The sequence below is a fragment of the Bos taurus genome, chromosome 5 (genome assembly GCF_002263795.3).
Source record: "Bos taurus isolate L1 Dominette 01449 registration number 42190680 breed Hereford chromosome 5, ARS-UCD2.0, whole genome shotgun sequence".
Taxonomy (NCBI): domain Eukaryota; kingdom Metazoa; phylum Chordata; class Mammalia; order Artiodactyla; family Bovidae; genus Bos; species Bos taurus.
The window spans coordinates 105,463,234-105,524,181 of record NC_037332.1 but is presented as its reverse complement, the minus strand read 5'-3'; the positions used below and the strand labels follow the sequence as shown (position 1 = coordinate 105,524,181).

Here is a 60,948-nt window from a genome sequence, read left to right as displayed (position 1 = left end):
GTGACTTGGCATGCATGCAAGAGGTTAAATAATAAAGGACATTCTCCTTGAAGAGACTTAATTGACCATATCTGTGGCTCAGACGGTAAAGCATCTGCCTGCAATGCGGGAGATCCAGGTTTGATCCCTGGGTCAGGAAGATCCCCTGGAGAAGGAAATGGCAACCCACTCCAGTACTCTTCCTGGAGAATTCCATGGACTGAGGAGCCTGGTGGGCTACAGTCCATGGAGTCACAAAGAGTCGGACACGACTGAGCGATTTAGCACACAGGCATTGGTCGCACTGGATCCCAAGGAAACCAGACACTCGGAGCCATTTATCTGTAATTTTTATTTTACGTCCTTGCTCGCATGGACAAGAATATCTGCAAAATCCAGGGACTAGCGCACGATGACGTGTCTTAGATGTGAGTGGTATGAAGATAATGTTGGGGCTCTGTGAGGAGGCGGGAGAAGGGGGCCGCGGCAGTGAGGACGAAGGGAGGGGCGAGGGCGGGGCCCACTGCGGGAAAGAGGGGCGGCGGCGGGCCCCCATCACAGGTTCACCATCAGCCAGTCCAGCAGCTGCAGCCGTGTGACGTTGCCCACCGCCTCGTCCAGCTGTCGCTCCTTCTCGTACCGCAGCACCGACTGTAGAACCTCACCTACGCTGCGCCCCTTTTCCACGGCAGCTGCCGAGAGCTGAAGTAGCTGAGGGAGGAAAAGAAAGCGGAAGTCGAGGAGGCAGAGCATCCCACAGAGGGTCCAGCGGGGCCTTCAAGGCCAGAGAGCTGGGGGAGGTCCCTGGCCACAGGACGGCCTCCAGGGAGGTGCTGAGACTACTTCCAAAACCGAGACACTCGCTGGCTTGTCTGAAAAAGAAAGTGGGTTCCATCGCCCTTCATTTAAACGACAACCCCCTGCCCGTGATATGGAAGATGTCCCACAAAGACTAAAACTTCCTGCTTCCAGTGGCTGTTTGGTCAATGGTGTTCATGCCTTCTAAGGATTCTGAAGTTCTTAAGCTCACTGTAACATCATAAAATGGGCTCCCATCACCGCCCAGAGACCACACAGACAGGAGAGAAAGAGCCATAGGACAATGTAGATGCTGCTTTCTCAGCCCTGTAGGCCAGAGAGCCCTGGGATGATAGAGCAGGAAGGTGACTCAAAGATGCATTCAACCCCCATGAAAATGTTGCCCTGAGAGGTGACGGTTGTCAGTAATACAGTGCCAGAAATCAGTGGAGGCACTGCCCATACCCAAGTCTCTGAACCCTATGTTTAATCCTCTTCCCAGGCATAAAATGAGAAAAGCCCAAGCAAGAATTCTCATATGAGCCCAGTATACTGCCATTCATCTGGAATCCGTGTGGCAACAAAGGAACCAGCTTTCCATTTTGTGCGTTCTGCAACTGACTCTATGAGAAGTTCAAAGGGCAGATTAACAGGCCAAATATCAGGTGTTTTTTCAGGGGAAATTTCAGGCAGAGACTGAAGTGCATAAGGATACTCTTGAAACAGATGGAAAGACAAGTCTCTGCAAAGAGGAGACAGAACGACGACTCATTGTACAGCTGGTCACCGTACAGTTAAACATGGTCATTGTACAGCTAAACAATAATACCAAATCCAGAATGAAGACTAAGTAGGTGGAGATGAGTAAGGAAACACAGGAAAACCAAAGACAGAGCAATAGAAATTAACCGTATTGAACAGTATAAGAGATAGAATAAGCCTCCTTCAAAAAGATTGAGAAAATAAGCAGAGTTCAGGGGCCTGTGGGACAGTTCCAGAGGGTTTTACATTTATGTCCTTAGAGAAGAACAACGGTAGTGCAGAAATATATTTAAAGAAATAATGCATGAAAGCTTCCCCAGTTTTCTAACAGACATACAGACAAACTCAAGAAGCATAGTGAACTTGAAATATGATGAACCCCCGTAATTCACAAGACCTATCACCATCAAATTGCTGAAAACTAATACTTTGGCCACCTGCTGCGAAGAGCTGACTCATTTGAAAAGACCCTGATGCTGGGAAAGATTGAGGGCAGGAGGAGAAGGGGACAACAGAGGATGAGATGGTTGGATGGCATCACCGACTCAATGGACATGAGTTTGGGTAAACTCCGGGAGTTGGTGATAGACAGGGAGGCCTGGCGTGCTGTGGTCCATGGGCTCGCAGAGTCGGACACGACTGAGCGACTGAACTGAACTGAAAGAAAAAGAGGAAAAGATCTAAAAGTGGCCAGTGACAAATGGCACGTTATACATGAGGGAACAACAGTGCCAATGACAGCGAATTTCGCATCAAAAACCACAGAGGACAGAGGAGTGAAACAGCACTTTTTAAGCACTAAAAGAAAAGAACCGTCAAACCAGAATTCTATGTCCAGCAAACATATGCCTCAGGAATGAAGGTCAAATAAAACTTCAGATTAAATTAAGATAATTCATCGCGAGAAAAGTGCATTCTGTTTCCTTGCACAGAAGGAAAATGGTATCAGAAGGAAACTGGGAACATGAGGAGCAAACCAACAACAACAGAAATGGTAAAAATCTCAGGATAAATGATGAACGATTTGCCTCCATTCTTTAAAATATGTTTTATGGTTGAAAGGAAAAATAATATTGCCTAAGGATTTTAGGCAATAAAATTAAATAGATTTTAGGCAGCTAATTTTAAATTAGGCTGTGGTTTTTCCTTTGGTGTATGGATGTGAGAGTTGGACTGTGAAGAAGGCTGAGCGCCGAAGAATTGATGCTTTTGAACTGTGGTGTTGGGGAAGACTCTTGAGAGTCCCTTGGACTGCAAGGAGATCCAACCAGTCCATTCTGAAGGAGATCAGCCCTGGGATTTCTTTGCAAGGAATGATGCTAAAGCTGAAACTCCAGTCCTTTGGCCACCTCATGTGAAGAGTTGACTCATTGGAAAAGACTGTGATGCTGGGAGGGATTGGGGGCAGGAGAAGGGGATGACAGAGGATGAGATGGCTGGATGGCATCACTGACTCGAGGGACGTGAGTCTGAGTGAACTCCGGGAGTTGGTGATGGACAGGGAGGCCTGGCGTGCTGCGATTCATGGGGTCGCAAAGAGTCAGACATGACTGAGCGACTGAACTGAACTGAACTGAGGCAGCTAATTACATAAAATAACGGCAGTCTCAGGCAGAAGGATGAAGGGCCCCATAGGGCAGGAAGATTTCTACATTCTAGCCTAAGTGGTCACGGTTGACTCTAAGTAGACTCTGACAAGTTAAGTACATGGATTGTGGTGCCCAGAGAAACCACAAAAAACTACACAAAGAGATATAGCAAAACCCAACAGATGGATTACAATGGAAGACGGAAAAATGTTTAAAAATAATTCAAAAGAAGACAATAAAAGGAAAAACAAAAAGGAAAAGCAGACTAAACATAACTAACTGTTCAATCCCTGGGTTGGGAAGATCCCTTGGAGAAGGAAATGGCACCCCACTCCAGTATTCTTGCCTGTGGGGTCGCAAACAGCTGGACAACGACTGACTAACACTTTCACTTTCACTTGGCCTCTCCCTGCTAAACTCCCCTCCCTTCCCAGCTGTGACAACAAAATATGTCTCCAGGCATTGCCAAATGTCCCTTAGGGGCAAAACTGCCTCCAGTAGAGGACAGTGGAGTTAGGCAAAGATTTATTTGATATGACATCGCAAGTACAAGCAATGAAGGTAAAAACTAAACTAGATGTCATTGTTAAGAACTTCTGCTCTTTGAAACACTCCATTAAGTAAAAAAAATAAGCTCCAGACTGACAGAAAGTATTTGCAAAATATATATATCCGGTGAAGGACTTGTATCCAGAATACATCAAGAATTCTTGTAACTTTCTAACAACCCAGTCAAAGTACGGGCAAAAGATTTACAATTTACATAGACAACTCACCAAAGATTATATATGAATGGCTAATCAGCACATAAAAAGATGCTCAACATCTTTAGTCATTTTAATGTATGTATGTCAAATTAAATTCACAATCAAAAACTACTATAATAGTTATAATTAAAAACAGAACATAATCCATCAACAGAATGTTGATGAGGATATGGAGAAATTGAAATCAATGAAATTGCTGGTAGGAATATAAAATGGTACAGCTTCTTTGGAAAACAGTTGAACAGTTTCTTAAGAAATTATACTTACCATAAAATGCAGCAGTTACACTCCTTGTCAACCAAGAGAAGTGAAAATATATATCCATACAAAGACTTGTATGTGACTGTTCATAGAGGCATTAATCATAATAGCAAAATAATGGAAATAACCCCAATGTCTCTTAATTGGTGAATCAATAGAGAAAACATATACAATGAAATTCTATTCAGCAATAAAAGGAATGAACTGCTGATACATACTGCAACATGGATAAACCTCAAAAACCTTATGCTAATAGTCGAGAGCCAGATGTAAAAAGCTACATACTTTACGACTCCATTATTTTCTAAAATGAAAGGCAAATCTGTAATGATAGAAAGCAGGTTGATGATTACCAGTGGCTGGGGGTGAAACTGAGAAACATAGCCTAGAAAATTCTGAGACAGAGAAAAAGGAGTGTCTAGTCCTATCAATATTAAGACATATGACAGAATTACAATAATTAAAGTAATATGCTATTAAAATAGTATTAAACTAGTAAGAACAGATGAATGACTCAATGGAATAGAACAGAAAGCTTAGGGAAAAAACAAAGACATATAGGTATCTGGAAAAAAATAAGACTGAATTCCTATGTCACACCTTGTATAAAAATGAATTTGAAGTGGACCAAAGCCTTAAACATTTAAAAAAAAATCATAACTGTGCTAGGAGAAAGAACACATGGGGAAGTTTTGTTACTATCTTGTAGTGGAGAATGTTTTCCAAAATATGACACAAAATCTAGGAAAAATAAAAGATGAACTATCATATTTGACCACGTAAACATTTAAAATAATACTTCATGGCAAAAGCAACAAAACGAAACATCAATCAAAAATCAAATGATTAAAAAAATCATATCTAATATCACAAAGGCTATTTTCCTTGTATTATGTAAAACTCTCACAGATCCATAAGAAAAATACCAACAACCTGGCAGAAAAAAAAGGGCAGAGTTTACAAACAAATGATTCATCCATGAAAAAGGAAATTCAAAAACGGCTCTTAGGAACTTCCCTGGTGGCCCAGTGGCTAAGACACTGAGCTCCCTAGGCAGCGAACCTGGGTTCAATTCCTTGTCTGGGAACTAGATTCCAGATGCCACAACTAAAAGTTCACAAAAAGGGCTCAGTGCAGCCAAATACATATTTTTAAAAAACAAAAATGGCTCTTAAACACATGAAAAGATATTCACCATCATTCCTAAAAAGATAAGTGCAAAGTAAGGCAACACTTGGCAAAGACCAAAAGTTTGGCATGGACTGTAGGTTAGTTGCTATGTGGGAAACAGGTGCTCTCATTTTCTTTTAATAGGTGTGCGAATTGGTGTACCCTGGAGAGAGAAATGGCAACCCGTTCCAGTATTCCTGCCTGGGAAATCCCAGGGACAGAGGAGCCTGGTGGGCTACAGTCCATGGGGTCGCAAAGATTCAGACACGACTTAGCAACTGAACAACAAATATGTATTAACTTGTATGCTGCATAAGCATTTTTGGAAAGATAAACAAGAAATTGATCAGAATGGTTTTCTCCAGGGAGGGCAATGGAATGGGGAGATAAAGATGAGAAAAAGTCCTTAATTTTAATTGTGCATCTTTTTTTGTGTGTGCCTTTGGATTTTGAAGTATGTACACATTACCTATTCAAAAATGGATACAGGGACGTCCATGGAGGTCCAATGGTTAAGACTCCTCACTGTCAGTACAGGGGGCCTGGGTTCCAGCCCTGGCCAGGGAACCATGATCCTACATGCTGCAGGGTGTCACCAACAGTTTTTTAAAAATGGATACAAATTTGTTTAAAGGAATTGGGCTCATGGGTATGCTGGTATTGCCAGATTTAATCACCAGCATTAGCATGAAAATAGTTGCCTATATTAAGTCTCTTTCCAAAAAAAAATTCGCAACTCATATTTACATAGTTTCTTTGATGTATACGCCATCCAACTTTTCTTAAAAATATGCTGCTGCTCAGGACAAATCTACTCACTAGGTGACATTTGCATGTGCTGTTGGTCATGTTTCCCACTCTTTTCCTTTAAGAAAATGTGTGTGTGTGTGTGTAGAAGGAAGCCTGCAAGTCTATTGTCTCATTCTAGAGAATTGTAGCATAGACATTCTAATTCAAAATAATCTAGAATGTATTGTTACATAGGATGAGGTAGACTTAAAAGATGGTGTCAGAACAAAGCCTGTTTCACATACTGTACATGTGAAAGCTATGCTTCTTTTTAGATTTTTTCATTAGTCTAAAGCTTTCCTCGATATTGGCTCCTCTGCTAATTGCAACTTATGAAAATAATTTGGTGGCTCAGAGAGTAAAGAATCTGCCTGCCATGCAGGAGACCTGGATTGGATCCCAGGTTTAGGGAGATCCCCTGGAGAAGGGAATGGCAACTCACTCCAATATTCTTGCCTGGAGAATCCCATGGATAGAGGAGCCTGGCAGGCTAGAGTCCATGGGGTCACAAAGAGTCAGAAACGACTGAGTGACTAAGCACGCACACACAAAATAATTTGTTTTACAGACTGGAAAAACTGTGAACAGACAGAACTTGCCAAGCAAGTACTCTTAGGGGTAAATCTAAGATTGGATCTCCATGTTCTGTCCTCTGGCCCAACGTGGAACAGGCACACAGATCAACTGGGGGTTTTGCTAAAGGTTCTGATTCTGTAGGTCAGGAGTGGAGCCTGAGGTTCTGCACTGGCCAACACTGTTGGTGCACAGACACGCAAGGAACAAGCCTACAGAGTACTGTTGCTGCAAAAGGAGCAAGTCGACAGGAGAGACAGTTTCTCATTTAGGCTGAGTGTAGCCTATTCTGTGTGCAGTACAGTCCTGTGTCTTCCTGGTCACCAGATACACCAAGTAACCCAGTTATAAGCGCTACTAACCCCATGCATCAAACAGAGAAAGCCTCTTCCTCCATATCCTCTGGTTTCTAAGAAGACGGATGCTTTTTATAATAACCCCAGCCTCTGGTGCCACCTCCTATTACTTAATTAGTAAATGCCATTGTTCCACTTCTCTTAATTGAGAGGAAGTAATGTTGAGAAAACAACAACAACAACCCTGAGAGAGAGAAAGAGAGAGAGACTGTGTATATTGTGGGGGTGGTCTCTCAATTCCCCTTCATTAGCATGGAGCACCAACTACGTAAAGAAAAGCTTCCCAGACTCAAAATTTCCCTTCCATGAGCAGTTTTGAGGCCTAAATTGGGAGAAGAAAGGAGGCAGAAAGCACACTTACCTTTATCAGTAACAACAATAATAAGCTGATTTTCTGTCTGCCTTATTCTTTAGTCTTACTTATCAATTGATTCGGAACTTAGGGTGAGGGGAAGCTGCTACTGCTAAGTCGCTTCAGTCGTGTCCGACTCTGTGTGACCCCATAGACGGCGGCCCACCAGGCTCCCCCGTCCTTGGGATTCTCCAGGCAAGAACACTGGAGTGGGTTGCCATCTCCTTCTCCAATGCATGAAAGTGAAAAGTGAAAGTGAAGTCGCTCAGTCGTGTCTGACTCTTAGTGACCCCATGGACTGCAGCCTACCAGGCTCCTCCGTCCATGGGATTTTCCAGGCAAGAACACTGGAGTGGGTTGCCATCTCCTTCTCCAATGCATGAAAGTGAAAAGTGAAAGTGAAGTCGCTCAGTCGTGTCTGACTCTTCGAGACTCCATGGTCTGCAGCCTACCAGGCTCCTCCGTCCATGGGGTTTTCCAGGCAAGAGTACTGGAGTGGGGTGCCATTGCCTTCTCCACGGGTGAGGGGAAGAGGGATGCTATTTTTTGAATCCCTTCAAATCCCTAATGGCTCCTAGATCACCAGCAAAGAGAGGTATGACAGGCTTGAAAACACTATGAATCTAAACCCTTTGCCCCCAGCCAACACATCCCCAGGACGCTTCCCAGCGTCTCCTTCTCATTCTTTGGGCAAAGCTGTCCTACCCAGAGTTCAGTCTGAGCCCAGGCCTTACTCTGATCCTTTCACCAACTCACTTGGAGGCTCCTTATTTGTGCATTCCCATCTAGATACACAGAAAGAAAGAGAAAAAAAAAGTGTATATCTTCTTTTCCCTTTGATACACCTCTTATTGGGAAAAATCTAGTTTTAATTTACCCATTGGCTAGGCTATGAGTTTTGAGCTTCGAATGTTTACTGTTCCCATCCTACCCTTCTTGGAGCTATCTTCCCATTTAGAAAGAAAAAGTACTTAAAACCCTCATTAACCCTAATCAATCTTCCTCAAAGCCCTGGCTCTACCGCCTTACCTTCTCCTGGATTCCTTCGTCGTCACCCGCAAAGTACAGAATGGGGACGTTGAGCTCAGAGGCGGCCACCCACTGAAGAACGGCTTGGAGCTGCTTGTTCTGCACGGTGTCAGTCAGGTTGTGGTTGCTGACGATCACTTTGGGTGCTGTGCACCCTTCTGGGGGCTGTGCTGATAGACTCCTCAGTTCGTTGTGGATAGCCTGATAGGCATTCTGTAGGAATGTCTCTGCAGTCCCTGTGCCCTTGGTGGACAAACACTCATATAAACTCTCTGGGAAGGCTGATGTTGGCCTGCTGGCATCCCCAGACTTGTCGTCTCCCAGTTCTGCCAATGGAGAGTCGCAGGACTTGGCAATGATGAGACACAACTTCATCACTGAGTCCATCAGATGGTCTACCATCTGCCCGTTCATGTGGCCATCAAGTTTGTTAGCCACCATCTTGGTGAGCCCCGCAAAAGCACCCCCAGTCTCATCACATTCATTTAATTTGGCGGGAGAAGGGGTGACGGGTCTTTCACACTGGGGGCTGTTGTCTTCCTTGGTTGCCTTGGGATCACAGCTATGGTCGCTCTTGAAAATGGTCTCACTGAGCAAGTTCCGGATAAAGTTGAAGAAAACGCTCATTAGGTCCTTCTTCTCCACTTCTTCTGGGTCAGCTCCCACTTGGGGAGACCGGAGGCTGGACTCATGGGAAACGGCTGGAGACTTAGTGGGATACAGGTTGGAGGTGCCAGCAGCTTCGAGAAAGCTCTGTGCATCCATGTTTCCTCCCTGGGCCAGGTGGTACTGGATCAAAAGTAAAGCAGACACAAGCAGGTCTTTGGCCCAGGAGTCTGAGTCGCACATAAAATTCTCAGGTTTTTCTGGGCACTGCATAGGGAGGCTGAAGTTGCAGGGGTCAAAAGGGAACCCCAGGGGAAAGTCCGGCACAGGTTTATACTGTCTTTTGGGAGTGACGAAGGGTGAGCCCTGGAGGCATGCAGATATGCCTTCCTTCTGCTGGCTGTTGTGCCACAGGGTCAGCCCCTCTTTGATAATGTGTTCCCCCAGAGTTTCCACACAGGACTTCTCGGGTTTGGGCGTGGGGGTGCATACTCTCTCCCTCACTTTACCTTCTGATTTCATGGAGGCGAAGTTGACGTTTCGGTGTTTAGGGTCACCCATCCCTTTCATAGAGACGAGGGAGTAACTTTCAGACTTATCCTTGGTTTTCCTGACTGTCTCAGGGGGTTTCTTGGCAAATATCACCGAATAGAGTTTCCCCAGCATGGCGTCCATGATGTCCGTGGCCTTCTGGCTTCCATGAGAGAAGAAGCTTCTTTTCACGGCCGAGACAAAGTCCGTGTCCGTCATGAGGGTCCCCGTGACGTTGTGGAGGTTCTTCATGAAGGAGTCGATGAGGTCGGAGACCACCTCTTTGGCGTGCTTGATCAGGACCTTCTTCAGCACGATGGTGGCAATGGTCGTGTCCTTCACCTGGATCTTCAGGGTCTTCATGATGGAGACCATCATGTCGGACACCACACTGTTGGCATAGGTCATGATCCCTTGACTGATGGAAGCTGTGAAGTCATCGGGCCTTTCATACCCTCTGAACATCTTTCTCTCCGCCGGTAAGGTCCTTCCTCCCTCTTTGGCATCACCCGCGTTACGAGATTCGAATACTTCCTTGTAGAAGAAAGACTTCTTAGAGCTAGGCCTGTCGTCTGGACCCCTGCCTCCCTTGTTGCTTTCCTTGATCTTCAAAGTGCTTTTGTATTTTAAATTTGGGGGGCTCTGTAATGTCCCCGAGGCTCTGTCACCAGAGCCCGGAGCCTTATCTGATGGGGTGTTTTTGGAGCAGGCAGTGACGGTCTCATTCACCAGCTCCGACGCCACCTTGCTCAGGCTCTTGTTGGGTGGAGGCTCATCCCCCATGTACACTGATTGGTGGACACACCTGTTTTCAGAGCCGTCAATCTTCTCGTTGATCTCCTTGCGGGCCATGGCGATGACAAGATTTGTGAGGCGGTTGGCGTAGAAGGAGACTTCATCTACGGAGCTCCCATTGCAGGTGGGGCCCTGGTGTGGGTTCTCTCTGTGACTCATCTCAAAATGCAGCCTCCCTGGACTTCCCCTGGAGGTGGTGTTGTAATAGTCCACGCAGAAACCTTTGCGTGGGTCTCCTGAGCTGACCATTTCCCTGCCGAGCGATGATTCTCCGGGCTTGAACCTAATGTCTTGGAATCCTGCTGTGCTTTTTTCCAGGTCTCTGCGGAGCCAGCTGAGCACTCTGATGGGATCGTGTGAGGCTTCCTTAAAAATAGACAAGGATTCATCCGACTATAACAAAGTAAAGACACAGGATATTCAGGACAACCTCAAAGAGCAGTCACAAAAATGGTCGCCCCTCTCACGTCTCAACTCCTCCATCAACCCAACAGATGGAAGCAACATTTACTGAGTGCTTACTGTATATCAGCCTTCCCTAGTGGCTATCAGTAAACAATCCGCCTGCAATGCAGGAGACCAGAGTTCAACCCCTGGGTTGGGAAGATCCCCTAGAGAAGAAAATAGCAACCCATTTCAGTAATCTTGCCTGGGAAATCCCATGGACAGAGGAGCCTAGAGGGCTACAGTCCATGAGGTTGCAAGAGTTGGACACGACTGACTGACTAAACCACCACCACCACCTACTATATATCAGGCACTGTTCTGAGTACTTTAAAACTAGGACCTCATTTAATATTATTCTGTGTGTGCACATGTGTGCTCAGTTCATGTCTGACTCTACAAGCCCATGGACAGTAGCCCACCAGGCTCCTCTGCCTGGATTTCCCAGGCAAGATTATTGGAGTGTGTTGTCATTTCTTCCTCAAGCGGATCTTCCTAACCCAGGCATTGAACTCGCATCTCCTGCATCTCCTGCATTGGCAGGCAGACTACCACAGAGCCACCTAGAAAGCCACTATTATTCTGGCAATAAACTTAAATGCTGCTGCTGCTGCTGCTAAGTCGCTTCAGTCATGTCTGACTCTGTGCGACCCCATAGATGGCAGCCCAACAGGCTCCCCCGTCCCTGGGATTCTCCAGGCAAGAATACTGGAGTGGGTTGCCATTTCCTTCTCCAGTGCATGAAAGTGAAAAGTGAAAGTGAAGTCGCTCAGTCGTGTCCGACTCTAGCGATCCCATGGACTGCAGCCTACCAGCCTCCTCCATCCATGGGATTTTCCAGGCAAGAGTACTGGAGTGGGGCTAGCTTTCTTATTATCCACATTTTAACAGAAGAGGAAATTGAAGAACTGAGGGATTAAGTTAGTTACTTACCAGAGGTTACACAGCTAATCACTGATGGAGGAGGAGTTCCAATTGGACCAGTGACTCCTGGGCTCTTGCTCTCAACCACTGTACTGTGTCACCCCTAACAACATAGATCCTTAAGATCTGACAATCATCAGCTACAGAGTTCCAATTTGCACTAAATCAGATTTTTCATGTATTGCTATTCATTACTATTTTTATGGTTGATCTGTTTTATTTAGGTCTCTTATGACAAGTATAGGGCTTCCCTGGTGGCTCAGACAGTAAAGAATCTGCCTGCAATGATGGAGACCTGGGTTCGATTGCTGAGTCAGGGAGATTCCTCTGGAGAATGGAATGGCAACCCACTCCAGTATTCTTGCTTGGAGAATCTCGTGGACAGAAGAGCCTGGCAGGGTACAGTCCATGGGGTTACAAAGAGTTGGACACGACTGAGTGACTAACACTTTCACTTTCATTACAAGTATAGTTTTCAAAATATCAGAAAATTCAAGGACTGTGGTGCATAATTAATCATAATTGTGTGCCGGGCTACACAAGCACAATCTTGATATGCTCAGTGGCTTCCAGTGGACTACTGGGGATGCTTTAGGTTAAGAATCTGATTTGTAAATAAGGAATTAATATCTGTGGGACAATTGATTAGTTTTGAGTGAATGCAGAGTCTTTGGTGGATGCTAGCTGTGCTAAGCATATGCATATGTTTATATGTTGACCTAATTTATAATCTTCACTTGAACATAGGCTAAAATAAGAATGTATGTGAAAGTGTCCTGCTGCTGCTGCTGCTGCTAAGTCGCTTCAGTCATGTCCGACTCTATGCGATCCCATAGACGGCAGCCCACCAGGCTCCCCAATCCCTGGGATTCTCCAGGCAAGAACACTGGAGTGGGTTGCATTTCCTTCTCCAATGCATGGAAGTGAAAAGTGAAAGTGAAGTTGCTCAGTCGTGTCTGACTCTTCGTGAACCCATGGACTGCAGCCTACCAGGCTCCTCCGCCCATGGGATTTTCCAGGCAAGAGTACTGGAGTGGGGTGCCATTGCCTTCTCCAGTGAAAGTGTCCTATTTACCATCAAATCTAAGGGATCACTGTAACTACTGGAGTTACATCTCTCTGAGGATAACCACAAGTACTGCTCATCTTTAAAGAATAATTTGGTATTTTAAAAGGGGAAACGGGGAGGTGGTGGGGATTGGGAGATTGAGATTGACACATATACACTACTGGTAGTATGTGTAAAATAGACAACTGATGGGCACATACTATACAGCACAGGGAACTCTACTTAATGCTCTGTGGTGACCTAATGGGAAGAAAATCCAAAAGGGAGAGGATGTGTGTGTGTGTGTGTGTGTGTGTGTGTGTGTGTCTGTGTGTATATATATGCACTAAGTGCTAAGTCACTTCAGTCTTGTCTGACTCTTTGCAACCCTAAGGACTGTAGCCCTCTAGGCTCCTCTGTCCATGCGAGTCTCGAGGCAAGAATACTGGAGTGGGTGGCCATTTCCTCCTCCAGGGGGATCTTCCCCATCCAGGGATTGAACTCACGTCTCTTGTGTCTCCTGCACTGGGAGGCGGGTTCTTTACCACTAGCGCCACCTGGGAAGCCCTGTATGTATACATACACACACACACACACACACACACACACACACACACACACACACATATGCAGCATCTCACAGCTAGCGCATGGTGGGGGCCAGGATTCAAATCCAGTTCAGACTCTGAAATTGGTTCTCTCCACCCCTACAGTCAGCAGTCTACTGTAATGTCTGGATGACTTGGGAAGAAGACAAAAGCAGCTGGACCTCTACAGCCTGGTTTAAGCTGCTTGTGGGCCACAGAACTTGGTTCAAAGCCCTCTAAATTATTCTCCTAATTTGAATAATAGCTACTATAGGGAAATTTGTAGAAAACTCTGCACAATCTATAGCATACTCCTCCACGTTTTCTGATTCTGATTCTCTTGGAAATACCTGATAACTCTGAAAACTATAGATAACTGTTAGCAATGCAGTATAATTTTTGTCTACACACATGTTAATTCTGACCAGGAAAGAATGACTGACTTTCTCTCCCACTTTGGAAGATGTCCATTTGGCTTCCATTTGCACAGTTCATTCCAATACTCCTGATCTACATACAGGTCTCTTTTTTCTGGACTTTTCTTAGAACTGCACCATTAATGAATTAAATAAAATCTCATTAATGAGTTCAATAAAATCTTTCACATGAGTCTATTTTATTTTCATGGGAGAGTCATTATTTCACCTTTCTCTGAAAATAATCTTTTAACAGTTTTGCAAATCTTTGTCAAGATGTCCAGCAGATTTTGCTTAACAGAGGTGAAGGTCATTGTGGGAGTACTGTACCCAGTGTGTTCCTTCTTGGCCCCCCTGAGATGGTGTTCTAGGCACCGTTTACATTTTCCTCTCTACTAGTTTAGTTTTTGGTTTTCATTTTTGTCCTTCCACAGCCACCAATCATTGGTGGCAGCAATGCTTGAGAATTTTGGTTTCATTATCTCACCACTTGGTGATTTCTTTAATGGATTAGTGGTTTACAGAGATCTATTCTCTGTTGGTAAGAGACAACAGAAAACCTACTTGGCTAGTATTTTTTGCTCATCTTAAGGCTCAAATCAGTGTGGAACTTTATGGCCAGTTGGAAGGAGAAGGGTTCTTTAATCTCTGGACAGGTGAGTTTAGTTTTGTATCTCTGACCCTAAGACTCAGCACAGTGTCTGTGCCAGTCATTCATTACTGTCTCTCAAGTCCAAGTCTACCCTTTTTGGTCTTGCTTTGTGAGTCTGGAGCTGGACCCTTTAAACATTTCTCCTTGGGTGGCTGGCTTTGTTGGCAGAGGGCACTGGAGGGGTGCTACCTGTTCATCACAGGAGGGAGGGGCTTCCCTTCTGGTCCCCTGTGCCCTCTGGCAAGTGTCTTGAGCGCCACTGGGATGCAGGCTGCTGTCCTGCTGCAGGGCACACTCTCCAAGGAGATCTGAAGCAGCTTTTCGTGAGGGCAAGGGGACTTTGTGAGCCTTAACTTTCTTCCTCATTCACTCTTTCAGCCTAGGGGTAGTAGCTGCTTTCTGCATTTGCTGCTTCTGGATCTCTTATTAGAATCCTCTTTCAAAGCTTTTAGTAGTGAACTTAGTTAAATACCTCTTACTGAGTAGTTTTTTAGTATTAAATTACTGACATGGTTTCCCTTTTCTGACGGGACTCTGACTTAACAGTGCCTGATACTATGTAAGTAAGTGTGGAATAAATGTTTGTTGAAGGATGAGGGAGAACAATATCACTTAGACGAGAGTTTATAATTCTGAGAATTTTGAGGCATCCTACACATCTATAAACTTTGAGGACATTTCTGTTTGAGTCTCTTTCTGTTAGAAGACTAAAGTTTTACAACTGTTGTACATTTTTTTTCATTAACTGTGGTGTATTTCTCGTACTAAGTATCATATTATAGGATTTTTTTACCCCCCAAAATTATACATGGAATTTTTTTGTTCTAAAGGAGTTCATTTTTCCCCCCAAGAATTTCATCTTCAAAAATAAGAGGTGGTGGGGCTTCCCTGGCGGTCTGGTGTTTAAGATACTGCACTTCCACTGCAGGGGGCATGGGTTTGATACCTGGTCAGGGAACTAATTCTTTTTGGTAATTACCCATAATGTTTCGCATAACAAAAATAATAAACCTGCTTGTTGTTGTTGCTTAGTCGCTCAGTCGTGCCCGACTCCTTGCGACCCCATGTTGCAGGCAGCGTGGCCAAAAATATGAAGGAAAAAAAAGAGGTGGCAGTGGAGAGAATAAGGCTACTCTTAGTGGCACGCCACATATTCCTAACTCCATATTTATAAGGAGGCTGACCCTTACCATTTTCCAGTCTTGGGGTTGGCTGTCTCCGGGGGAATAGACGTCAACTTTGCATACTCCATTTTGGCTTTGTAACCAGTCAACCCTATCCGACATCTGGAAGTAGAAAAAAGGAGAAGGATCATCAAAAGGGCTAGTTTCATGGAAGTGAGGAGTAGTAAGACAAATGACTGAGATGAGGAAAACAGGAGTGATGCTCTCCACAGACATCTGTCCTGAGAGTTACTTCAGACCCACTTAACTCTGGACCTCGGCATTCTCAGCTCCAAACCACAGAAAGATTTCCTTAGAACATGTGTCTCTAGTGCAAGACCAGAGGCTGGTGTCTTCTCAGTTCAGTTCAGTTCAGTTGCTCAGTCGTGTGTGACTCTTTGCGACCCCATGAATCGCAGCACGCCAGGCCTCCATGTCCATCACCAACTCCCAGAGTTCACTCAGACTCACGTCCATTGAGTCAGTGATGCCATCCAGCCATCTCATCCTCTGTCATCCCCTTCTCCTCCTGCCCCCAATCCCTCCCAGCATCAGCCTCTTCTCCAATGAGTCAACTCTTCGCATGAGGTGGCCAAAGTATTGGAGTTTCAGCTTTAGCATCATTCCTTCCAAAGAAATCCCAGGGCTGATCTCCTTCAGAATGGACTGGTTGGATCTCCTTGCAGTCCAAGGGACTCTCAAGAGTTTTCTCCAACACCACAGTTCAAAATCATCAATTCTTCAGCACTCAGCTTTCTTCACAGTCCAACTCTCACATCCATACATGACCACTGGAAAAACCATAGCCTTGACTAGACAGACCTTTGTTGGCAAACTAATGTCTCTGCTTTTGAATATGTTATCTAGGTTGTTCATAACTTTTCTTCCAAGGAGTAAGCATCTTTTAATTTCATGGCTGCAGTCACCATCTGCAGTGATTTTGGAGCCCACAAAAATAAAGTCTGATACTGTTTCCACTGTTTCCCCATCTATTTCCCATGAAGCGATGTCTTCTAGAGGTGCTTAGTATGGTTTGCTCATGAACGAACCTGAACATATTCTGTGTCCTAGCTTGACCACCCTTTCACATCTTGGATTTTCAGTATATGCTCGAAGCTCAACTTGATCAAAATAGAATTAACTGACTTTTCCCTCTCTGTTCTTGCCCCACCAACTTTTCTAAGTAATGCAGGCTTTGTCGTAACTGATTTCTAGAGGACTAACTTACTTATATTAGCAATAAGTGTAGGATGGCTTCCTTAAGAATAATCCCTCTTCCAGTTAGTCAAAAGTCCTGGGGAATTCTCAGCCTCCATGGTTCCACCAAACTTCTGAATGGCAAGAGAAAGGAGATGTCTTATGCACCATCCAAAGGGCCTTGGAGGTAGTGATGTCCTGGCTGATGTTGGTTTTTTCATAACCCTCCCAACTCTTTGCTCTATTTCTTAATTTCTGTCATGGCACCACCATTTACCTGGTCTTCCAGAAAGCTGATCTTTATTTTACATGTATTCTTCCATCCCAAGCCTTCCTCTAGCTACTGTTTCTCTTTTTTCTTATTTGTAGTCATTTTTCTTGAAATAATTGCTTATGCTTACTGCTTTTACTACTTCATCTCACCAGTGAGCACCAACTCCTAATCCATGGAGGATTAGACTGTGGGCTTAGTCTCATCGACTTTCTGCAACACTGCATCTTATCTGATAGTTCTTGGAAATGTGACTAATTATCATACTTGCCCACCGATAACCTACAAGTATGAAAAGCTTCTCTTTGCCCTCTTTTGTCAAGTCAGAATTCCATTATCAGGCTTCCTCACCTAAGTTTCCCTTTTTTTTTGCTATAAGTGTTGCTTAGGCCTATATTTCTCGATAAACAAGGAGGAATGAGATGGCCAATTTTTTCTCCTCAGTGCCCCCAAAACATCTTTGTGAATAGATACACATATTTATATCTTGTTTTTAACAAATACATTGGCTTAAAATTCTGTCAAAATAAAGTCCAAAAGCGCTTGAAATAAATGGAACATTATTTGTGATTGAATGTCTGGTTAATTGGAAATATTTGTTTTAAAGGACTTTAGGTTTTATTTGTGGAGGGTAGACATCTCCCCCACAAACAAAACCAACACAATGCAAACACAGATTATACACAATTTAAACTTATTTATATGTGGGTTTCCAGGTGGCTCAGTGGTAAAAAAAAAAAAAAAAATCCGGTTTAATTCCTGGATTGGGAAGATCCTCTGGGGAAGGAAATGGCCACCCACTCTGGTATTTTTGCCTGAGAAATTCCATGGACGGAGGAGCCTGGTGGGCTACAGTCCATGGGGTGGCAAAGAGTTGCACACGACTGAGTGACTGAACAATGACAATAAGTGGGTTTATTATTTTTGTTGCACAAAACATTATGGGTAATTATTAAAAAGAAAATATAAGATCTTTCCAGAGAAGGCAATGGCACCCCACTCCAGTACTCTTGCCTGGAAAATCCCATGGGTGGAGGAGCCTGGTAGGCTGCAGTCCATGGGGTCACTAGGAGTCGGACACGACTGAGCGACTTCACTTTTTACTTTTCACTTTCATGCACTGGAGAAGGAAATGGCAATCCACTCCAGTGTCCTTGGCTGGAGAATCCCAGGGACGGGGGAGCCTGATGAGCGTCTATGGAGTCGCACAGAGTAGGACACGACTGAAGCGACTTAGCAGCAGCAGCATAAGATCTTTCAAGAGCTACCTATTCATGCTCCCAAAAGGATGTGCAGTTGTTTTTATCCCCCAATCACTAACTTAGGTCACTGATCTGGGGAAAGAGCTTTCACTCTTCCTAATACTGTGATACAATAGATTCCTTGAACAAGCCATGGGTTTTACATTGTGATTAGACCTTAGAAGGATCTTGCTTAAAAACCCTGAATCAACTATTTTAAAATACCGAATCTGAGAGACTAATCCTCAGAGAACCTTATTTCACTGGTTTTAGGGTTTGGAAACAAGTGGATAAAACTTTCTTTTTTCTTTTTCATATTTATTTGACTGCACCAGGTCTTGGGCTTCCCAGGTAACTCAGTGGTAAAGAATCTCCTTGCCAATGTAGGAGCAGAAGGAGACAGTGGGTTTGATCCCTGGGTTTGGAAGATCTCCTGGAGGAGAGAATGGCAACCCACTACAGTATTCTTGCCTGGAGAATCCCATGGACAGAGGATCCTGGAGGGATGCAGTCCACGGGGTCGCAAAGAGTCAGACACAACTGAGGCGACTGAGTATGCACACGCACACCGGATCTTAGTTGCAGCGTGGGATCTAGTTCCCTGGCCAGGGATCAAACCCAGGCCTCCTGCATTGGGAGCCCAGAATCTTGCCACTGAACCACCAGGAAGTCACAGCATTGAATTTCTTAAAAACTCCTTGGGTGATTCTAACAGACACCTAGAATTGAAAATCCCTGGGCTTATATGGAGAGATCCTCTCTGCAACAGACTCGCCAGCTCCAGAAAGACAATTGTTTATTCTTTGAAACATTTTTTTCTGAGATTTTGTAAGCTTCTTGGTACCTTATTTTAATGTTTTTTTAAACCCTTAACAATGAAGTTTTTACTGTCTATGAAGTTAAACCTTGTTTTGTCTCTCAGCAGCTCATTGTTTTATGTAAATATTCATATGCTTGAATCATCACCATGAATAAAGAAATGGAAGGCACTGTTCCTTGGCCGAAAAAAAAAAAAAAAAAAGACATAGAAACAGGTTGCCTAGACTGTTGACAGTGCAAGTCTCTTAATCTCTGATTTACATTTCATCTTAATGCATGACTTCTAATGGAACATGATGATGTCAATAGGATCTACTGATTAATTTAGGCTACATGCTCAGTTGCTCAGTCGTGTCTGACTCTTTGCAACCCCATGGACTTCAGCCCACCAGGCTTCTCTGTCCGTGCGATTTCCCAGGCAAGAACATTGGAGTGGATTGCCATGCCCTCCTCCAGGGGATCTTCCTGACCCAAGGATCGAACCCGCATCTCTTGTGTCTCCTGCATTGGCAGGCGGATTCTTTACCACTAGTGCCACCTGGAAAGCCCTATTTAGGCTATACTGGAGAAGGCAATGGCACCCCACTCCAGTACTCTTGCCTGGAAAATCCATGGACAGAGGAGCCTGACAGGCTGCAGTCCATGGGGTCGCTAAGAGTCAGACACGACTGAGCGACTTCACTTTCACTTTCCTGCATTGGAGAAGGAAATGGCAACCCACTCCAGTGTTCTGGCCTGGAGAATCCCAGGGATGGCGGAGCCTGGTGGACTGCCGTCTATGGGGTCGCACAGTCGGACACAACTGAAGTGACGCAGCAGCAGCAGCAGCACAGTTAAACGGAGAAGACAATGGCACCCCATTCCAGTACTCTTGCCTGGAAAATCCATGGACAGAGGAGCCTGGTAGGCTGCAGTCCATGGAGTCGCTAAGAGTCGGACACGACTGAGCGACTTCACTTTCACTTTTCACTTTCATGCATTGGAGAAGGAAATGGCAACCCACTCCAGTGTTCTTGCCTGGAGAATCCCAGGGGCAGGGAAGTCTGGTGGGCTGCCGTCTATGGGGTCGTACAGAGTGGGACACAATTGAAGCGACTTAGCAGCAGCAGCAGCAGCAGCAGCAGCACAATTAAAAAGCAGGGATGAAAACGAAGAACAGAAAGTACGGAAGTTGTGTGGTCACTTACTCTTACTGAGGACAGGTTCTGAGATATGAGGAAAGCTCTGGATTAATTTCTTGTTGTCTTCACTATTCCTAAGTTTACCCACTCCTTCCATGAAATATAAGGAATCTGCAATGGAAAGACACAAATAAAAATGACTAATATTACCTCTGAACTTTATTGCTCTCATTACCAAATGATTTTGACCTATTATTTTTCACATATGATACACAAATGATGAGCACAAAATGATATTCACATTCAAAGTACAGATATCATTTTTGCTGTCTCGTGGTTCCTACATGACAATGAGAGAGTCATTTCCTAGGCAGGTTGATAAGAAGTCCAGGGGTCCCCAAGGAGAGAGAGGTCTGGAATTCTCAATGAGGAAGAAAGGACAAACTTTTTTCCCCCTCTACATGCCTTAGGATTATATTACAATAATGTATCCTGCTTGAGGACAGTCTCTGGGAAAAACCTTCTGGCTAATCCTGTTATCTTAAAATGTAAATTATGGGAGTATGTCTAGTGAGGTCTTTACAACCTCCAGACATTCTTTTGACTCACTATAATAACTAATTGGAGAGTATATAACTCCACTGCTAACACTAACAAGGGGGTACTCTTTCTGCCCCTTCTGATGTCTATGTCAGAAGCTCTCTCTATCCCTTTTATACTTTAATAAAACTCTATTGGACAAGAGCTCTGAGTGATCAAGCCTCGTCTCTGGTCCCAGATTGAATTCTTCTCCTCTGGAGGCCAAAAATCCAGGTATCTTTTCGTGGTTCAGCAATAACCTTTGAACAACAAGGGTTTTATCATCTGACCAATTGTTTCTGAAATGACTATCATTATTCTCCACTTTCCAATCATTGGCAGACAGACTTATTTAACAACAAGGACACTGAAAGGTTTTAGCCTAATTTCAAACTTGGCTTGAACAGGAAGTCAGAATTCAGTAGCTAGAATGGAGAGTAAGTGCCCTGAGTTTGTGGATCTCAAAACACTTCGTAAGTTCTCCTCTGAGGATTCAGGAGAAATGAATCCTTTTGTGACAAAGTGAATTCACAATTAATGTCAAAACCAGCTTCCAGATCAATTATCTTCCTTACAATTATCTGCTGAATGAATATATATGAATACCGCCTATTGCTAATTCTGGATAGCTCAATTTTTCTTTCTTTCTTAAACTTGAGAATCTGAGAAAAAAGAAATGACTTGCTCAAGTTTGATAGGGTGGTAAGGCTTTCACAAAGCTTGACTCCTTTTGAGAATATGCTCACCCCAGAGACTTGCCAAAGGTATAAATATTTATCCAATAATTTATTAGAGGATCTTCTATCCGCTGGATCATGGAAAAAGCAAGAGAGTTCCACAAAAACATCTATTTCTGCTTTATTGACTATGCCAAAGCCTTTGACTGTGTGGATCACAATTAACTGTGGAAAATTCTGAAAGAGATGGGAATACCAGACCACCTGATCTGCCTCTTGAGAAATTTGTATGCAGGTCAGGAAGCAACAGTTAGAACTGGACATGGAACAACAGACTGGTTCCAAATAGGAAAAGGAGTTCGTCAAGGCTGTATATTGTCACCCTGTTTATTTAACTTATATGCAGAGTACATCATGAGAAATGCTGGACTGGGAGAAACACAAGTTGGAATCAAGATTGCCAGGAGAAATATCAATAACCTCAGATATGCAGATGACACCACCCTTATGGCAGAAAGTGAAGAGGAACTAAAAAGCCTCTTGATGAAAGTAAAAGGGGAGAGTGAAAAAGTTGGCTTAAAGCTCAACATTCAGAAAACGAAGATCATGGCATCTGGTCCCATCACTTCATGGGAAATAGATGGGGAAACAGTGGAAACAGTTTCAGAGTTTATTTTTCTGGGCTCCAAAATCACTGCAGATGGTGACTGCAGCCATGAAATTAAAAGACGCTTACTCCTTGGAAGGAAAGTTATGACCAACCTAGATAGCATATTCAAAAGCAGAGACATTACTTTGCCAACAAAGGTTCATCTAGTCAAGGCTATGGTTTTTCCTGTGGTCATGTATGGATGTGAGAGTTGGACTGTGAAGAAGGCTGAGTGCTGAAGAATTGATGCTTTTGAACTGTGGTGTTGGAGAAGACTCTTGAGAGTCCCTTGGACTGCAAGGAGATCCAACCAGTCCATTGTGAAGGAGATCAGCCCTGGGATTTCTTTGGAAGGAATGATGCTAAAGCTGAAACTCCAGTACTTTGGCCACCTCATGCGAAGAGTTGACTCATTGGAGAAGAGGCTGATGCTGGGAGACACTGGGGGCAGGAGGAGAAGGGGATGACAGAGGATGAGATGGCTGGATGGCATCACTGACTCGATGGACGTGAGTCTGAGTGAACTCCGGGAGTTGGTGATGGACAGGGAGGCCTGGCGTGCTGTGATTCATGGGGTCGCAAAGAGTCGGACACGACTGAGTGACTGATCTGATCTGATCTATCCCAATAATAAAAATGAATCAATTATCTCAAAAGTGCTCTTATACTTATTTCACACTTACTCGTTACATAGATTCAACAAACACTTCCACCTACATATGTCCAGAGGTTTTTATTTTATTTTCTATATCCTCTGCATGTTTGTTTGTATCCGTGAAGTTGTTTTAGACTTTAAATTCCCTAAATTTTCCTGGATAATAGTGTATATACCAAGGTACTTAAATGCCTTTTGATGGTAGTGCTGTTCAGACTTCTAAATTTGTATACATGTCTCATAATGAAATGGAAAAGAGAGAAGGAAAATCTAGAGATTTGAGTTAATTAACGGATTCATCCATTTCCTAACTTCAAAGTGCGTGAGTAATATCCTGGAATTAAATGGAAAATAAATGAGACAAATGATGCTGTTATCTATTAAGTTTGATGAGGAAAGAAGGCTAACTATACACAATGTGAAGATAAATGGACCTTGAGAATCATTTATTGTAACATTCTCATTTTAAAGATAAGGAAACTGACACCCATAAAGGGACTATTAAAACCAATCGATAGATTCATTGAGATATTTACAGCTCTGCAGGTTAACCTTCTGGAAGCTAAGAATTTTTCCTATGGCCGATAGGGGGACCCAATGCAACAATAGAAGGACTGACCTAAAATGTTCCTTTAAAATGTCCATATGATTATCACCTCAGTGATAAGTGAGGAGTGCAAACCATGAACGCCAGCCAGGGAGGCATAAATAATAGAGGGGCTTGTTTATGGAGCTGTATCCCAGACCCCAGTTCCATCTCAGGACGTTTCCTGTGTTCATCATAAGCAAGAGCTCCTGTTTACTCAAGGTTCCTAAGCTCGCAGAAATACTCAAATTACAGGCAGCGTATGTGAAGCTTTCGTAGAGTTGATATGTATCTGATCAAGTTTTGAAATTTACTAGGCCGCTTTTTATTACTAATTTTAAAAAGGAAGAATATATTCTAATATGTTTTATTTTTCTCTCTCATTCCCTTTCTCTAAATGCAAAGCATACAGTAGACACTCTGTAAATGTGGCCGTTGATGAAATCAGTCTCATGCAATTTTGTTTAAATTAAGGATTAGAAGACTGTGAGTCTCTGTGTGTGTATCTTTTTCTCAGTGGTACCATTCAGTGTAAAGCTTTCCTGTGGATTTCCTATATTTTCACTTCCCTTTGTTAATAACTTCTTTCTCCATTGCCCTGTTAGTACAGATGTTGTCTCCACATAGCTATATATGTTCTGCTTCGCCCCAGTTCTCTGTTGTCTAGCCAAGGAGTCAGAAATAAGAGAGGATGAAAGTGAATGAGAATTGGGACTCAGAGCAGTACTAATCTGATTTTGTTATTAGAGCGCTGGAAAAAAAATCAATCAAAAAAACAGACAAAAAAATCTACCCCACCCCCAACTTTTGGAATAGCCCACACATGAATAGGAAGTCAGCAGGTAGTCAAGCTTCCAGTCACATCATGAAATTGAAAAGCAGACGCCCTCATGTCTGCAAAAGTATGGCCAAGGACATCTAGTCCATCTGAAACAAAATTAAAACTTTAACAGCAAAGATGGTAGGTAGCTACCATCTACTATCATTGTGCTGAAGGAGAGGCTCATTTATTTCCAGAAGAATCTGACTTGACATTAACTGGGACAAGAGGGAGGTGAGGTTGAATGTTAAGAGTTACCCATTCCTTGTCACTGAATTCTCCCTTTTAACCACAGAATATCAGAAAATGGGCTGTCTCGCCAGTCCAGTGGGATCTCCTACCTCTGCAGCACTGGAAGAGTGAACCACAGAAGGCTCTAGAAGATACTTTTAAAGTCAACGAAGATGCTGGGATGTTCGTGCTCAGCTCAAGATCTTGTTTCCTCCCCCAGCCTTCCATGTACCTCCCCCTAGTTGGGACTGGAGAGTGACATCAGAATCACAGCTGGTGATATCACTGCTTCTATAGCAACAGTGGTGACACTAGCAGAAATTGAGTGATCATCAGACAAGGGGAGGGGTGAAGATACACTGCAAGGCTCTGATGCTTAGTTTGGAAGAACTGAGCTTGCTTTCTCCAGATTGATTTTCTTGTTTAAGTGTCTAATTTTTGGTAGGGAATACGGGAGGGGGAAGGGGCTTCCCAGGTTGGCTCAGTGGTAAAGAATCCACCTGCCAATGCAGAAGACCCAGGCTCCATCCCTGTGTCGGGAAGATACCCTGGAGAAGAGAATGGCAACCCACTCCAGTATTCTTGCCTGGGAAGGAGTCTGGTGGGTTACAATCCATGGAGTCACAAAGAGTTGGACATGACTGAGCACACACGCATAGGAGAGGGGTGTGCATAGTTTCAGAGAAGGCAATGGCACCCCACTCCAGTACTGGAAGGCTGCAGTCCATGGGGTCGCTAAGAGTCGGACACAACTGAGGGACTTCACTTTCACGCATTGGAGAAGGAAATGGCAACCCACTCTAGTGTTCTTGCCTGGAGAATCCCAGGGACAGGGCAGCCTGGTGGGCTACCGTCTGTGGGGTCGCACAGAGTCGGACATGACTGAAGTGACTTAGCAGCAGCAGCAGCATGCATAGTTTATGCCAAGGGATAGGCATAGTTATGCCAAGGGATTCCACTAAAAAGAAGAAAAAGTATTAGGTATTATCACATCCAGATGGGTGCAGAGAAAAAAGAATTGAGGGTCTACTAAATTTTTTATGCAAAGCCCATGGAATCACTTCATTCTGTGGGATCCAGCTTGGACTTTTAATTATGAGTCCCTTTCATTAAAAAAACATTCTGAGATAGTTTGCCTAAACTGACCATCTCTGGGTTATAATAAATCTGAGGTCAGAGATATAGTAGCACTACAACTCTCGACTTGATAAACAGTACTGAGATTAATTGGTCCAAGAGCATTTAGTTGGCAAATTTCTAGGCTTGAGGAGACTTTGTTAGTTGTACATTCTCTATGGAATGTTATAATACCTTAGGTACACTTAATGACTCTCTGAGCAAGGCGATAGGATAAAGATTAAAATTGTTAATGAATTTAAAAATGACTTACTGGTTTATTACAAGCTTCCTTCAACAATGTTATGTATCAATGACCTTTTATATTATGGTTCAGTTTCTTTACCTTTAAAAGAAATTGGGTTTGTTGGTCTCCTAAGAACCCTTCCAGCTCTGACATTCTGTGATCCCATGTGTTCGTTCAGACACTCAGTCACGTCCAACTCTTTGGGACCCCTTGGACTGTGGCCCCCAGGCTCCTCTGTCTGTGGGATTTTCCAGGCAAGGATACTGGAGTGGGTTGCCCTTTTCTCCTGTAGGGGACCTTTCCAACCCAGGGATTGAACCTGAGTCTCTTGTATCTCCAGCACTGGCAGGTAGATTCTTTACCACAGCACTAAGATCCCTTCCAGCTCTGACAGTCTATGATCCCGACACTCGAGTGGTATGAAAATGGAAAGCATGTACACAGGCATGACACTTTGTAGCTGACAAGGCACCTTCACATCCATGTCATCTGATCCTCAGAGTAACGTTTTGAAGAAACGGGACAGGTGTTCTTTTGCCTGTTCACCAGGTGCAGAATCTTTTTTTAATTTTTATTTTCTTAACACCAAGAACATTTTGTATTGGGGTACAGCCGATTAACACTGTGATAGTTTCAGGTGAATAGTGAAGGGACTCAGCCATACATATACATGGATCCATTTTCCCCCAATCACTCCTCCCATCCAGGGAGGCAGGTGTAGAACCTCACCCAGTTCACCACACATACCTGGTCAGCTGGAACTGGGCTCTAATAATCTGATTTTTAAGTCGATGATCTTTCAACAGTATCATGACACCTTTAAACTAGTATTGAGCATACATGGCACTGTTTGACTTGGAGATGAAACATAGTTGACAATAATACACAGGTGTTAGGATTGTGACTGATGACAGTGGGATCTGTCAATTTACCAGAGCCAGGAAACTGTTTCTATTCATATGGACTCCGAAACCAAATATTAGCAAAATGTAAGTGCTGAGTGTACACAGGATGAGGCCATGAAATATAAGAGTGCAGCATTAGGAGACATCTTTGATATAATCAAATTACTTTCCTCTTCCAATTCACTTGGCAGATGACAGGTCAGTAAGTGGTGGGGGTGAGGCAGAGTGGGACCAACCAACCTTGCAAACCTAGAACAAGCCACTTCCACTCACTATATGTCTTTTGTTCATCCTAGCAAGGCACCCTCCTTTCTTCCTGAAAACACAAAGCACTGAAGAAATGACCAAGTCTGGAAAGATTCCCCCAAACCCAAAGGAGCTTGTTTTCTGATATGCTTTAGGTAGATGTCTCAGGACATGTTGCTGATGGCTGTTCTTATTCCGGGATCTTGAGAGGCTGCCACAAAGAAAGGATTTAAAAACTGAAGTCTTCATCTTGTATTTCTGGAATTTCGGCAAGCTCTAGATACTACTTTCTGGAACAATGCAAACGGCCAAGGATCCACAATTAAAATATTACACACCGGTTGCTCTAGAGAGAGCCACCTTGTTTCTTCCTAGAAAAATGTGCAGATGGCGTGTTCGAACCATCTGTCATGTCCGACTTTGCGACCCCATTGACTGTAGCCCCCCAGGATACTCTATCCATGGGGATTCTCCAGGCAAGAATACTGGAATGGGTTGCCATTTCCTCCTCAGGGGGAGCTTCTCCAACCGAGGGATCAAACCTGTGTCTCCTACAGGTCTCTTGCATTGCAGGCGGATTCTCTACCGCTGAGCCACCGGGGAAGCCCTACTAACTTTTACAGGACATTTCGGGAGGTTCACAGATTTCCGGAAGCTCGCTCCTGTATCAGAGTCCAAGTTAAGAATCCCTGGATTCATGTTGGGTGGTGAGATAAGGGCTTTGGTAAATCATAGTACTTAAAACACAGGTGGAATGATACAACACGTCAGAGAAGTCGTCTTTGAGGTCATCCACGAGCAGAGACTTGAGCTCGTGACACCTGCAGGAAAAGGGAACAGCAAGAGCCAAGGCCCCGGGGGACGTAACCTGGTCTTCGGACTCCACGAACGCACCCTTCCTCACGTGTATTTCTCTCCCTCACGTTTTCTCTCCGCGTCCCCGCCCCCTCCAGTCCCCGGGGCCCCGGCCCTCTCCTGGAAAAGCTTCCAGGGCTCAAGGGCCGCCCCAGAGGACACTTTCAGGGAGCGATGAACTAAGAGTTGGGAAAGCTGAGTTGCTGCCCTGGATTTGCTCTGTGGTTTACCCTGAACTTCAGGTTCCTCGATACTCCGACGTCATCTTTACGGTCAGCTCCTGACATGGAACTCCGATCTCAAGACTCCTCTCTTTCTCCCGCTTTCCTCACGGCCTCCCTCACATCCCTCATCCCCTCCCCGCAGTTTCCTATGAGCTCTTCTGAGCCACCGTCCACCCCACCCTCCGACTCGCCCCTTTCATTCCAGGTTGGCGCCTGCGCAGATGGCCGAGAGGATGCCTTTTGACCCAGCCTGGTAGCCGTAGTCGGCTGGAGCGCCGGCCGCGGGGGATTCTGGGAGAATATGGCGGCCGCCGTTCACCCCCGAGTTGTCCGGGTCCTGCCAATGTCACGTAAGTGTCACCGGGAACGGCGGCCCCGGATGGGGAATCCGAGATGCAGATCTAAAGTTTTGGGAGTGGCGCCGTGCTGCAGCGGTCGCGTTGAGTCCCTGGGCCCCCTGGTTTTTCTAAGTCTGCAACTGCCTCTGTCCGGTTTCTCCTTTCTCTCTCCTCCGGCTCATATACTAAGTTGTGCCCTTGGGAAAGGGCCTTCGCGGAGAGAACGTGAGCAACGCGAAGGGAAGAGGAGAAAAGAGGAGAAAGTTGGGGGGGGGGGGCATGTAAAGGATCCAGAGACTCAGAGTGCTGATACTGCTGTAAGGTTGCTGTTTTAAGTTGCTTAGTCGTCTCCGACTCTTTTGAGACCCCAAGAACTGTAGTCCATCAGGCTTCTCTGTCTATGGGATTCTCCAGGTAAGAATACTGGAGTGGGTAGTCCCTTCTCCAACTGATCTTTCCGACCCAGGGATCGAACTCGCGTTTCCGGTGTCTCCTGCATTGGCAGGCGGATTCGTTACCTCAGCCACCGGGGAAGCCTTGAGTTTGGTGTTATAAGAAATATTGGGCAGAGAAAGAGATATGCCCTATGATACAGTTTATATGTAGAATCTAAAAAAATAAGAATGTAAGTGATGAACTTATTTACAAAACAGAAATAGACTCACAGACATAGACAAGGAACTTAATGGTTACCAGGGGAAAGGATGGGTGCGGGGGGATAGCGAGTTTGGGATTGACACGTACACACTGCTATGTTTAACACAGATTGGCTCAGATGACAGAGAATCCGCCTGCAGTGTGGGAGACCTGGGTTCCATCCTGGGTTGGGAAGATCCCCTGGAGAAGGGCATGGCAACCCACTCCAGTATTCTTGCCTGGAGAATTCCCATGGACAGAGGAGCCTGGCGGACTACAGTCCATGGAGTCGCAAAGAGTCTGACAGAACTGAGCGACTAAGCACAGCACAACCAACAAGGACTATTGTGCAGTGCAGAGAACTCTGCTCCACATTATGTAACAGCCTAAATAGGAAAAGAGTGTGAAAAGAATAGATGTAAGTATATGTATAACTGAATCACTTTGCTCTACACCTGAAACTAACACAGCATTGTTAGTCAACTATACTCCAATATACAGTACATTTTTTTTTTTTTTTAAAGAAATATTGAGGGGCAGGATAGGAATCTGAAATGGATGGGAAAAAAGGGATAGTGGAGGAAAGATTGACTTTATGACTTTGTGAAAACTCTGAATCAGTCTTAACTTCAGATTGTGTGTATGACAGTGGAAATGATCATACCACAACATCAGGGAGTTTCTGAGAAGATTCAGTAGATTCAAGTAGTATTTATAGTAGTACTTTTCCAAATCAAAATAAAGGAAGAAGAATAAAGGAATACCTGAAGATTTGTCTAAGTAGAGTTTATTGTCCCTTCTGTTCTGATTGGATCTTCTGTGGTCCTCAAGTTGAAAGCACACATTTGCTCTTCCACTCACTAAGAGAGACTAGAAAAGCAAGGAAATTGGGAGTACAGCTTCATCATTATTTCACTCTCCTGTCCTTCACAAACATGCCCTGTGTCAGTCTCCAAAAATTGCATTTTCCCATTATGTATTTCAGTTATTACAGAATATCATTTGCTCTCAAAATTAGGTGCATGTCAGAATCATTCTTAGAGCTTTATAATATTAAACAGAAATAGGGACTCACTGAAGAGCTATTGAATCAGAATTTTTGAGACTGGCTCCTTCCACTTTACATTTTAAAAAGCTCCACAGGTAGTTCTAATGCTCAGCTGAGTTGAGAGCAGCAGTATTTGGGGGATTCCTTTTTATTTTCCATCTTGGGTAGAACAACTCCACACCACTGGGCAGGTGCTTGGTACACACCATTTACAAAGGATGGTTTCTTAGCCTGACTTCTTTGCAGAGACATTTGCTGGCTCTTGTTAAACTGTTACGTTGGTGTCACGTAATGTAGATTGTGAATCAAATAACTGCGATTTATTGAGTACCTGCTGTCGGCTAACCACAGTCATAGACATTTACATACATTTCTTTTCCCCTTTAACTAAATGTTTTTTTCCTAACTGATGCCATACCTTATGCTCTTTACCACTCTGCTTTGTTGTCTCTGATAAAGTAAGCTTTTGAGTAAACTCTGGAGAGTTCAGTCTAGTGTGTAACGTAATCAAAACACTACAGAACTGTGTAAAACACGGTGAAATGCAGGGAGACTACTAAGTACCAGAGGAAGTCAGAAAAAGGAAAGATTAAATGGCAACCCACTCCAGTGTTCTGGCCTGGAGAATCGCATGGACAGAGGAGCCTGGTGGGCTATACAGTTCATGGGGTTGCAAAGAGTCGGACACGACTGAGCGACTTCACTTTCACTTAGATCATTTGAAATTGGGAGGGAAAATTGAAAGGCTTGTGGAGAATTTCAATACTTCCACTGATTTTTGTTTGTTAGAGCTGTTATTATCTGGAGAGTCAGAGGGGTTGGGCTTTTTCCTGGCACTGGCAAGGACAAGGGGGTGAGAAGGGAAGCAGGAAGTAGAATTCTTTGGAGACAGTGAAATGACTTCCTGAAGATCTGAATCAGTAGGGAAGGAGGTTGAATACCTCCTTGGCATGTACGCCAAGTCGCCTCTGTTGTGTCTGACTCTTTGTGACCCCATGGACTGTAGCCCGCCAGGCTCTTCTGTCCATGGGATTTCCCAGGCAAGATTCGGGAGTGGGTTGCCATGCCCTCCTCCAGGGGAACTTCCCAACCCAGGGATCAAATCCTTGTCTCTTACCTCTCCTGCATTGGTAAGCATGTTCTTTACCACTAGTGCTACCTGGGAATCCCCATTAGATGGAATCAAATAATGGAGACCTTTGAAAGCCAAGTAGAACGTAGACCAGTGGTCATCCAAATGGGTTTCTAAGAGGAACCAATGATATATAAAAATACAGTATTAGGGCTTAAAAAAAAGTTTTCTGTAATAGTAATACTTAACACATAGTTCAAACTATATAGTAGACACTTTTCTAAGTGCTTTCATATATATTGCATAACGTGTATAACATACTGGAACTACATAGAAGGTGCATGTAATTTACAAATGATACTTAAAAAAAAAAACCCACTGATGCAGTGTGCCAGCAAATGTGTTTGGAGACTATTGGTTTAGATATTAAGTAGGAAGCCAAAGTAGGTTTAATGAATAAAGAATATTATTCCCCTGATGGTGTTCCCAGTAAATGGAAGGAAATGGAGAGCCTGGAGTCAGGGGGTAATAACTTGTATTTGTGGAGGACCCCAGGTGGCGCTAGTGGTAAAGAACTTGCCTGCCAATGCAGGAGACAGAGGAGACCCCGATTCGATCCCTGAGTCAGGAAGATTCCCTGGAGGAGAAAATGGCATTCCACTCCAGTATTCTTGCCTGGAGAATCCCATGGACAGAGGAGCCTGGCGGGCTACAGTGGTGAAGAGTCAGGGGTCGTGAAGAGTCAGGCAGACTGAGCTACTGAGCACCCATGAGCGTGCATACAGTGTGCAAGGTACATACATGTGCGAGGTACTTACTCATTTATTATTAATGTTCTCATCAGCCCTCTAAAATGTAAGCTCCATGCAGCCGGGACTTTGTCTGTTTTACTGTGCTACTCACAGTTTCTTGAATAGTGCTTAGTCTGTAATTGTTGAAAAAACAAACTGTGTGAGATGAGTGTAACATTACCTTCTGGGGATTTTCACAGTAATAGTATCAATAAATGAAAGTAACTGTTACTCACGGAATGCTTCATGTGTGCGGGGTAACGTACTACATGCTTTGTACACGTGTACTCCAATCTTCTAGGACCCCTGGAGATGTTCATACCTTGCTCTGGTAATTCTCCTGATTTTGTTTGCTCTGGTCTTATCCTGTGCCCTATCTTCCTTACTCATTATTCTGATCATTCCCTTTCATACATTCTCAACTCCCCAATCTGTATCCCTTTGTCGTAAAAGAAAAAAAAAAAAAAATCAATGCTGATTAAATCAAGGTTTCTACATATTTCCTGCCTGCCCCCGAGCAGTGGAGAGCTGAAGTAAGGAACACTCCACATGAATTGACTGTTCTTATTTTAAATTCATAAATAAAAATCTCAAGTTAATTTTGAGCATATTTTTCTAGGAAATTTGCTTTCCCTTTCTCCATATGACCAGTTGATGTTGCCAGTCTCCTAAGACTTCTAGCACGTGCTCCTGTCTCACGTCCTCCTATTCTCAGCTTTACAGAGAATGCAAAGGAATCAGATGGGAACCATCCTTTCCCCACTAAAAATCTAAGGGCTGAGTTGGGGTGATTCTCTGCTCTCCCTCCTCTTACAGTGGATGAGCTTCTCCTGGTCTGATGGAAGGCCAGTCAGTTCCCTCCCTTGGTCTTTGGTTTCTTCCTCCCTTACCTCTTCTTCCCTCTCCTGGGTCGTTACATTTTCCCTCTGCTGGGGGTTTTCCGTTAGCATATAAGTATGCTATAATAGCCCATGTTAAGCAAACCCTTCCTTGTCTTCTTGTTCCTCTAGTCCTGTTTTTCTTAGTCCCATTACACCACATCCCCCAAGAAGAATTTTCAGTACTCCTCTTAGGACCTCCCCACTGTACTCCTACTCCAGGAAAATTGTTCTTGTTCAGGCCACTTACAGCCAACATCTTCTAGATCCTAGCTATCTGCCCTCTGCTTATTTCCCTTTTCAGCAGCGTTTGATAGAGTTAACTATTCTCTCCATCCATCACTTTCTTCATTTGACTTCTGGATTACCATTTTCTTTTGTTTTCTCTCTTTTTCAATCTCCTTTGCTGGCTCTTTGGTTTAGTCACAGAACCTCCCCGAGCTATGGTTTTCTGGTCTACAAAGTGGCAGTAAAGAGAATGTGAAATAAAATATTACCTAAGAGTGATGCTGGATGCCTCTGTAAGTTTAGGTGTTATTTAGATGTTATTATTTTGTTACTATTATGTGTTTGTTTCTAATGTCTGTGGTTTCAGTAACTGTTCGGTAAGCTAGGCTCTTTCTCCAATTCCACACATTTGGATAGGGAAAAACAGTGGTTTCTGGGCAGTCATCTCAAGTAAGCAGACACAGACTTACTGTCTTAGCGGCTTACTCATCAACTTTGGATGATTTTCAGTAGTGTTGTACTAAAGAGTACAGTCTGAATTGCACTCTTAAAAAAAAAAATCATCTTTCATCTCTGCGTCCAGCCCATATCATCAGCTCTACTTTGATTCATCATCAGTTTCACAGTCTGTTCCAGGCACGTCTTTTGCTGTTCCCTGCAGTACTCTTGCCTAGAAAATCCCGTGGACAGAGGAGCCTGGTAGGCTGCAGTCCATGGGGTCGCTAGAGTCAGACACGACTGAGCAACTTCACTTTGACTTTTCACTTTCATGCATTGGAGAAGGAAATGGCAACCCACTCCAGTGTTCTTGCCTGGAGAATCCCAGGGACGGGGGAGCCTGGTGGGCTGCTGTCTATGGGGTCGCACAGAGTCGGACACGACTGAAGCGACTTAGCAGCAGCACGTCTTTTGTTGTTCCCTGCACCGGGCTTATTCATTTCTACTCCTACGTTGTTAGATGTGTTAGGTGTTGCACATGGAAATCTCTCTTTTCTGTCATTACTCCTCAAACCTTTCTCAGAATGCTTTATTCAGGAATCCTTCCTCAAGGTCATGTAACTTATGGTGCCTTTAGTTTGCATGCTTTCTACTCCTTTCATGGGGAGGTTTATACCCTCTTAATTTGTAATTGCTGATTATTTTTCATAAGGTGATTTATCTTTCTAGGTAAATTATAGCCTATAGGACAGAGTTTGTTCTAATCTTTATACGGTTTCTGTATGTCCTGTGGATTCTTTGTTTCAGTCATTTTTATTTATTGTTGCGGTTGGCACTTCAGTTATAACTTGTAATTCAAAAGTTAGCTTTGCACTGTTACCTAAGTAAGTGAAAATACTGAGAGCAAAATAATGTTGCATTTCCAGGAAGAGAAGCTCTCTGTATTCATGGTCACTTTTGTGTGTGTTCTGGGTTTTCTTCAAGGTTCTTCTGTTCCTGCCCTAGCCGCCTCTGTGTTTCACAGCCCACCCCAGCGCCAGCTTCATCATGCAGTCATACCACATGGGAAAGGTGGGCGTTCCTCCGTCAGTGGAATTGTGGCCACTGTGTTTGGAGCAACGGGATTCCTGGGCCGCTATGTCGTCAACCACCTTGGTAAGTCAAGTTCCTCAAGTCCAACAAACTCCAGAGCTCTTTATGATGTTTCCCTACTGAGAAGCTGTGAGCTCTGTTTCTTTTCATTGTCACAGTGTTGTGAATTCCTCCTATCTTGGATTTATGACGTTTTGGACTCCTGTACATTCAGAGTAGGCACAGGCTTCTTGTACAGGACGTTAATACAGAAATAGGGAACCCTGAAAAGTTACGATATTTCTGTTGCTGTTATGTGCTCCGTTGTGTTTGACTCTTTGCAGTCCCATGGATTGTAGCCTTCAGGCCCCTCTGTCCATGAGATTTCCCAGGCAAGAATACTGGAGTAGGTTTCCATGCCCTTCTCCAGGGGATTTTCCCCACCCAGGGATCAAACCCTTGTCTCTTGTGTCTCCTGCTTTGGCAGGTGGGTTCTTTATTGCTACGCCACTTGGGAAGCCCTATGACATCTTGAGCATAATGGCAAAATATATTTTTTAAAGTAAGGATAGAAGTGATTCACGTAGCATACTAGAATATTCATTGGAAGGACGCATGATGAAGCTGAAGCTCCAGTACTTCGGCCGACTGATGCAAAGAGCCAACTCATTAGAAAAGACCCTGATGTTGGGAAAGGTTGAAGGCAGGAGAAGGGGATGACAGGATGAGCTGGTTGGATGCCATCACTGACTCAATGGACATGAGTTTGCGCAAGCTCCGGGAGATAGTGAAGGACAGGGAAGCCTGGCGTGCTGCAGTCCATGGGGTGGCAAAGAGTCAGACACAACTGAGCGACTGAAGAACAAAAACAGTCATACTAGAACTGAAATGTTTACAAAATCACTGCTATATAATGTAATTGTATTATGTTAATGTTGACCCTTGCTTCAACCCGTTCTTTTCTAGGTCGCATGGGGTCACAGGTGATTGTCCCCCACCGCTGCGAGCCATATGACACCATGCACCTTCGTCCCATGGGTGACCTGGGCCAGATCATCTTTATGGTGAGAGCCCGGCTTACTGATCGTTGGAGCCGACTAATGTAAACTGCTAAGGTCATTTCTGGGAGAGAGAGGTAGTATAACCAAGCAGCAGTCTCCTGCCAAAGTGGACCAAGGGCGATCTCCATTCACAGGCCATTCTTGTAAACCCTAGTCCAGCACTTAGCAGACTTTTTTCCCTAACGAACCAGACAGGAAATACTTTAAGCTTTGCAGGTCATGATTACCCAGCTCTGCCCTTGTAGTTTGAAAGCAGCCATGTGTGTGCTTAGTCGCTCAGTCGTGTTTGACCCTTTGTGATGCCATGGACTGTGTCCCGCCAGGCTCCTCTGTCTGTGGAATTTCCCAGGCAAGAATACTGGAGTGCATTGTCATTTCCTTCTCCAGGGGATCTTCCTGACCCAGGGATTGACCTGCATCTCCTGCATTGGCAGGAGAGTTCTTTACCACTGAGCCACCTAGGAAGCCCCCAAAACAGCCATAGACAGTGTGTGAACAAATGGGAGTGGCAGTGTTCTGATAAAACTTTATTTATAAAGTTAGGTTGCAGGCTGGATTTGCCTGGGGTCATAGTTTGCCAGCCCCTGCTCTTAACCCATGCCGGACAGTAACCTTTGGCCACATTGGCTCTTGAGCCCTTGAAATGTCACTTGGTCTGGATTGAGGTATGCTGTAAATGAAAGACTTGGTTCAAAGGCAATACTATTCAATATATCGTTAGTAATTTTTCACATTTATTACATATTGAAATAGTATTTTGAGTATGTTGGGTCCAATAAGGTAAGTTATTAAAGTGAATTTCACCTGTTTCTTTTCATTCTTTTAAATGAGGCCAATAGAAAAATCAGAATTACATGTGTTCCTCATGTTATATTTCTCCTGGACAGTGTTTCTCTAGACAGAGAAGATTACAAACAGGGTGATTTATAACCTGGCTAGCTTTGCATAGACTTCACTTGAAACACTTCTTGCTGAGCGTTCAGTGTTGTTACTCTTCAGCCTTCAGGTTCTTCCTTTAGGCCAGTAGTTGCCAGTAGGGCAGGGCAGTGGTGTGGGCTGGGGAGAGCCTTCAAGGGAGTGGTGAAAAATGTGTGCCCTTTTTGGTTGTCATGTGACTGGAGTCCATATGGTTTATTAGGTGGGGACCAGGGATGCTGAGCATTCTCAAGTGCACAGAATGGTCCTTTCCACGAAGAACTATGCTGTCCCAGTGCCCGCAGTTTCTGTAGAGGAAACACTCGGGGCCTCGATGCCTGGCTCAGCTGTTCACATAGCTGACTTCTCTTTCATCATCCTCTCTGGGCCTGCACTCTTCCACTGACACATTTTGCTCTTTTAAAAAATGTTTGTGTTACAGGACTGGAACGGGAGAGACAAGGACTCAATCCGAAGAGCTGTGGAGCACAGCAGCGTGGTCATCAATCTGGTCGGGCGAGAGTGGGAGACCCAGTGAGTCTCGGCCTCCTGTTTCCTGTCTCTTCTTTGCAGAGGGCTGAGGGTGCAGTGGGTGTTTCTTGGGCACGTAACATGCCAGGGATTGTAGCTGTGACATTTTAGGTCGTTCGTCAGTGTTGACTGAACACCCTTTTCACACCTAGGGGCCACACTCCCCACTTGACCCCTCCCTTCTTCCCACACACCCCGACCAATATGCAGACATTGTGACATGCTGCTCGTGAAAAACCAGTATAAGTCATGCGAGCGCAGTGGGTGTCATCCCCTTGCCTGCATCGCCCCGTGGGTCCTGTGTTTGGATCTTTCCAGCTGGGATGGGCTAGGAAGGATGGTTCTCCTGTTCCCCAGACTGACAAGCTACACACTGGCTTTCCTCGTGTGAGTAGTGTTCTCAGTCTGTTCTCCTGTTGTTAATCAAGGATAGCATGAGTGCCTGTTTGCAAGTGATTTTTAGCCCCTGTGTGTGTTGTTTATCATCAGGTAAGGTTGTGGTTTTTTTAACTTTTCATTTTGTATTGAGGTGTAGCCAATTAACAGTGTTGTGACAGTTTCAAGTGCGCAGCCAAAGGGGTTTGAATCCTCTGGTTCCGCAGCTCTTGGTTTATGCCCCTTTCTCCGCACTTGTGAGAGTTTAACTTAGATGTGTTCAAGGTGTGTCTGCCTTGTCACGTGTTGCTAAGTTCTCTGATGACTTGCGGGTCCTACTCAGCCTTCCTAGCCCCGAGCTGACTGTCACAGCCCTGATGACTTGCGGTCCTACCCAGCCTTCCTAGCCCCGAGGTGACTGTCACAGCCCTGATGACTTGCGGGTCCTACCCAGCCTTCCTAGCCCCAAGGTGACTGTCACAGCCCTGATGACTTGCGGGTCCTACCCAGCCTTCCTAGCCCCGAGCTGACTGTCACAGCCCTGATGACTTGCGGGTCCTACCCAGCCTTCCTAGCCCCAAGGTGACTGTCACAGCCCTGATGACTTGCGGGTCCTACCCAGCCTTCCTAGCCCCGAGCTGACTGTCACAGCCCTGATGACTTGTGGGTCCTACCCAGCCTTCCTAGCCCCGAGATGACTGTCACAGCCCTGTGTACAGAGCAGGCACGTAGTTTATGTTATTGCATCGAATTGGTGAGTGGTGTGTGTTTTTTTTAGTTTCCTTTTTTCCCTCTGAGGGAAACAAAGGCCCAGGAATAAGAAATGATCTCCCCTCCAGCACCCAGCGCTTCCTCCCTCCCCACCCAAACAGTGCAGCCAGACGTTGTTAGAGGGCCTCAGCCTTGGGGAGCCTTGAGGGCAGAGGACAATACCTATGCTGTTTGATCACTTATAGTCAGCCTGACATTATGTGTGGTAATGACAGTGAGCAGGCCTGTAAAATTAAAAAAAAAAATTATTACCTTTGACTTTGGGCTAAATCGTTGCTATTTAAAAGCTTAACTATTATGAATCCCAGCAATCACGGAAACCAGCTTATCATAGAAAGCTTTGCAATCCCAAGTCAAGTGTCCTTAACCACCCCCTGTTTTTTCCTTCCAGAAACTTTGACTTTGAGGATGTTTTTGTCAAGATTCCCCAAGCCATTGCTCAAGTGTCCAAAGAAGCTGGAGTTGAAAAATTTATTCACATTTCACATCTGAATGCTGATATTAAGAGCTCTTCTAAGTATCTGAGAAGCAAGGTACAGAACAAGTCAATTTGAAAAGTGATTCCCAGAGCTTGGGTTTCTTGGCCCCTTAGGGGTGTGAGTTAAGTGAGAAAGGTTTCTCACCCACATGTCCAGAATTAGGGGATTTCTAGTTCTCATGTCTAGGGTGTGATTGTTGTGTGGGTGAGGCGTGGTTGGGTGTCTTCTGTTTGCAGGGAACTGTGCTAAGTGGCTGCAGAGATGGGTGGCTCATCCTGTTACCTGCCCTCAAGAGTGTAAAGTTTCTTAGCGCGTAACAGAATTACAGGCTAAACACAAAAGGTAGAGTCTGATTCCTGTACCAGAGTCATACCCGTATCACCCAAGCTCCGTGTCACCCAAGCTCAAGGACCGTCTTTCTTTCCCTGACCCCTGCATAGTCTTGCCTTAAGCCTTTGGAGGGGTGATGTGAAGGCTGGGGTGACAGGATAAATATTTGCGAGGGAAGATGGCTGTTCACGTTGTAGTTAGCCTTCCTGGACTCCCAGAAGCCCCACTGTGGTCCCAGTTGTGCCTGGAGATGGACCAGCCTGGTTTGGAGTCGGTGGACCAGCCTGGTTTGGAGTCGGTCTGTAACCAGAGACGTTTTATCATCATGGACGCAGGAGGGGCTGTGGTGCCTGGAGCTGCCTTCGGCATTTGGTTCCTGCCATGAGGAGTCTGCTTGGGGTCTGGCTGATAAGGACCTCAGAGTTCCTTGACACTGGCTCCAGCTGTTGGATCCACTGTAATCTCTAACTGAACAAATCATTTATTAAGCACCTTCTGTGTGCTCCATGGTGTAGTGGGTGCTGGGGAGACATGGTCTTAGCTCACATCTAGTTTCTAATCCATTAACGAAAATAATTCCACATGCACCAGGTGTTGCTGAGTAGCTTGGGGAATCTTAATCCTCAATATCAACATTCCTGGCAAGAAAAAATAGGGATTGGTTAAGAATACCTGACTCAGGATTTCAAAGCTATCTGTGAGAAGCTGGTTTTCATACTGTTGCTCGAATTCAGAATATAATAATTAAACTTTTAAATGGCAGTGGTTTAACCCAAAGTCAGGAGAGTGAAGGCAGAGGTGGGCCATGGACTCTAGTCTGGAGCAGATGTCAGCGAGGGTTGGTATGGAGGAAGGCAGAAACAGTGGACTGGGGTCCTGGGCAGGTGAAGGGTTGCATCTCAGGAGCAGAAGAGCAGGGAACAGGCAGGCTGGCAGCCAGGAGCTTGTCAGCGGAGAGTAGCTCAGAGGAGGGGTGCTTGGGGATGCTCTGATCTGTGGCATCCAAGTTGAGAGTGGGGGGAGTGGGGTGGAGACGAGGTTTTTGGAGTTGAGAAGCTCAAGAAACTGAGGTCTGAGTCCTCTGGGCTCTGATGCCACCCCTGGCGGGCATGGGTGGGAGGGAAGGCCAAGCTAGGTGCTGACAGCTACACTGACCAAAGGGCCTTATCTCAGAAGGGACAGAAGATCCTGAGAGAGGGTGTCGCAGCAGAGGAGGTGAGGAAGGAGGGCCCCATGCCCACTCCTCTGGGCCAGCATGCCCTGCTGCCACTTCCATTGCTGTAGCCTCCTGCACTCCACCCTCCTTTCTCTGGCAGGTTGCTCATAATTGACACAAAGCAGAGAATCTGTGATTGGAAGGAAAAATGGAGGCCAGAAAAAAATCTGTTCTGATTTTTCTCCTTCCTTCTTCTGCATAAGGTTCCCTGGAATCAATATGGAAAGAAGCCCAGCAAGAGCTAAACGCTGCAGGGCTCTTTTGTGTGTCATTTTCTTTTTAAATTCTGTGTACACGAATCCCCCCACTTCCTGCTGGGATTACATTCCCAGACCCGCAGTGGATGCCTGAAACCAGGGATGGTACAGAGCTCTCTAGTATACGCTTTGCTTATCCTGTACATACATGCCTGTGATCAAGTTTCACGTATAAATTAGGCACAGAAAGAGATTGACAACAGGAACTACTAATAAAAAAGAGCAGTTATAATCAGTTCAGTCGCTGAGTCATGTCCGACTCTTTGCGACCCCATGAATCGCAGCACGCCAGGCCTCCATGTCCATCACCAACTCCCGGAGTTCACTCAAACCCATGTCCATCGAGTTGGTGATGCCATCCAGCCATCTCATCCTCTGTCCTCCCCTTCTTTTCCTGCCCCCAATCCCTCCCAGCATCAGAGTCTTTTCCAATGAGTCAACTCTTCGCATGAGGTGGCCAAAGGATTGGAGTTTCAGCCTCAGCATCAGTCCTTCCAATGAACACCCAGGACTGGTCTCCTTTAGGATGGACTGGTTGGATCTCCTTGCAGTCCAAGGGACTCTCAAGAGTCTTCTCCAACACCACAGTTCGAAAGCATCAGTTCTTCGGCGCTCAGCTTTCTTCACAGTCCAACTCTCACATCCATACATGACCACTGGAAAAACTATAGCCTTGACTAGACGGACCTTTGTTGGCAAAGTAGTGTCTCTGTTTTGAACATGCTGTCTGGGTTGGTCATAGCTTTCCATATAATGGGTTGTAATAAAAGTGGTGTGAATGCAGCACCCCCACCCTGTCTTTCGCTCCGTCTGCTCACTGTGCTCACCCTTCTTCTCGTGATAATGTGAGATTCATGTGCCAGCAGGCCTGAGGAGGAGGACCTGAGATTTCCCCACACCACTCAGAGCAGCGTGCACTTTAAAAACTTAGCCAGTATTTCTGGAATTTTCCATTTAATATTTTTAGGTTACAGTTGACTGTGGGTAACTGAAAGTGGGAAGCAAAACTGCACATAAGGTGGGGCAGGGGGTGGTGGTGCCTCTAACTGAGTGTTATCATAGGATGCCCTTAGCCTGGAGGCAGACATGACCTGGAAGGACCTGTGGTGTTCTGATAGCGGAAGGACGTTCTGATAGTGGGAAGATGGAGCTTTCGCTCACTTACTGCAGAGCTCTTTTGTGTTTGGCTGTCTAGGCTGTTGGAGAGAAGGAAGTGAGAGAGACGTTTCCAGAAGCCACCATCATAAAGCCGGCTGAAATCTTTGGCAGAGAGGACAGATTCCTCAATTATTTTGCAAGTAGGTTTTCTCCCTTCAAATAGGAGAATGGCCGTCTTGGCGTCATCTATTCAGTACTTCCATTTCCTGCGTATCTGTGGTGCTACACTGATCACACACTACACGTCTGTTTCCACCTGTCTTTTTCTGGGCTTCTTGTGTTGCCGACCTGTGGATTAGAACAGCTAATAGAGCTGCGCCTCGGGAGTGGCCGTGCGCCCAGCAGTGCAGAGCAGACGACCAGTAGCCAAGCCGTGGTCCTCTGTCCTTGTTCCTCCTGTCCCGAAGTATTGGACCACCCTCTCACTTCCTATGTTTGTTGTGTGAAGAACAAATAAAGGTGGCTGCCTCTTAATAAGATCGTTCACTCCCGCAGAGTCAGCTACATTTATTTATTTTTACTACACAAAATAGTTATACCAGCTCGGAACACCCAGAGACAGGAGGGTCTTCAGGCAGGTGAGGCCTTCTAAGATGGTGCTTTCTTCTGCCAGATATCCGCTGGTTTGGTGGCGTCCCTCTTATTTCCCTGGGCAAGAAGACTGTGAAACAACCAGTATATGTAAGTACCCTGGATAAAGGAGCTTTTGCCGAATTCAAGATCGAGTGATCAATTTTCAGGTTTTCTCCTAATTCTGTAAGTTCTGACATTTTTGTCTCTGTCAGATTGCTTTGACTGACTGTTTCTCAGTGTACTGGAGAGGTACAGGTACCCTGTGCGTTTTCACTTGTTCATTCACTCGAGAAGTATCTTGAGGAGTATCACTGGGATATTCACAGTGTCACTGGGCATATCTGTGAGGACACAGATGTGTGCTGCCTCACGCTGGCCCCAGTCAGGGACAGGTCAGCATGGCCGTCGTCAGGCAGTGTGATAGGTGCGGACAGGGAGGGGGTTTCACGTAGGTACGGCAGAGGACAAATTTGGAGGTCAGGGAAGGCCTCCAAGGAAGTGACATCTTAGGGGAGACCCTGAAGATGACTCGCAACTGGTCAGAGGCAGTGGGTGGGTGGAGTGGCCCAGGCAGAAGGGACCAGATGTCAGGGAGCAGAGGTGAGAACCGTGTGGATTCCGTGTGGTGATGAACCAGGGTTTCTCAGCTGGAACACTGCACTTTCTGGGTGGGATTACGCTTTGTTGTGGGGCTGCTGTGGGACGGCCTCCAGCCACCAGATGGCAGTAGCTCCCCTGCAAACTGTGCCAATTAAACCTCTCCAGGCATTTGCCCGAGACTCCTGGGGCCAGAATCACCCCCCAGTGAAAACCGTGGGGTCTGATATCATATGGATTATTATGTTATATGTATATTATATATTATTATATATCATAAGATTATTCTGAAAGTCAAAATGGTAGAATATTGGGTGTTCCCTGTGGTTCAGCCTCATGGTTTGTGACAGCGTGGTGACAGACGAGGAAGAGGAGAAGGATGATGACGACGGGGTGAGACTGGAGCTGGTGGGACAGGCCTGGGCATGGCCTGGAGATAAACATGCTCCCACTGGAGAAAGCATTGATTTCGGTGACCTTCCACATGGAGCTGATTTGAGTCCTTGAGAAGTGGCTTTTAGAAGTTTTCTGAAAGCAGACAGTGATGTCATTTTAATTGCATTATTTTGTGGTGATCGATGTGGCTTGCTCTCCTCCTCCCTCCCTTTTTAAAATTCTCTCCCACAGCCCTCTATTGCTCTCTCTTTCAGCAATTACTGAAACATGTGTTATAATTTCTCGTAGATTGTGGATGTCACCAAAGGAATTATTAATGCAATTAAAGACCCGGATGCCAGAGGGAAAACTTTTGCCTTTGTTGGGTGAGTGACTGGAGTTTGACTTTAAAATCGTACAGCCTATTAAAATAAAAGGATTGTGACTTACAACAACAGTAATTTCTAGACATGTTACTCACAGGCTTATTGTTGCCTTTTTCAGAAATGAACAACTTGAAAATACATAAAATAAGTTTATTTACAATGCCATCAAAAAGAATAAAATACCTATGTATAAATTTAACAAAAGAAACACAAGACTTGTATACTGAAAATTACATAGCATTGAGGAGGAAAATGAAGGAAAACCAAAATAAATGGCAAGACATTGTGTATCCTTGGGTTGGAAGAGTCGATATTGTTAAAGTGGCAATTTTCCCCAAATTGATCTGTCTATTCAACTTGATGTTACCAAATTTCAAGCAGGTTCTTTTTTTTGCAGATATTGACAAATTTATTCTAAATGTATACGGAAATACAAAAGACCCACCATAGCAAAAACCATTTTGACCAAGGAAAATAAATTTGGAGCACTTAAGCTTTCCAATTTCAAAACTTACTCAAACGTTCTAAAACAGTGTGACACTGGCATAGAGTAGATGTGTAGGTTAGTTAAACAGAACTGATAGTCTAGAAACCAGACTTCATGTTTATGGACAATGGATTTTCGAAGAGGCGCCATGACACCGCAATGGGGAAAGTAATCATCTTTTCAACAAATGGTACTATCCACATGCAGAAAGATGCCACAGATTCTGATTTCACACCATACGTGAAAAAATTAACTCAAAATAGACCAGAGACCTAACTGTAAAGGTTAAGCTAGAAAACTTTTGGAAGGAACATTTGGACCTGGGGTTAGGCAGAGATGTTGTAGATGTGACATCAGAAGCATACTCCACCAAAGAAACAAGTGGATAAATTAGACTTCATTGAAATTAAAAGCGTTTGTGCTTCATAAGGTATCATTAAGTAAAGGATGAAATAACAAGATCATCAGCTAAAAGGCAGAATGGGGTGGCAGAGAGAGGTATATGGAAAATTTGAGGATGCAGAGGAAGATAGGAGGCACCCCCTGAGAAAAGAGGGAAAGAGCACCTCCCCTCCCCCAGGAGCACTCAGTAGGACCGCAGAACAGAGCTGAGCTTCTCCTTGAAGCTCATGATCAGAAATCTAAGGGGAGGCCCAGGAGTTTGTTCTCTGCAACTCTGTCTTGCTGGGGGCTCAGGTGCAAAGAAAACAGATACTTGGATTAACCAGAGAAGGGTTTTGCTCTGCAAGGATGGGAGAGGAGCCGGGGGATGAGGTTTTGTCAGGACATGTACAAAGGAATTACTACGGTGCTGAGCCATGTGATCTATGCTGGGAAGGACACAGCCTTCAGTGTGCCTTTCTCTGTGAGCAGAGACACGTAGACCATTCTGAGTCACAGTTAACGGAACTCAGAATGATGGGGGTTTGATGTTAAATGAAAAAGACATTACGGAATAGGATGACCTGTGTAATCTTATATTTATAAAAGCAAAAAATGAATAAGGGGAATAAGAAGGATATATTATTAGCTTCATCTTTGGCGGATGGTTTTTCCTTGTGCTAATCTGTATTTCCTATAGGACATACATGTTTTCCATTTTCACAAGAATGATGTTATCTTGTTAAACTAAAAGCAGAAGTGTGTGAGGAGCAGGTAATCTGGAGAACTGTGAACCTTCTGTCCGTAGGCCCAGTCGGTACCTGCTGTTCGACCTCGTGCAGTACGTCTTTGCTGTGGCTCACAGGCCCTTCCTGCCGTACCCTCTGCCACACTTTGCCTATCGGTAAGTAAAGCGCTGCTTTTTGTGCTTCTGCGGATACTTCCCTTTGTGATGCTCCCCCGCAGGGGTTATAGGGAGTGTGTCCCTTGTGGTGAAATCTCAGAATCTCTAACCAGGAGGGGCTCCTGACGCCTTCTTGATGTCCATCTGGGAAAGAACCAGAGGAGCTTAAGAAAGGGAATGTGGCTTCATGGGTGAATAAACACCGTGATGGAAGATGGAATCTGTAGATCTTCACATTCTCCCAGTAGAAGTCCTAGGTGTAATTGGCAGTGTCTTGCTTGGCAGATTGTATAAAGGAGCAGTTAGGTTTCCCTGTTTTGTCCACTTGCCCAGGAGTGGGAAAGGGACCCTCCTTCGTCAAGGCAGTCTGATCACATGGCTGGGGAAAGGAACTTGGCTGATGTAGCCGCTTCCTGCAGTTGCCTTGTCTGTTTTTCCTGCTTCTTGCCTCACTCTTTCCCATGTAGGTGTGTTGTTGTTGTTTAGTCGTTAAGTCGTGTCTGACTCTGACCTCATGCACTGTGGCCCACTAGGCTCCTCCGTCCATGGGATTTCCCAGGCAAGAATACAGGAGTGGGTAGCCATTCCCTTCTCCAGGGCATCTTCCTGACCCAGGGATCAAACCCACATCTCCTGCATTGGCAGGCGGGTCCTTTACCCCTGAGCTATCAGGGAAGCGCTGTAGGTTTAGCACCTTGGAATGATCACGTCACACACTAAGGTCATGGTTAGGGACACTTTCACGTCCAGTTTGCCAGAGATTGATGAACCAACATGGCAGCTGAATTCTTCATTTGCTTGATCACTCAGCCACTCTACAAACATGTCTTGAATGCCAGCTGTGTCTTAGGCAATGTTCTAGGCACTCAGGATGTTACAGGAAATCCTCAAAAAGCCTGTACACTAACAGGTGTCAGAAAAATAGAAAATTAGAAGGCTGTGTGGTGGGAAGATTCACTGCTGTGTTAGCATAGAACCAGGGCACAGAGCTGGAGGATTGTAAGCGGTGTTTTTTGGTTGTTTTTGTTTTGTTTTGTTTTAAGCCAAAACTGTCCTTTTTGCCAGTGAAGCAGGTTGGACAGAATCTGAGGCTTGCTGAGTTCTTAGAGAACTTTTGACCTGTCTTCAGCTTCCTTTTCATTTTTTTCTTACCTCCCATTGGAATGATGTTTTTCAGGCTTTTAAAAAGCAGCAGAAGCCCGGGTTCAATGACTTTTTGCATAAAGGCCCCTTAGGACAAGCAGATTGGAGTAGAGCTGGCCCCATGGTTGCCCCTGGGGCACATGCTCCTTGCTCCGCCTCCAGTCCTCTGTGGGATGTGGGGGCCCCCAGGAATTCCTCGCGTGCCTCCTGACCCAAGGACACAGAAAACAGGAGCTCAGGTGACAAATGAGGAATCCCCCAGGTTTCAGTAGGATGAAGAGATGGCACCCAGGAGGCAGGTGGCCCTCTCGTCTGGGTTTTCTCTTGGCTTCCTGATTCAAACCCTAGATCTTAGGCGTCTCCTCACTTTTGGATCTCCTGCATCCTCAGGGCCCCTGCCTTAAGGCTCACGCTTTCTATCTTGCACAACACCTGCCTCTCCCCTTAATGGAAGCATATCTGAATATCTGGGGCTTAACTCTAATTGAGTTTGACAGGCGTCACTCAGCTGGATCTGTTTTGTTTGTCTTGTGGGTGGGGCGGCTGCACTCTGTCTTGGTTTTCCTGATTCACTGTCCCTTTGGTGGGGCCAAGGAGAGCTGGCCTTGGGGCAGGCAGGCGGGCCATCGGCTTGAAAGGAGAGGTGACCTCCCAGGCTGGGAGCCAGGAAGTTTGGGTGCTCATTAGTTTCTTTAAACACACTCAGTGACTTCCCAGCTCCCTGGCAGCATGCCATGCCTGGTGTGAACAGGGAGCAGAGATGCTCACCACGTGTGCCCTGTTCGTTCCTCTTCCAGATGGATCGGTCGGCTCTTTGAAATTAGTCCATTTGAACCCTGGACCACGAGGGATAAAGTGGAGCGGGTGAGTATGAGGGTGACCAGCTCTTGCTGGGTGAGTGATGGATGAGCGAATGTTGAGTTCGCTCCGGGGACCTCCTGGGTCAACTCCACGCGCAGTCTGCAGTCCCTGTGTCTCAGGTCAGCCCCGCCCATGTGCATGAACCTCACCCACACCCAGCCTCTCCGGGCCCTGTCTTGGAGGTTTTCAGTTTTTCTCTCTCCCCTGGATCATCTCCACCCACGTACAGACATGCCTTCCTAGCTCTGTGTGTTAAAGCCCAGAGTCCCGCCCTCGGCCCATCCCATCTGCTGCTGCCCTGATCCGCTGTGTCCTTGTACGTCAGACTTCCTGGAACAGCGGGCTGTACCTGGGGCTGCCAGCTTCTCACCTTCTCCCTGCTTAAATCCATTCCTTTCAGCTTTTATCTCCACTGTCCCCTTAAACGCTGCTCGTCCCAGGTCACTTGCGGTCTCTGCTGCCAGGCCCGGCGGTCAGCGCCCTGACCTCCTCTCATCTTGCTTCTCCTGCCCCCTTGATCTTCCTGGCGCACCCTCTGTCCTTGGTCTCTGATATTGGGGACCAAGGGCTCTGTCTTCTGCCCTTGTCTGTCCTGGCTCTTCCTCTGGAAGACTCTTACCTCGTTCCGTCTGTGCACTCATGGCGGCAGATTCAGTTCCCCACCTGGACTGCCTCCCGCCCACCCAGCGGTAAGCCTCCCATCTGTTTAGCCGTGTAGTCATCATATGAAACCTGGCTTGTCAGCCGCAAACCCGCTTTTCTCCCAGGCCCTCTCAGCTCAGTTGATGGTATCACTGTTCTCTGATACTTAAACCCAAAATCGAGGCTTCCCCCTTGATTCCTTCCTTTCCTAACCCCTCTACATGTAGACAGGACTGCCCCGTCCTTCCTGCTGGGCTGGGAGTGTTCTGTCTTTGAGTGTGCTGGAAAAGCAGCCCCCACAGCAGTGACTGCAGAGCACTTGAGATGTGGCTTGTGTGACGGCAGAAATAAGATTTGAATTTGGTAAAATTGTAATGTAATTCAAGTCACTGCTTTGGCTGGTGGCTGTTGTTCTGGACAGCACAGACCGGCCTGTCGGTACTGCTGGGTGACACTCAAGTGTGCACCTCCCTCTTCCTACCCTTTTGTTTAACGTTTTATTATGGAACTGTTTATCACAGTATTGATAATTTTCCACTTCTAGAAAAGTGGAGGATTGTCTCTCCTCTACGCACTCCAGTTCAGGCGGTAGGTCATTCCATCCTCTGGCCTGACTCCGGGTACCTCTCGTCCCCTGCGGTGCGCTGGTCGCTCCCTGTCTCACTGTCTCCATGCTGGTCTCCCTCACTGGTCATTTGCCCACTGTGCATAGAAGTGTTTCTAGAGAGGAAACAAAATAGATACACTCTGCTGCCTCTGCCTTTGAAAACCTGTTCCCTCTTACTGACAAGCAGCAGCCATATTGTCCTCTGAGTGGTGTTTAGTCGCTCAGTCGTGTCTGACTCTGTGCAACCCCATGGACTGTAGCCCGCCAGGCTCCTCCGTCCGTGGGATTCTCCAGGCAAGAATACTGGAGTGGGTTGCCACGCCCTCCTCCAGGGGATCTTCCCGACCCAGGGATTGAACCCTCTTCTCCTGTATCTCCTGTACTGGCAGGTGGATTCTTTATCACTGAACCACCTGGGAAGCTCCCTCTGAATGTTACCTAAAAGAGAAGATGAAACAGTCCTTGGAGAACGATGTGAACAGGCAGCCATTGTCCCTGCTCTGATGTGCTGGGTCTAGAATCCAAGACCAGTTTCCAGGTGTCCGTTCTATGTTCAAGAAGGATGGGGCGGGAGAGCTGGTGGGCAGGACGCTCCAGCGTGTCTGACAGCTGCACCTCGTACATTTGTCACTGAGAAGTGTTGGGGCAGCAGGCCGGTGGGTTTTGGATTTGGTCTGGGGGTCACTGGGCAGCTCTCGGGGAAAGATGGTGGACGTGTCTGAGCTGGAGAGGTTGATGCTGCTGCAGGTATATACCCAGCCTCCTCGTTTGCTCGCGGATGAGCTGGAGTTTTTGGAATCTCCAGGCTTAACCTCTTTCCCTCCAAACAATGTGGGTTTAGGTTTTGAGATCCATAGTCAGCATTAGTCACCCAGGTTAAGAAGAGCTGGAGCATCAAGGTTCACGGATTATTGCTGAGTGATCTTGATTCAGCAAAACCGAGGCAGAAAGCCATGCCTAGAGAACCAGCCGGTCCCATTTCTCTGCTGAGCTTATGGATCTGACAGTCCCTCCGCTCCGTCCCAGACTGACTGCTCCTTCCCCTCACCTGAGCCCTGCTCTGTGCTTGGGGATAGACCTGGAGCTGACCCATGGGGCCTTGCCTTGCCCTCCGCATGCAGGCCCTTCTCTGTGCTCTGCTTCCGGTGGTCTCTGCCCCCTGTCCACCAAAGCCAGTGAAGTCTCAGCGGTGGGACTCAGGCTGGCTCGTGGGTTGGAGCGTCTGCGAGGCCGGCTCTCAGTGCTCTCTGTGCCTCTTGTCTATCCGCAGATTCACACCACAGACAAGATCCTGCCTCACCTGCCAGGCTTGGAAGACCTGGGCGTTGAGGCCACGCCCCTGGAACTCAAGGCCATCGAGGTGCTGCGGCGTCACCGCACCTACCGCTGGCTGTCTTCTGAGATCGAGGACGTGCAGCCGGCCAAGACAATTCCCACTAGTGGCCCCTGAGCTGCCCGCGGCTTTTGGTGGTGTTTGGGTTGCTACCAACCAGGCCACCTTTGGCGGAGAATCCTGTATATAGTGAATGAGAGCCTCTATTAAAACCTGAGATGACATTCTGTGGGCGCGTTTTCTTTCTTGATTTACAAAGGGAGAAACTCAACCACCTAGAATTTGAGCACAATTTTCCTTAATTGTATATATTTAATCCACGTACATCTTTTATTCTCTGAAATGCTGGAGGATTTTAATTTTCTTATTATTTATAATAGTGACACATACATCTTTCTGTTCTCTGAAATGCTGGAGGATTTCAGTTTCCTTCCGTCAGGCCACTTCTTGTGAATGTTCTAGAAGACGAAAACCCCTTTTTAAGGGCAGAATATTGTGAAGGCCCCATGTGATGTGTGACTGCCTGTTGACACACGTTAGTTGAGAAAATACGTAATGTCCTATAAGTAATCCAAGTTCATCCACACTTTGGGTATTTAAAAAAAATTATCTTAATGATCTCTACACACACTTAGAATATCCTACGTACACAGAAAAACATTGTCCGTAGCCATGGGTCCTCAGACTGCCCACAGTAATCCCCCAGTCCCCTGCTCAGATCTGAACTTGTCAGGGCTTCCACCCCGCCACGGTCAGGACAACACCCAGGCGATTTCAGACGGGAAATCATGGGTGGACGGGACCCACCCCCACCTACCTGTGGTGTAAAGGAGCCAGTGCTTCAGAATTAGGATCACTGTATAAGCTTTAACATCATGGCCAAGACCCAGACCCAGAGTTGGTTTCTTGTCAGCAGATCCCTGCTCACACTGTGAGCAGAAGCCCCTAGGATTTGTGGTGAAGCTAACGCACCGCCCTTCTCGGCAGCCCAGGCTCGGTCACTTGGTCACCACCCTTCTACACGGCCCAACCCCTGGCAGTGCAGCCCTCCATCCGTGGAGCGGGAGGGTCAGGCAAAGCCCTGTTCAGTTACAGCAACACCTGTCTCATCCTCGTGGAGAGAGGAACACGAGGGCTGAAGTGAGCGCTCTTCCCTGCCCCCTCTGCAGGCTCCACAATCTTTCGTCCCCAAGTGGACAGAAATGTGCTATTCAGAACGTGGTTTCTGGACCAGCATCCCCTGGAAGCTTGTTGGAAATGCAGAATTCGAGGCCCTCTCCTGGCCTGTTGAATCAGGATCTGCCTTTTAAAAGTCTTTTAAAAAAGTTTTGACCACACCACACAGCATGTTGGATCTTAGTTCCTCGACCAGGGATCGAACCCGTACCCGTTGCATTGGGAGCATGGAGTCTTATGAATGGGACCAGCAGGGAAGTCCCAGGATCTGCATTTAAAAACTATCCCTGGGAGATGTGTGTGCACACTGGTGTGAAAAGCACCGATGTGCAGAAACCCTGGGTCTTAATGACTGAGCCCCTGCTCAGACCTGCTGAGTCAAGAATCTCTGGAGACAGCACTGCATGCCAGCTAAATCTCAATAAAACTGGAGGATAAACAGAAAACAATAATACATGATGAATCCGGGAAATTCAATGGACCGAGGAGCCTGGTGGGCTACAGTCCGTGGAGTCACAAAGAGTTGGACATAACTGAGACTAAACATACATATGATAAATGTGAAAAATGATCTGGAGAAAGAGCCCAGGTATTAAACACGTGGATTTATCCTCATGCACACGCATACATGAGAGTCGGTGTTCTAGGAAAAGGAGCCCAACCTCGCGTTTTTCTTTAGTTGAGAGAGCTCTTGGTTTGGATGGTATTTCTGCTGGCCACAAGCCAGCCAGCAGGCACAAAGGTGGTTTTGATTTGCAAACAGTAAGTACGGTATCTGCATGTTCCAGTGATGCGATGGCTCGTCAGTTTGTATTGTAACTCATGACGCTGCACACATGCTTTCTCTAGAAGTGTAGTTTACCCAGGAGGGTGCTTTCCTGTCACACCCAGTGCCCCCCTTTTATATTTTATAATACATCTTTTATTAGCCTTATGTGAAAGTTGTATTATTATAACCTAATAACATGCAATCAAAATACAATGCCTTATCTCATATAACATATATAATAAAATAATATTGCCAGTAATAAAAAGGCTTCCCTGGTAGCTCAAAGGGTAAAGAGTCTGCCTGCAATGCAGGAGATCCAAGTTCGATCCCTCGGTAGGGAAGATCCCCTGGAGAGAGGAATAGCAGCCCCATCCAGTATTCTTGCCTGGAGAATCTCATGGACAGATGAGCCTGGCGGGCTACAGTCCATGGGGTAGCATAGAGTTGGAAACAGCTGAGTGACTAAAACACACACTCACCAGTAATACCATGTGAGCACAGCTGCACTGAAGGACAAACTGAAGTGGTCGACAGCTTTCGGCCGGTGGGCAGCCGGCACAGGCACGCTGGTACGCTGGCCAGATGTAGGGCTGACTCGGCCCCTTGAGTAACTGGAGCCTCATTGTTCTTTCTGACATCAGCTTCTGAATCAGTGAGCAGCTTCCTGTAAAGTGAAAGTCACTCAGTCATGTCCAACTCTTTGGGACCCCATGGTCCATGGAATTGTCCAGTCCATGGAACTGTCCAGGCCAGAATACTGGAGTGGGCAGCCTTTGCCTTCTTCAGGGGATCTTCCCAATCCAGGGATCTAACCCAGGTCTCCCACATTTCAGGTGGACTGTTTACCAGCTGAGCCAAAAGGGAAGCCCAAGAATACTGGAATGGGTAGCCTATCCCTTCTCTAGCGGATCTTCCCAACCTAGGAATTGAACTGGGGTCTTCTACATTGCAGGTGGGTTCTTTACCAAGTGAGCTATCAGGGAAGCCCTTCTTGTAAACTGCAGAACAAAACAGAATAGAATTTGTTTTAGATTTACAGAGTAGTTGCATTCTTAGAAATCTCAGCATATACTAACTATATATGCCAGAAATCCTTTTTAACTGTTAAACAGTTAAATTTCCACTTCAGTTGACTCGAAGTTGGCCTTTAAGTCACGAAAGATGTGTTTCATATCTTCATTTCTGTGTTCTGACTTATTGTGCCATGTTGACCACTCCAGGTCCCCTGCCACCTGCTCCAAATGCCCATCAGTTCAGTTGAGTTCAGTCGCTCAGTCGTGTCCAACTCTTTGCGACCCCATCAACTACAGCACGCCAGGCCTCCCTGTCCATCACTAACTCCCGGAGTCCACTCAGACTCACGTCCATCGTCAGTGATGCCATCCAGCCATCTCATCCTCTGTCGTCCCCTTCTCCTCCTGCCCCCAATCCCTCCCAGCATCAGAGTCTTTTCCAATGAGTCAACTCTTCGCATGAGGTGGCCAAAGTACTGGAGTTTCAGCTTTAGCATCATTCCTCCCAAAGAAATCCCAGGGCTGATCTCCTTCAGAATGGACTGGTTGGATCTCCTTGCAGTCCAAGGGACTCTCAAGAGTCTTCTCCAACACCACAGTTCAAAAGCATCAATTCTTCGGCGCTCAGCCTTCTTCACAGTCCAACTCTTACATCCATACATGACCACAGGAAAAACCATAGCCTTGACTAGACGGACCTTTGTTGGCAAAGTAATGTCTCTGCTTTTGAATATGCTATCTAGGTTGGTCATAACTTTCCTTCCAAGGAGTAAGCATCTTTTAATTTCATGGCTGCAGTCACGATCTGCAGTGATTTTGGAGCCCAGAAAAATAAAGTCTGCCACTGTTTCCACTGTTTTCCCATCTATTTCCCATGAAGTGATGAGACCGGATGCCATGATCTTCGTTTTCTGAATGTTGAGCTTTAAGCCAACTTTTTCACTCTCCTCTTTTACTTTCATCAAGAGGCTTTTTAGTTCCTCTTCACTTTCTGCCATAAGGGTGGTGTCATCTGCATATCTGAGGTTATTGATATTTCTCCCGGCAATCTTGATTCCAGCTTGTGCTTCTTCCAGCCCAGCGTTTCTCATGATGTACTCTGCATATAAGTTAAATAAACAGGGTGACAATATACAGCCTTGACGTACTCCTTTTCCTATTTGGAACCAGTCTGTTGTTCCATGTCCAGTTCTAACTGTTGCTTCCTGGCCTGCATACAGAGTTCTCAAGAGGCAGGGCAGGTGGTCTGGTATTCCCATCTCTCTCAGAATTTTCCACAGTTTATTGTGATGCACACAGTCAAAGGCTTTGGCATAGTCAATAAAGCAGAAATAGATGTTTTTCTGGAATTCTCTTGCTTTTTCGATGATCCAGCAGATGTTGGCAATTTGATCTCTGGTTCCTCTGCCTTTTCTAAAACCAGCTTGAACATCTGGAAGTTCACGGTTCACGTATTGCTGAAGCCTTGGAGAATTTTGAGCATTACTTTACTAGCATGTGAGATGAGTGCAATTGTGCGGTAGTTTGAGCATTCTTTGGCATTGCCTTTCTTTGGGATGGGAATGAAAACTGACCTTTTCCAGTCCTGTGGCCACTGCTGAGTTTTCCAAATTTGCTGGCATATTGAGTGCAGCACTTTCACAGCATTGTCCCCTTCAATCACTGCAATAACCAGACATGCACCCACAGAATTCCTGGGTGTCCTCCAGAGGCTGTGCCACTCCTGAGAATGACCGCTATGACCCTTGCCAGGGACACCTTTGAAGGTATGCTGCCATCCTGACTTGGGGGCTGAGTTTAGGTGAGGTGACTGTGGCTTAGTGCAAATGTATGAGACACGCTTTGAGCAAAAGTGTGGGATTCCACTGACGTCCCCACCAATCATGCAACACAACATAGTTTCCTTGGCTTTTCCATCAGGTGGGCCTGATCTCCGCGAGGCAGCAGTGAGCGGTGGCGTGAAGCGAGATCTTCTTTTCCTGCCCAGGAGGCGAACCTGGGTAGCCTGGATGAAAACCAGGAGTCCTAGCCACCAGACCAGCAAGGGTTAGAGGCTAGAAGCTATTTGTCCCTGGATCTTTGCCTCCAGTGAAAAATGCATTTATTCCAGAGGCAGAAAATGTAAGTTCAGTTCAGTTCAGTCGCTCAGTCGTATCTGAAGTTTTGCGACCCCATGAACTACAGCACGCCAGGCCTCCCTGTCCATCACCAACTCCTGGAGTCCATCAAAACCCATGTCCATCGAGTCAGTGATGCCATCCAACCATCTCATCCTTTGTTGTCTCCTTCTCCTCCTTCCCTCAATCTTTCCCAGCATCAGGGTCTTTTTCAAATGAGTCAGCTCTGTGCATCAGGTGGCCAAAGTATTGGAGTTTCAGCGTTAGCATCAGTCCTTCCAATGAACACCCAGGACTTTAGAATGGACTGGTTGGATCTCCTTGCAGTCCAAGGGACTCTCAAGAGTCTTCTCCATCACCACAGTTCAAAAGCTTCAATTCTTCGGCACTCAGCTTTCCTTATAGTCCAACTCTCACATCCATATATGACCACTGGAAAAACCATAGCCTTGACTAGATGGACCTTTGTTGGCAAAGTAATGTCTCTGCTTTTTAATATGCTGTCTAAGTTGATCATAACTTTCCTTCCAAGGAGTAAGCGTCTTTTAATTTCATGGCTGCAATCACCATCTGCAGTGATTTTGGAGCCCCCCAAAAATAAAATCAGCCACTGTTTCCCCATCCATTTGCCACGAAGTGATGGGACCAGATGCCATGGTCTTAGTTTTCTGAATGTTGAGCTTTAAGCTAACTTTTTCACTCTCCTCTTTCACTTTCATCAAGAGGCTTTTAAGTTCCTCTTCACTTTCTGCCATAAGGGTGGTGTCATCTGCATATCTGAGGTTATTGATATTTCTTCCAGCAATCTTGATTCCAGCTTGTGCTTCCTCCAGCCCAGCGTTCCTCATGATGTACTCTGCATATAAGTTAAATAAGCAGGGTGACAATATACAGCCTTGATGTACGTACTCCTTTTCCTATTTGGAACCAGTCTGTTGTTCCATGTCCAGTTCTAACTGTTGCTTCCTGACCTGCATATAGATTTCTCAAGAGGCAGGTCAGGTGGTCTAGTATGACCATCTCTTTCAGAATTTTCCACAGTTTATTGTGAGAACACACATTAAGACATAAAGAAAATTGTCTTTCTTCACCATCATTTATGTTGCCAGATTAACAGATGTTTTGTAAATGACAAAGTGCATTCCATAAAAACCCAAAGAAAGTGTTTAATTCAAAACTGTAGCCCCAATCCTAAACTTTTAAATTAGAATTAATAGTAAAACAGTAAATATTCCAGATAAAATTAAACTTGAGCAATCTAGATGTCAAAATCTCCTGAAAAGACCAAAAGTGACGTTACTTAGAAAACAAGAAATGAAATTGGAATCTTAAGATGGATTCGTTAGACTCCAGAATGCTAAATTTTTAAAAGTTATGGATAGTTTCAACCCCAAATATACACAGTTTATCCCCAAATTTAACATAAATACGAATCAAGCTTTGAATTCATTCCATGTATTTAATTTTAAGTTGTCTGGAGGTTGAAGACTTTTACCAACTTGGGAAACAATTGTTCCATCCCAAGCTTTTTTTAGAAGTTTCTTTCTTTTAAAAAAATTTTTTTTTCTTTTTGGCTGTGCTGGGTCTTCATTGCTGCGCTCAGGCTTTCTCCAGTTGTGGCAAGTGGGGGCTGTTCGCTAGCTGCTTTGTGAGGGCTTCTCATCTCAGTGGCTTCTCTCGTTTCAGAGCACAGCCTGAGTGGTTGTAGCTCCCAGACTCTAGAGCACAGGCTCAAAAGTTGTGGCACATGGGCTGAGCTACAGAGGGCTTAGTTGCTCTGCAACATGTGAGATCTTCCCAGATCAGGGATCGAACCCGTGTCTCCAGTATTGGCAGGCAGATTCTTTACCACTGAGCCACCAGGAAAACCCAGGAATTCCCTTCTTAGTGCATGGAGATAGCGTGCAACCAGGGATGTGCCCTGGGCGCAAGATCTCGACCCTCAAGTCCAGGGTGATTCTTTTCACGGCAAAGAAGAATGAGCTAATGTCCATCCGTAGGGGCTCTTCCTAAAGGGACTTGGAATCCTGCTCTCTGAGGGGTGCTCTTGTAGCCCACATTCTCTGGCTTCAAGCTGCATATGACTTAATCATCAAAGCTGATTTCAGCCACCCCATTTACCTGCATGAGTCATTACCTGTGTCATTTACACTTTACCTGCGTGAATTATTATACTTTAATGCAACAAATCTACTTACCCTGTGACCTTATTCTAAGTTCTACACCAGACTCTAAAGTCCTGTCTTCCTCGGGCCTCCTGTATATCTATCTCCCTTGGCTTTGCTTGGCTCTTTGAACTTATTCTAAGGACAGTTACCAAGTCCTGGAGTGGAAGGGACTGTGGCAAAAGTGTGAAGAGTGTGGAGAAGAGACTTGCTGACAGGGTTAGGGAACACTAACAGATCCAGAAATGGACCTGTAAAACTCTCTCCAGAATAACCAGGGGGCAGGTATGAGCTTGTGTGAGGAGGGAGCAGCCACTGGGAGGGAAGAGAACCTTGTGAGCAATGCCCTGGGTCTGGAGAGATGCCCTGGGGTGTGGGAGCATAGGTGGTTACAATGGCGGGCAGGGTTAGGGGGTGGGGGAGGAGAGGAAGGAAGAATTTAACCCTTACCTTGGGAGTGATGCCCAATGATTTAGCAAGCAAGCTCTGTGCAAAACTCCACCCCCTAGCTGTGAGATTTGGATAAATTCCCAACCTCTGTTTCTCAACCTCAATGTCCTTGTCTGTAAAGTGAAAAATAATGATAATAATAGCTACAGACACTACATCAGAGGATTGTGGTGAGGAATTAAATGAGATAATGGGTCTAAAATGCTGAGCCTGGCCCACAGTAAACTCTAAGTAAATGCGAGCTCTAATCCTTTAAGTAGCAATGCCATGACTGAGTTCTCACATTCATTTCCTGAACAAACAGCCGCCTTTCTTGTGGGAGGGAGTGTCCCTATTTTTGAAATGTGGAAAAAGTAGCTTAATGACAGTACCTTATACAATTAGCAAATAGTTGAGCTGGTTCTGACCTTCTAGGAAAGTCTTATGGATTCTCGGGAGAAACACAGGCCCAGATTTACATTCTAGAAGGTTGTGTGGTGTGTGGGAGGTGGAGGGAACAGAAGGGAGAGTTGAAGACAGGTCTAGGCACCTACTTGAGCAGCTTATGTGTGCTCAGTAGCTCAGTCATGTCTGACTGTTTGCGACCCTGTGGACTGTGGCACACCAGGCTCCTCTGTCCACGGGATTCTCCAGGCAAGAATACTAGAGTCGGTTGCCATTTCCTTCTCTAGGGGATCTTCCAGATCCAGGGATCAAACCCAAGTCTCCTGCATGGTAGGCAGATTCTTTACCATCTGAGCCACCAGGGAAGCCAGAAGTTAAGTATTTTTCCAGTGGTCATGTATGGATGTGAGAGTTGGACTGTGAAGAAAGCTGAGCGCCAAAGAATTGATGCTTTTGAACTGTGGTGTTGGAGAAGACTCTTGAGAGTCCCTTGGACTGCAAGGAGATCCAACCAGTCCATTCTGAAGGAGATCAGCCCTGGGATTTCTTTGGAAGGAATGATGCTAAAGCTGAAACTCCAGTACTTTGGCCACCTCATGCGAAGAGTTGACTCATTGGAGAAGAGGCTGATGCTGGGAGGGATTGGGGGCAGGAGGAGAAGGGGACTACAGAGGATAAGATGGTTGGATGGCGTCACTGAGTCCATGGACATGAGTCTGAGTGAACTCCGGGAGTTGGTGATGGACAGGGACGCCTGGCGTGCTGTGATTCATGGAATCGTGAAGAGTCGGACACGACTGAGCGACTGAACTGAACTGAACTGAATGAAACATCACCCATTAATGCCTTAGTACTAACGAAGGCAGCTCCTGCTCACCGACAAGAAAGTGAATAAGGATGAATAATTTATGCAAGTAATGTGTGTTGGAGGGTGTTGGGTGGAAGCTGCACTGAGAAATTTGAATTAAAGAGTTGTGAAATAGTTTAGAGATTATCTAGTCTGATCTTTACATTCTATCACTGAAGAAATTGGGTAGAAACAAGAGAAATGCCAGCTCTAGAGGATCTGGGTGGACAAACGCTTCTGGGACCAGGCAGACCATACAGGACAAGCGGAAGCAGAAGGGTGTGGGGAATTCTGTGCTTCTATGGAAAGCTGCGTTTTCTGGACTTTAGACTGGATGAGCACACACAGGTCCAGTTTAGCTGATTCTAACTCCAGGGAGCCGCTTTGCAACTCTGTAAGCTGTAGATAACCAACAGCAGTGCTGTCAATGAAAAACAGACACGTGCGTGCTCAGTCACGTCCGACCCTTTGCAACTCTATGGGCTGTAGCCTGCCAGGCTCCTCGGTCCATGGAATTTTCCAGGCAAGGACACTGGAGTGGGTTGCCATTTCCTACTCCATAAAAACATATATTCACAACCTAAAAGTTGAGAGTTATGTTTTATTTGGCCAGAATTTTTAGGACTTCAAGCCTGGGAAACAGCATCTCAAGTGACCCTGAGAGAACCACTCTAAGGAGGTGAAAGGGAAGCTAGGATATATGGGAGTTTTGCAACAAAGCGCAGGCAGTCGGAACAAAGGATTACTTGTTAATAAGAGAAAACTAGATATCTCAAGGAATTCAGTGCTTTTCTCTGTACGGGAAAATTCAAGAGTCTGGGGTCTTTGAAATCATTCCTTTCATATGCACCTCAACTATCCTGGGCCAGTCTCCCGCGTTTTCACATTCTGCTTTCCTCAGGGTTCACTGTGGGGAGTAGAAGCAGTCTGACGGCTGCTGTTGTTCAGTCACTCAGTCTTGTCCGACTCTTAGCGACCCTGTGGACTGCAGCATGCCAGGCCTCCCTGTCCTTCACTATGTCCTGGAGTTTGCTCAGACCCATGTCCATTGAATCGATGACGCCATCCAACCTGTCGCTACCCTGCAGCTACTCTTTTCTTCCTTAGTTTCTTCAGAGCTCGCCAGTTTACCATCTGCTATGACTGCAATCGGGAAAAGCGACATTCCTTTTTTTTTCACTGACATGGCAGGCAATATTCCATTTATCAACGCAAAATAATGTAACCGAGCATGACCCTGTGGGTTCCTCTGTCAAGTTTATAATTAACCTCCTTATCTGAATCTGTATTCCTTTCTTTGTTCAAAACTTGTTCTTCTCAAGATTGAGGTCTTTGTGACCCCATGGACTGTAGCCTGCCAGGATCCTCTGTCCATGGAATTCTTCAGGCCAGAATACTGGAGTGGGTAGCCTTTCCCTTCTCCAGGGGATCTTCCCAACCCAGGGATTGAACCCAGGTCGCCCGCATTGTAGGCATATTTACCATTTGAGCCACCAGGGAAGCCCTAAGATTGAGGAGTATCAAAGAAAAGGAGGGAACTGTAACTGAGCAGGACCCATGGGGCCTTTGAGGGGGCAAAGGCCTCCCTACATCCTCTTCTCTAGCTCCTCTCTGAAGTACCTCAGTTCAGTCACTCAGTCATATCCAGTTCTTTGTGACCCCATGGACTGCAGCATGCCAGGCTTCCATGTCCATCACCAACTCTTGGAGTGTGTTCAAACTCATGTTCACTGAGTCGGTGATGCCATCCAACCATCTCATCCTCTCTTTTCCCCTTCTCTCCTGCCTTCAATCCTTCCCAGCATCAGGGTCTTTTCTAATGAGTCAGCTCTTCTCATCAGCTGGCCAAAATATTGGAGCTTCAGCTTCAGCATCAGTCCTTCCAATGAATATTCAGGACTGATTTCCTTTAGGATGGACTGGTTAGATCTCCTTGCTGTGCAAGGGACTCTCAAGAGTCTTCTCTAACACCACAGTTCAAAAGCATCTACTCTTCAGTGCTCAGCTTTCTTTATGGTCCAACTCTCACATCCATACATGACGACTAGAAAAACCATAGCTTTGACTAGACGCACCTTTATTGGCAAAGTAATGGGCCAATGGTGAGGCAGTAGG

General features: G+C 45.6%; 2 protein-coding genes across 5 annotated transcripts; one reads left to right on the top strand and one right to left on the bottom strand.

Annotated features, from left to right (window-relative positions):
* Positions 1 to 312: 312 nt before the first annotated feature.
* Positions 313 to 28,201, bottom strand: AKAP3 (A-kinase anchoring protein 3). 4 transcript variants are annotated; one of them, XM_015471316.3, is made up of 5 exons: positions 28,037 to 28,201; positions 20,307 to 20,411; positions 15,619 to 15,714; positions 8,426 to 10,750; positions 313 to 690 (listed from the first exon to the last, which is right to left on the bottom strand). In XM_015471316.3, the coding sequence occupies exons 3-5, from the start codon at positions 15,712 to 15,714 to the stop codon at positions 535 to 537; spliced, it is 2,577 nt and encodes an 858-aa protein (XP_015326802.1). In that variant the 5' UTR covers positions 20,307 to 20,411; positions 28,037 to 28,201; the 3' UTR covers positions 313 to 534.
* A 116-nt stretch (positions 28,202 to 28,317) lies between these two features.
* On the top strand, positions 28,318 to 50,136 carry NDUFA9 (NADH:ubiquinone oxidoreductase subunit A9). The gene is given in 11 exon segments (NM_205817.1): positions 28,318 to 28,380; positions 34,444 to 34,614; positions 35,497 to 35,594; positions 36,949 to 37,040; positions 38,575 to 38,716; positions 41,661 to 41,763; positions 42,237 to 42,304; positions 43,478 to 43,554; positions 45,231 to 45,326; positions 47,267 to 47,333; positions 49,850 to 50,136. Coding segments are annotated over 11 exon segments (1,143 nt in total). The 5' UTR covers positions 28,318 to 28,331; the 3' UTR covers positions 50,030 to 50,136.
* Positions 50,137 to 60,948: the final 10,812 nt, after the last annotated feature.

What these genes read in the sequence shown, in the direction of transcription:
- AKAP3 (XM_015471316.3), bottom strand. Translation starts at nt 15,714, where the DNA reads ATGTCGGATAGGGTTGACTGGTTACAAAGCCAAAATGGAGTATGCAAA. An exon ending in AACCCCAAGACTGGAAAATG is followed by an intron (nt 10,751 to 15,618) that starts GTAAGGGTCAGC and finishes ACTTTGTTATAG; the next exon opens with TCGGATGAATCCTTGTCTAT. An exon ending in ACGAAGGAATCCAGGAGAAG is followed by an intron (nt 691 to 8,425) that starts GTAAGGCGGTAG and finishes TTCCTCCCTCAG; the next exon opens with CTACTTCAGCTCTCGGCAGC.